The sequence below is a fragment of the Achroia grisella genome, unplaced genomic scaffold (assembly GCF_030625045.1).
Source record: "Achroia grisella isolate CSIRO2021 unplaced genomic scaffold, CSIRO_AGI_Agris_v1 utg241, whole genome shotgun sequence".
Taxonomy (NCBI): domain Eukaryota; kingdom Metazoa; phylum Arthropoda; class Insecta; order Lepidoptera; family Pyralidae; genus Achroia; species Achroia grisella.
This window is the reverse complement of record NW_026712734.1, coordinates 3,493,502-3,565,590: the sequence shown is the minus strand read 5'-3', so window position 1 is coordinate 3,565,590 and position 72,089 is coordinate 3,493,502. Positions and strand designations below refer to the sequence as shown.

At 37.8% G+C, this 72,089-nt stretch overlaps 1 protein-coding gene across 3 annotated transcripts; it reads right to left on the bottom strand.

Moving 5' to 3' along the window:
• Window positions 1-25,962: 25,962 nt before the first annotated feature.
• On the bottom strand, window positions 25,963-70,573 carry LOC131842517 (transcriptional activator protein Pur-beta-B). 3 transcript variants are annotated; one of them, XM_059191072.1, is made up of 9 exons: window positions 70,456-70,573; window positions 34,989-35,036; window positions 31,859-31,971; window positions 30,346-30,510; window positions 29,460-29,638; window positions 28,162-28,285; window positions 26,717-26,839; window positions 26,519-26,602; window positions 25,963-26,010 (listed from the first exon to the last, which is right to left on the bottom strand). In XM_059191072.1, the coding sequence occupies exons 1-9, from the start codon at window positions 70,496-70,498 to the stop codon at window positions 25,978-25,980; spliced, it is 912 nt and encodes a 303-aa protein (XP_059047055.1). In that variant the 5' UTR covers window positions 70,499-70,573; the 3' UTR covers window positions 25,963-25,977. The 3 variants fall into 3 exon arrangements, with proteins under 3 accessions (XP_059047055.1, XP_059047056.1, XP_059047053.1); XM_059191073.1 differs by lacking the exon at window positions 70,456-70,573 and adding an exon at window positions 69,987-70,067; XM_059191070.1 differs by lacking the exon at window positions 70,456-70,573 and adding an exon at window positions 69,515-69,932.
• Window positions 70,574-72,089: the final 1,516 nt, after the last annotated feature.

Below are 72,089 nucleotides of genomic sequence, written 5' to 3'. Positions count from 1 at the left end.
TCTAGTTAAATTCCATGCGGACGAAGTCGCGGGTACAGCTAGTCTACTATATATACACAACCATGTTAGTTGACCTCCACGCGGTTCCCCCTAGAAACAATATTGGTAAAATCCTAGTAAATTTCCTGGGATACGTTAACTGACTTGACCTCATGCTCATCATACCACTGGTGCGCCGCCAGAGTAAACCATCATCACAAGTCCATTATGACAACCTCGGTGGTTTAGCGGTAAAGGACAGCGCTTTTCTTCCGGTGGCAGTGGGTTCGATTCCTCATACGGCACATTTTTATTCGTGAGTGTGATTGTTTGTATCGGTATGAGTGTTTTCTATGTGTAATATGTATGTATTTATAAAAAAAGAATATCGATGTATATGAATCAGTTATCTACTACCCATAATACAAGGTTTAGCTAGCTTAACTTGGGTCTAGATGGCGCTGTGTGAATTGTCCAGGGTTATTACCATCTACCATCATTATCATTAGGTACATAGGTAGTATAAAATAAAGTCGCTGTCGCTGTCTGTCCCTATGTATGCTTAAATCTTTAAAACTACGTAACGAATTTTGAAGCGGTTTTTTTAATACATAGAGTGATTCTAGAGGAAGGTTCATATATATAATGTAATACATGTACATCCGGGCGAAGCCGGGGCGAGTAGCTAGTTATGAAATATAGGTAAGTACATATTTGATAATGTAATAACAACCTAATAAACTCAGTAATATTTATATTGTCTGCTTACCCTTATCTACTAAACATGTAGGAGGGAGCCACGTGGCCGCCACGCGGCCCTCTGTCGCCGGATATCAAGTAATTAACTGGTTAACACTTTATTGCTTATTGGATTTGGCCACTGTTTGTCTGTATTGTGACAGTGTGCGTACTTATATCCGGTTGTAACTTATTATACATAAATTACATTACTAAGCTACTATAACTATCAGATGGCAATTGTAAGTAGCTATGACGTGGTCTAGTGTCTTGAGTAGTCATGCTCACTAAAATGTCCAGACTTGTGGCGGCGTGGTGGGCCGGGTCATTGGGCTCCCTAAAATATGATCGAGTGCAGTAATGGCTGGCTTATCCGTCATACTCGTGAACGAGTGCTGCTTGTAGGGACTGGTCTGGTCTAATCACTACGACTGATTTAATCTTATTTAATTGCTCAACCAGTTCGTTGTACATTTAATATTTTCTTTATTTGAGTATTTAATTGAATTAGTGCCAATTGGTAGTTTGTATTCACACACTTAAACTTAAAAATGTAAAGTAAGAATAAAATTATTTAAAAGAGCAACACGCAAGTTTCTTGCTCGTTCTTCTCGTGATGAGACAGCTTTCCGAATGAGCGGTAGATTAAAAAAAATGTGATGACTATTCAAAAGTGCTTCAATGTAAGTTATTTGAATAAATTGTTTCTATTCTATTCTATTTTATTCTATTCTTATAATGTGATCGACTTTCAAATACAAATTCAAAAATCATTTACTCATCTCGGACATTTTAGCCGCTTATGAGCGTTAATTTTTTTATCACTTTTATTCCCTACCGTCCAGTTTAGTGGATATACAGATACAAATGAGAAGAACTGGCAAGAAACTCGATTGAATTTTTTTTAAGTCAGTTTATTTACAATGTATATTTATATAGGTGTCAATGTCTAATATTAAATGAAAATCCCGTGCATGAACAACTATTGCCATGTACAATCGTCATTCAAGTAAGTACATTGCTAGTAATAAGATCATCAGTCCACATTACTAATAATCTCCTCTCTCCCACATATAGAAAGAAAGAATAAGAAAGAAAGAAAAATATTCATTATTTATGTATTTACAAAAAAATATATCTAATTATATATATCAGTTGTCTAGTACCACAAGCTCTGCTTAGCTTGGGACTAGATGGTGCTGTGTTAATTGTATACGGTTATTATCAATATATATATATGTAACTCAATGCACAGCCCAAACCACTAGACGAATCGGGCTGAAATTTGGCATGCAGGTAGATGTGATGACGTAGGCATCCACTAAGAAAGGATTTTGATTAATTCTACCCCCAAGGGGATAAAATAGGGGATGAAAGTTTGTATGAAACTTTGTCAATTTTAAACCGATCGGGCTGAGACTTTGCATGCATAAATCTACTATTACGTAGGCATTCCCTAAGAAAGGATTTTGATAAATTCCACCCCTAAGGGGATAAATTAACGCGAGCGAAGCCGCGGGCAAAAGCTAGTTATTATATAAGTGTGCTGTAGGGTACTTAATTCATGTCAAACATTTGATTGGAATGAGACTGCTGAACAAAGACCTCCCCCGAAGATCTCCACGACGATCGGTCCTGCGCTGCTCGCATCCAATGCCTTCCAGCGATCTTGACCAGATCGTCGGTCCACCTTGCTGGAGGCCTTCCCACGCTGCGTCCCGTCCGCGGTCGCCGCTCGAGGACTTTACTGTCCCAACGGCCATCTATCCTACGAGCTATGTGCCCTGCCCATTGCCACTTTAGTGTCGCAATTCTTCGGGCTATGTCAGTCACTCTGCTTCTTCTGCGGATCTTCTCATTTCTGATTGGATTACGCAGAGAAATTCCGCGCATAGCCCTCTCCAATCTTCTCCTGAAATAATAGTGGTATTAATTTCGAACAAGGAAGAAATGAAATTGTATCTAAGTTATTGGTAGGTGATGTTGCGGCTCGAATGGTAGATGGTAGGTGTTGATGGCTTCAGCAGATTACAGGGTGAATAAATGATAGATTTGGTCACTCTATTCTCCCAAATTTGAATTTTAAAAACTATATTTATTATAAACATGTTCCACTATTATTTGAAAAAAATACGAGCTGAGTTTCTTGTCAGTTCTTCTCATCTCGATATCATTCCGAACTGACGGTAGAGTTGACATATCATAAGAGTCTGTAATAGACCTACATGAATAAAGATATTTTGAATTTGAATTTGAAATTTGATTTCGCTTGATTTCTTGAATTTAATTGGTAAATACAATTATAAATTACAAATTAGGATGAAAGAACAAACGATCGGTTGATTTTTGAAGTCTGTACGTTAGGTTGCGTATTTAAATTGGATGGGTGTGCGCTCCAAACAGAACGTTCCTTTTGTGTTGCGTTTTGTTGCTGCTTGTACGGGACAGTTATTGTAAAAACAAAACTATAAATGATTACAACAACTTAGTAGATAATACCTACTGATTAACAACAAACTTGGAGTACGTCGATACAATTCCACCCAACTTCATCTATACATAATAAAATTGGAGTGTCTGTTTGTAATATTGAAATGAACGTTTTTTACTACATGCATATGAATATAAATACGGGACATACATCAAAATAACATTTTTTACAATTTTTGTCTGTCTGTCTGTTCCGGATAATCTCTGAAATGGCTGGACCGATTTTGACGGGGCTTTTTTAAGCAAGTCGCTGATGTAATAAGGAGTAACTTAGACTACTTTTATTTTAGAAAAATAATATATAATTCCACGCGGACGAAGTCGCGGAGATAGCTAGTTTTAATACAATTATACCAAATCAAATATAAGCGGCAAATTCATAAGCGGCTAAAATGTCCTACATGAATAAATGATTTTTGAATTTGAATTTGAATTTGAAATCAAACAAATAGAGTATTTGAAGCTATTGATTGTAGCAATAATACGCCTACACCAGTCTGCAGGTACATTATTGTGTTGATTGAAAAATTGACATACAAATTGTATGGTCAAGTACTTATGGAGAGTGGAGGGGTCGGCCGCGTGTGGGTGGATGCGGGCCGGCCGGGGATTTGGACTTGAATCTGTATACTCGCATATTATGTCGATAGAACCACTCGACCATGTCACTTCTACTTTTTTTTCTAGGCTAATAGTAAATGCTAGTACGAAATGGAGAGCTGTAAGGCTTTTGTTTAGTAATAGATTAGAAATAGTGTCAATCGGTAAAGAATCTTATCAACTGAATTAATGCATCTATACTTATAAATAAAATTGGAGTCTCTGTTTGTAATATTGAAATAACTGTTTTTTACTACATGCATATGAATATAAATACGGTACATGCACCAAAAACAAACATTTTTTTACAATTTTTGTCTGTCTTTCTGTCTGTTTGTTCCAGTAATGTCTAAAATGGCTTGGACTGATTTTGACGGGACTATTTTTGGCAGGTAGCCGATGTAAAAAGGAGTAACTTAGGCTACTTTTATTTTAGAAAAATCTAGTTAAATTCCATGCGGACGAAGTCGCGGGTACAGCTAGTCTACTATATATACACAACCATGTTAGTTGACCTCCACGCGGTTCCCCCTAGAAACAATATTGGTAAAATCCTAGTAAATTTCCTGGGATACGTTAACTGACTTGACCTCATGCTCATCATACCACTGGTGCGCCGCCAGAGTAAACCATCATCACAAGTCCATTATGACAACCTCGGTGGTTTAGCGGTAAAGGACAGCGCTTTTCTTCCGGTGGCAGTGGGTTCGATTCCTCATACGGCACATTTTTATTCGTGAGTGTGATTGTTTGTATCGGTATGAGTGTTTTCTATGTGTAATATGTATGTATTTATAAAAAAAGAATATCGATGTATATGAATCAGTTATCTACTACCCATAATACAAGGTTTAGCTAGCTTAACTTGGGTCTAGATGGCGCTGTGTGAATTGTCCAGGGTTATTACCATCTACCATCATTATCATTAGGTACATAGGTAGTATAAAATAAAGTCGCTGTCGCTGTCTGTCCCTATGTATGCTTAAATCTTTAAAACTACGTAACGAATTTTGAAGCGGTTTTTTTAATACATAGAGTGATTCTAGAGGAAGGTTCATATATATAATGTAATACATGTACATCCGGGCGAAGCCGGGGCGAGTAGCTAGTTATGAAATATAGGTAAGTACATATTTGATAATGTAATAACAACCTAATAAACTCAGTAATATTTATATTGTCTGCTTACCCTTATCTACTAAACATGTAGGAGGGAGCCACGTGGCCGCCACGCGGCCCTCTGTCGCCGGATATCAAGTAATTAACTGGTTAACACTTTATTGCTTATTGGATTTGGCCACTGTTTGTCTGTATTGTGACAGTGTGCGTACTTATATCCGGTTGTAACTTATTATACATAAATTACATTACTAAGCTACTATAACTATCAGATGGCAATTGTAAGTAGCTATGACGTGGTCTAGTGTCTTGAGTAGTCATGCTCACTAAAATGTCCAGACTTGTGGCGGCGTGGTGGGCCGGGTCATTGGGCTCCCTAAAATATGATCGAGTGCAGTAATGGCTGGCTTATCCGTCATACTCGTGAACGAGTGCTGCTTGTAGGGACTGGTCTGGTCTAATCACTACGACTGATTTAATCTTATTTAATTGCTCAACCAGTTCGTTGTACATTTAATATTTTCTTTATTTGAGTATTTAATTGAATTAGTGCCAATTGGTAGTTTGTATTCACACACTTAAACTTAAAAATGTAAAGTAAGAATAAAATTATTTAAAAGAGCAACACGCAAGTTTCTTGCTCGTTCTTCTCGTGATGAGACAGCTTTCCGAATGAGCGGTAGATTAAAAAAAATGTGATGACTATTCAAAAGTGCTTCAATGTAAGTTATTTGAATAAATTGTTTCTATTCTATTCTATTTTATTCTATTCTTATAATGTGATCGACTTTCAAATACAAATTCAAAAATCATTTACTCATCTCGGACATTTTAGCCGCTTATGAGCGTTAATTTTTTTATCACTTTTATTCCCTACCGTCCAGTTTAGTGGATATACAGATACAAATGAGAAGAACTGGCAAGAAACTCGATTGAATTTTTTTTAAGTCAGTTTATTTACAATGTATATTTATATAGGTGTCAATGTCTAATATTAAATGAAAATCCCGTGCATGAACAACTATTGCCATGTACAATCGTCATTCAAGTAAGTACATTGCTAGTAATAAGATCATCAGTCCACATTACTAATAATCTCCTCTCTCCCACATATAGAAAGAAAGAATAAGAAAGAAAGAAAAATATTCATTATTTATGTATTTACAAAAAAATATATCTAATTATATATATCAATTGTCTAGTACCACAAGCTCTGCTTAGCTTGGGACTAGATGGCGCTGTGTTAATTGTATAGGATTATTATCATATATATATATATGTAACTCAATGCACAGCCCAAACCACTAGACGAATCGGGCTGAAATTTGGCATGCAGGTAGATGTGATGACGTAGGCATCCACTAAGAAAGGATTTTGATTAATTCTACCCCCAAGGGGATAAAATAGGGGATGAAAGTTTGTATGAAACTTTGTCAATTTTTAACCGATCGGGCTGAGACTTTGCATGCATATATCTACTATGACGCAGGCATCCCCTAAGAAAGGATTTTGATAAATTCCACCCCTAAGGGGATAAATTAACGCGAGCGGAGCCGCGGGCAAAAGCTAGTTATTATATAAGTGTGCTGTAGGGTACTTAATTCATGTCAAACATTTGATTGGAATGAGACCAAGTATCTTTCGTAGATAGGTCAACAAGGGAGGGTGCCACCGCGCCGCGCCACTCCGCACCAAGCTACTGTCAATATTTGCCAAACATAATCGGTTTGGGAATATGGGACAAGAATTGAGAGATATCTTTGGATCAATAATAATAATAATAATTATAACTCTTTATTGTACACAGAAAAAGATTTACAAAAGAAGAATTTAATATCTATATATATCATCATCATACACAGACTATAGGTACATATCATAAGAGTCTGTAATGGACCTACATAATATATATAGTACCTATTATATTTACCTACATAACTTAATTGTAACACAGATAACATAATATTACATAATTGTAAGAACCTAAAATTAAAAAGGTTAAAAAAATATAATATATCTAATAACTAAAATATATTATTAAAAGACGTCCCTTTAGGCAAAGTTCCGAAGATACTGGCAGCGGGAACGCTGCCAGTATCTTCGGAATAGCTAGACTAATTCTTTGTCCAAGGTAGCTGCCAGCTCTTCGGTCTTCTGTGATGTCGACTAACCTTTTCGTTATTTCTTTGAAAAGTCTTATAGCGTTAGGACCCCACTGACCAAGGGTCTCGACACCGAATCATACTCGGAGACAAAATCGTATTCGGAGCCTAGACCCCTGTATTTACATGCTTTGGCTTTTTCAGCCGCTTCACAAGCCGCACCAGCTCTGTTGTTGGTTCCATGTAGATGGGATGGGGCCAGCTTGTCTGAACAGGTGCATCCCATACCAGCACCCGGTCCATCTTCCATGGAATCAAACTCATACCGTCCGATCACTAGCAATAGGAACTATTCAGCTCAAGTAAAAGTACTTGAAAAAAAGTCATTACTTATTTAAGAAAATGCTTCAAAATGCGTTGTGTAGTTTTAAAGATTTTCCTAAGCATAGGTAAGTAAAAATATAGGTTCTATAAAGTTGATAAAGCAGCCCAATAACAATTGTTCTTACATACATACAGACAACGATCATATTTTTATTATATACTAACTACTCGCCCCGGTTTCGCACGGGTGTACGTGTTTTATATATATCTATAAACCTATCTCTTGAATCACTCTATCTATTAAAAAAAAATCGCTTCAAAATCCGTTGCGTAGTTTTAAAGATTTAAGCATACATAGGGACGGACAGACAGAGACTTTGTTTTATACTATGTAATGATACAATTAGGTAGGCACTTAGTACAGATATATATTAAAAAAAAAACATTAGGTTTAAAAACCAAATTTGTTTCAGAATCAAACCGCAGACCTTATCCAGAAATCGCAAAAGGGCGGTCGGGTCTAAATTATTCAGAAACCAAGCTACACTGAGTACTTACCTATCTCTCATTCCTTCTCATACAATCCATATAGCACTATCTCACAGTGTAGTAGGTATTGCGCTTTCGTCCGCCGTATATGGTCGTCTCTTTTCGTTGTTGTACAAGTGTATATGTCCGTCTTGCTCGCTCTCATTAGGTTAGTGTGCGTCGTGTTTACTCGACGTTTGCCAGTCGCATTTGGCATTTTATATGACGTAGCGTAGAGTAATAAATCAAGTCAGAGAAATGTATGGTTCCGACTGAGAGATTTATTTGACGGCCTCGGTGGTCTAGCTGTTTAGAGCACCGCCTTACTACCGATGGTCGCGGGTTCGATTCCTAGCACGGCACAAACATTTCTATTCATGAGTACGATTGTTTGTATTGGGTGTTTGCTATGTATAATATGTATCTATTTACAAAAAAAATGTATACATGTATTTATATAGATAACTGTCTAGTACCCATAACACAAGCTCTACTTAGCTTGGGTCTAGATGGCGCTGTGTGAATTGTCCTAAGATTATTATTGTTGGTTTGTATAAAGTTCGACAGCCTCGGTGGTCTAGTGGTTTAGCACACCGCTTTGCTATCCGATGGTCGTGGGTTCGATTCCTCGCGCGGTACAAACTTTTGTATTCATGAGTATGATTGTTTATCGGTCTGCATGTTTTCTATGTATAATATGTATTTATTTACAAAAATTATGTATACATGTATTTATATCAGTTGTCTAGTACACATAACACAAGCTCTGTTTAGCTTGGGTCTAGATGGCGCTGTGTTATTTGTCCTGATATTATTATTATTATTGTTTGTATAAAAACTATCTGAATAAGTAGGTATAGGTAAGTGAAATGAAATCTTGCGCGTTTTCAAAATATCCGAAAACTTATTATGTTTTATTTTACAGTGAAATATGATTCTTTCTTTTTCAGTATTAACAGCACAGAGCACAAATCATAAGAAAATTCAAAATTCATTCAAAAACAAATCATTTATTCATGTAGGACATTTACTTTTTTTAAAGCCAGTTTATTTACAATGTTTATTTACATAGGTGTCTATGTCTAACATTAAATGACAATCCAGTGCATAAACAACTATTGCCATGCACGCTCGTCATTCAAGTAATCGTTTAGTGAGTAAAAGGCTTTGCTTAGTGAATATGATTTAACAGATATTTGAATTTACTTAAGGTTACTATATGTTTTGTTAACGACTGCACCAAACGGAAGCCGTTGAAGCAAGGTCACTTGTCGTGAAGTGCATCGCGCCGCACCCCCGCCGATCCATCCGGCCCCGACTGAGGACAGACGGACAGATAATCAAAAGGGAACGACACCGGCTCCACACTCCTCGCTCCGGGAGACACTCCACTCCACTTCAAGAGCCGGCATTCTCGTTTGTTCCTTTAATTATTTTGATTTGAGGAAATATAACATTGACGCTTGCGTAGGGAAAACGGAGTTGTAATATCGACTAGAAATATCTGTCGTATGTGATTTTCACATTAGTTTAATTAAAAACGATTTAAAAAGAACTAGATATATCAGTAATTAATAATAATAATCTCAGGACAATACACAGCGCCATCTAGACCCAAGTTAAGCTAGCTAAAGCTTGTGTTATGGGTACTAGACAACTGATACAAATACATAGATATTTTTTTTTCGTAAATACATATTATACATAGAAAACACCCAGACCGATACAAACAATCATACTCATGAATACAAATGTTTGTGCCGTGCGAGGAATCGAACCCACTGGTGTCTCCACTGGTGCAGGCGGGTGCACCGTTCCATTATTATCAATAAAAAAAATTTTTAGTGATTACCCAAGCTCCACCTACTAGGTATAGTGTAACTGTAAAATTTCCATATAAAAGGTAAACGTCCACTTACCAAAATACAAGGATTTTTGCATATTAACGAAGCTCAAAGTGCTTGTGCAGGAAAAACTTTGAAGCACAAAACAGGGTTGCCAGCTATAAATGAAGTACTATATATCTATTGGTCGTAAAAAGGAGCTTAATTTTTTTGGATTATAAAAAATGTAGTTTAATATTTAATAATTATCTACATACTTAAATATAACGATTTTTATATGACACAAATTAACTAACAATTAAAAACTGATCTTGAACTGCAATTGCAGTAAAAAAATGCCCTTTATTTTCTGTGGGTTATACGAACTTGTACCACGGTCTGTTGACGTTGTGTTGTTTATAATCTGTATTCGTATCAATTCGTATAATAAACTGTCTGTGTGTAATCTATGGTGCTAACCTCACTTGTCTCAATTACTGGAAAAATAGTGTGTGAACTAAAGAAAATGTAAATGATACAACAAATTATTATTACAAATAAAACTGTTGTTTCGTTTGTAAATAATACACTTGCAGAGAATTAGCTTTATTAATTTTTTTCGGACTACTCTAATGCTGTTGGCCGCAGCTGGCCTTTACAGCGTCACCGGACGATAGGGGGCGAGTACAGATGGCACTCCAAACCAAAGAAAGGACTTATGGAGCGGCTGAAGGCCAACTCCCGCCTGACAGATACGACTTTAGTCTGAAGGCACCGCAAGGGCTTCGAACCTCGGCTCAGGCCATCATAATTTCGATCCCCGTTTGAATTGGACCTCCGATCGATCTCCCTGGACGGGAGATCGATCGGAGGGAGCTTTTTTAAAACAAATATTACTATAACAAGATCGTACTTAGGTACCAATGGTTGGCAACCCTGACACGAATTATGCAACCACGGCGTCCTAGTGTCGTATGCTAAACCGTGTTTATTATAATCAAAAGAATAATAAACGCAGAGCAAACTGTCTCTTCTGGACTCATCTGCATCGCAAAGAGAAGCCAGGCATGTACGCTTGTGTACCTACTAGGTAAATACACTTATTACCAAAAAAAAATAGAGATATTTGTAGATACAATGACTGAGTGCTTCATGCAGTTTTATTTTAATGGTATAAATTATATGTAAACATAAGGTACCTTCCCGTACGCTCTGAATACTTTAATAGTAGGTAGGTAGCCCACGGACAGGAAGACGACAGTTTAAAACAAAGTAGCTGTCGCTGTCTGTCCGTCCCTATGTATGAATAAGAATACATAGGGACGGACAGACAGCGACAGCGACTTTGTTTTATACTATGTAGTGTTATATATATAAACCTTCCTCTTGAATCACTCTATCTATTAAAAAGAACCGCTTCAAAATCCGTTGCATAATTTTAAAGATTTAAGCATACATAGGGACGGGCAGACAGCGACAGCGACTTTATTTTATACTATGTAATGATAATGTTTATTATATAACACGCAGCAGACATAGCTATATTTCATTTTTTTTTTATCTTATTCTTTAACTAGCTGTACACGCGACTTCATCCGTCCGTCCGTCAGTCTTTAAAAGTACGCAAGGGATTTTGAAGCGGTTTTCTTCAATAGACAAAGTGATTCAAGAGGAAGTTTTATATGTATGATACATGTACAGCCGGGGAGGGTACCTAGTTATATTATTTTTTTCTCTACCGTCCAGTACCTATCTATATAATAACCCTGAACAATTAACACAGCGCCATCTAGTCCCACGGTAAGCAGAGCTTGTGTTATGGGTACTAGACAACTGATATAAATATTTAGATTTTTAAATACATACATAATATACATAGATATGGGGGGAAAGGTGATATTATTGCTAGCAATGAACCATGTCAGGTTGACCTCTGTTGACCTCTGTCCTTGAATTTTTAGTGAACTTGTCACGATGGGCTAACTAACCTGAACTCATGCTCATCTTATCATCCTCCACTGGAACCATTCCCTTATCGCCATAAAAAAAAATACATAGAAAACACCCAGAGCGATACAATCATACTCATGAATACAAATGTTTGCATTGCGAGGAATCGAACCCGCGACCATCGGAAATAAAGCGGTGTGCTAACCACATCATCATCACCGCGTCATCGATAACGCGCACGTGATACCCCTGGTGTTTCAGGCGTAGACTAGGGTAACCATTTACCATCAGATGGGCCGTATGCTTGGTTGCCAACATAGTAGTATAAAAAAAACCATTGAGGCCGTCAAATATCCAACTATAGAGAAACAAGTGACAGCAATAAAAACCAGAAATCGTATTAATCATCGGTATTCCTTTGACAGTTTTCTTTCAATTTGCTTTGAGTTGAAGACTCTTAACTGTGGAAATAAAAATAAATCTCTTATCACGTCGAGCGACGTCGCGGGCTTATAGAAGTCAATTCAATTAAGTAAATCCTTTAATAAGCAAATAAGCAGAAACGAGTGTCGAGATCAAAGCCCTCCCAATGGTGCACTCCGGACCCCTCGATAGTCGTCTCAGACGGTCCTGTGTTGTGAATTTGTGATAAACATAGATAGATTACGTATCTAACTACTTAGTTTTTTTAATTCATTGGTTACATATTCATTCATTCATTTATTACAGACGGCCTCGGTGGTCTAGCGGTCTAGCACACCGCCTTACGTCCGATGGTCGCGGGTTCGATTCCTCGCACGGCACAAACATTTGTATTCATGAGTATGATTGTTTGTATCGGTCTGGGTGTTTTCTATGTATAATATGTATGTATTTACAAATAAAATCTATGTATATGTATCAGTTATCTAGTACCCATAACACAGGCTTTAGCTAGCCTAACTTGGGTCTAGATGGCGCTGTGTGGATTGTCCTGAGATTATTATATAGTAAAAAATACCTACAGTAATTAAGAAAAGTTACTAACAAATCCATTACGAGATTGTTTGACTGGTGTTGCAATGATTAAACTTTAAAATAGCGATATTGTCATCTGGTCAGTCAGTTTTGCTATTTATCTACTTAGTTTTTAACTTCATAAGTTACTTCACAAAATATCTACAAAGTGTACAATTAGTTACTTAGTTTTTGACTTCATCAGTTAGTGGAAAAAAACATATTATCTTACAAAGTTACTAGTAAATCCAACACGAGATGTTTTTTACGAAATGTTTTATCTTTTGTTGTAAGTAATAAACTCGTAACATTATCCGTTAGAGTTAGTTAGATGGATTATGGGCCTTACTTAGCTTACATAAACATTACTTAAAATTGTTTCCGCAGAAATTCAGCAGATTGACAATCGACACAATAATAAGTAAGTAAGAAAAAAATAAGTATTAAATTTATACATTCAATAAACCTTTAAAATACTTACAACATGAGCGAGTAGGCTGTGTTTTATTTTCAACAAATATTCCTGTTGCACCCGTGAGAAGTCAGGACAGAGTCCTAGCTTGATATTGAAATTAAAAAAAGGCAATTTTCTTTTAAGTTAGCCAGTTGGTGTAACTAGCGCCATCTCTTGAATCATTCCACAAACTACCAAGTATGCTTAGAAACGTGCTTTGAGTTTTTCCAGTTAGTGTTTAGATGTCATAATCTTTTTAGAGATATATTTTACTTCGTACAATACTAGAGCCATCTATTGAAAAATAACTGTATGAGCTCATTGGTTGTCATAGCAACTAACAGGGGTAGTGAGGAGGGAGGTGATTGTTAGTGATGTACCATGTTAGGTCGACCTCCACGCGGTTCCCCCTGGAAACCATCATGATAAATTCCTAGTGAATTTGTCACGATGGGCTAGTCAAAAACTGACCTGACCTCATGTTCATCTTATCATCCTCTACTGGTGCTCCGCCCGTGTAAACCGTTAGCGCAGGCGGGTGCACCATTCCATTATCATCCATGAAAAAAAAAACAGGGGTAGTGCAGTCGGGGTACCTGTCTCAGATTTCTTGCTCCGTCTTCTTGTAATGGCAGTTTTCCGTAATGAAAATCATTTCTCTATCTTAGTGACTATTTCGTCAATGTTTTATAAACTGTTTCGATAGCAGTAAAGTTACCGAATAAGCGGTATGACATACATATAGAAGACTCAGTTCTCTAGATGTGTGGTATCACGCGTGTCATGATAACGTGATGTCCGTAGTGTATATATGGGCAACGGTTACCGTTTACCATCAGGCGGTCGGTCAACTTGTTTGGCATTGTAATTACATAAAAAATAAAATCGATATATATAAAGGTTATGAATGAATGAATTTAATGAGAAAGGAATACTAACATTTAATTCCATTATAATGATAAATAATTCAATATATTCGCTAAGTACCTAGCTACTTGGTTTGACTGTTTTTATAACATAGGACTCATAGTGGATTTGTTAATTTTTGTAAATAATAAACCGTAATTTTTTGTAATTTCTTTATTTTTTCACCATTTATCGTAAAACTTTCCTACGGCACACCGCGCGTCGCAGTCGCGCACCAATATTCCGCCTTGTGTATGTCGAGCGATCCCTCGGCACTTGGGCAGCCCGCGCAGGCAGAACTAGCTCGCCGCGCGTCCTCACGTCACGTCACGGCTCTACACTCTCGCGACGCGTCCGCTCCGGTCTGCGGCTCGCGCCACACTGACCTAATGCGCATAGTAACTACGCGGGTAGTTTAATAATCGTGTAGCGCAGCCAGAGCTCGACGCGTTGCGCTCACAAAAGTTGAGAAGATGTAAAATAAAACTAGAATGGACATGGACATTTCCGAATACAAATTTTGAGTAAATTCAAACATCTCGCTGATACTTAAAAATAAATAGGCGAATTATTTTGTATTATAGATACAACATATATAATATTCCATCGTAAGTACACACAAGCACCATCTGCGCAGTTTGACTGCCAAACCTTAACCATAAGATATAAACTCTCCGTGCATGGAGTGTCGCGTCATACAATATTCGTTGAACGGATCCCAGCACGGAGTACCCAACATTCCATATTTTGAAATATACATACATATTGTCTGTCCATACATATCAGTTCGAATGCGATAGGTATAGCAAATACGTCGTTACATTACGAAGTGCGAAGGTCTCAGTACATGATCGCACAAAATAGGTCCCATGGAGCCTCGAGCTGATATGTATGGCCAGTACGGAGTGAGGCAATACAATTTAGAGTCGAGAGCGCTCCATACAAATCACATGAGTGTTGGCCTCGACCACGGCAGTGAGTTTATCACGCAAGTGTCACGCGCCACGCACCAAATGTTAACTTACTTTCAAATTCGATCAGGAGATCTGTCAATGTTATAAATATTCGATACCAACTAGTGTCAAACAATAGAAAAATAACAAGTAAATATATAAAATGCTAGTATAATAAACCTATAGATACATCACACTATCTTTGGATACAAAATCACACTGACGCGTCCGCTGCACCGTTCGCTGCCGTTGTCGTGTTGAAGGTACATACATACTAGTACAGTTTCATTACATCGGCCGTACAGTCAGGTGGCGGCCACAAACGATGCAGCAGCGCGTCCCGTGGCCGCGGCTGGCTCGCCGCGCCTTGTGCTCGGCGAGCGAGCCGCGGCTTGCCTTACACACCATAACCAGTCTCAAGAAGCGAGCCGTGTTACACACGAATAGAAAAATTTAGAAACCGAATTTTATAAATAAAACAAACTTTTATCCTCATCAGATGAGCCATTCTCAGTCCTACTGTTGCAAACTTCACGATATCAAAACTACCACCTACTTCTGCATATTGGGTGCACAATTAGGACGCTCGTAATCACTGCTAATTCATTTTTTTCTATATACGAAAATTAGTGGAGTATTCTAAATGAAATAAGAGAATGAGTTTAGAGTGTACAAATCGCGCGTTACCTCACCATCTCTTCATACACAACACCCAATATGCCGTCTCCTTAACCTAACAACCACAATTTATATTGCAATCTATTTTTTTTTACACCTTAGCTCTCGCGGACGTAGTCCGCGCTTAATTAGTTATCGCGTGCGGGAGTGCACGCCGTCGCCGACGCGTCGGCCGCGTGTCGGCGACGTGACGGCGACGTGACGGCGACGCGTCGGCGGCGACGCGCGCTCCAGCTACCGCGAGTGCAAACCTATCTAGACAACGCCCTGTCGCACGGTACACTACAGAACACAGTTTGTATCCATCGTCCTCACCCTAAGGAAAACATTTACATGGTGGCCGATCCTGTCCGAACGGTCGATACGAACGGACCGACAGACGAACGTCCGTCGTCCGAGAGCCGGCGGAGTGAGCGTCAAGGCACGACCAGAGTCGACCTATCGTGAAACGGAATATTCGAACGCCGGCCGGCCACCGCATATCAATACTATACATAAAATATGAAATATCAGGACACAATATTTCGAAACCGTTAACTCTACAAATCATTATCCTTTACAAGTATAAACTACAATCGATTGGCAGTATATGTTCACCTCCTCGTAGCTCCCATGATATTGTAAACTCGCATATCACTCGTTACTCGTGACGTGATCGAGTCCCGGCGGCGGCCCCGTCGGTCCCGCGGCCGCCGCCTACTTAACGCTAATACAAATAAACACAAGGTCCTCGACCGTCCATTCAATAACTGCCTTTACACGTGCGCTCTTTCACGCGGGAATCGGCTTTCTCGTAGGAAAGAACGTGTATGTAAATGTAGACAAAGAACGAGAAAGATCGTGCGCGCCGCCAGTGCGCGTATTGTCGCAATCTGCAATCGTTTTAGCGCCTTTTTGAATTAATATTGCAAAATGAAGGATATCTACCGTCAAAGCAAAGATATAATCATAGAGTTATTTAATTTCTAAATCTTGAATGTGATTTTGGAAAATGACAGATCACAAAATACTTGAATGCAAACCTTCACGGATGCGCGCGCGCCGTCTTTCCCGCGCTCCTGATCGCGCGTGAAAAAACGTATAGTGTAAAGGCAGCTATTAATAAAAAAATACTCGAGCCGATTCCATTCGTCTACCTCTGGACGTTACATAGGGTACCCTTATTATATACTCGTACAATGTGAGTGGGGTGCGTGCCCCGGTCGTCGTCCGACCATCGTCCGACGTCCGAGGCGGCGCTGGTACGTCATGACTTGTTATGGCACGTCCTAAGTATACTCACCGACCTGCTGATGCATGCACGTGACAGTTCATATCGTGACTTTGACAAATTCAATTGAATACTACAAACTGACACGAGAAAGCCTGAGTATTATAGAGATCCGACATTGCACGCAGCAGCCGGCCGATGCTCCCTACGCCTAATTACAAGTTCTATCACTTCACTTGTGATCCCTTCAACCGTTTACCCTAACCAGGACCTAACTTACGTGTTATTGCGTGCTCTGGCGCGAGCGAGAGGACGCTATACGGGATAGACGTCGTCTCTCTCGCACGAGAGCATAGAGCAACAACGGAAGGCCCTTGTACCCACTGCGTTAACCGCCGCGGCACGGCGCATTCTGACTCGAGACGTTTTATTTATAGGGTACGATTTATGCAAGATTTTGAGAACTTTTACATCTTGCGAGTGCAGATCCGAGTCAGTACGCACAGTACCGTCCGCCTTCGATCTACGTTCCACATAATCAAACTTCTATCTTTGAATACTAAACAAAGGTAAACGTGATACACTTCAGCCCACAGATATACATCAACCGAAACATTACAAATAATTAAAAAAAAACCGTTCATTAATCATGACTGCGTCGTTCTCGTCCGCTGTAAGCCGCCATGCGCCAGTTTCAAGTTTTGTATCCAACCAAGTTACTATTACAATTTTTAAAATTTTTATTCTTAATTTCAGGTACTGTGGTATTGCTTATAATATGTTATCATGAATTTTGAGATTATCTAGTGGCGGGTCTACTACGGTGCTGCCACCTGACCAGTGGCAGTGAGTGCAACCGCACGGCAGAGCTTGGGCCAAGTTCATTCGATAACAATTTGTTGATTATTGTAAAACTAAACTTACATTACTAAAATAGTTTCATTTACTAGAAATTGCGAACATATTGTCGTTTTGATCTTTGAATTAAAGTTGGTTACAGAAATATATTTCTAATTTCATAGAGATGCTTGCACAAAAGCTACTTTTAAACAACCTTTGTAATGTAAATTAGTCTTACTGCAGAGAACATATTCCAAGTGACACGTGCGCTTGCACTCACTATTTCAATTACTTTAAACTATTACAGATTGCAATATTTTGATGTTACCTACTATGGTCAGATTTGTAGCTGAGTACTACAGTTAGCAGTGTTATTGAGGATCAGTAAAACAATGAATGGTGTTACAAACATGCATCGAAACAATTGTGGTGCGGTGGAGGCTGCGACGGCAGAAGCTCGCTAACGACCACGCAACATCAAACGTAACGTACAGATAAATTATCTTTTAGCAAAACATCAATTAATATCAGAAATATAATTAAAACTAACGTACTATTATAACTCTGAATTATTTAATTTTAAGATTTGCAGTTGAATCGTTCTGTATCTAGTGCCCTATGTAGTATGTATAACACTTAAAGAGACGGGGGCGGCGCGGGGGGCATCGCCGCCGGCACACACGAGCCACGGACCGGCCAATTATAATAACACTAATTCGTTAAAAATATTGTACATCGACTTGGCCCGGACACTACCGGATACAATTTTATTGGACAATTTCATACATTAATGCAAATATTAACATTGTACACAACATATAGGTATATATAAATTTGACATTGAAACTGTTGCAATGGTTGACAGTTGCAGTAGCAATCTGACATATATTGTTCGAAACCACAGCTGTCAAATGTTGCATACATATTCGCAATACTTTCAATTACATTCCGTTTGAAATAGTACTCTGCAACTACATAATCAACCTTGGCCTCCTATACATAGGGTTCATAATTACATCAGCCACAATACTATACATACCTATATGCTAATTCAATACAATACAGTTTAATCCAAACAGAATTCCGTTCATATTAACAAGACTAACTAATAACAAACTATCACCCAGTAAAACACTAACGTCTTGTCAAATTATACACTCTAGGTCCGTGGTACGTTTGTGATTTCTCGCACTGAGCGACTAATAGTCGCCGGTGTGTCGGCGGCGAGCGACGTAATGAATATTATAATAATTGACTATCGTATCAGCCGAATACGGCAGAATAACACGACACACGTTCACTGAGTTAAAACCAGAAGTTATGATGAAGTTTGCACTATCTTAAATTGTTATTATATAATATGATATCAAAATTAACTGCATTCCCCGCTGCAGAGTATGAAGAAGAAGAGAGAAGTGAAGAAATTTAATTGTCTTCCTCAAGTCGCTTCCGTTGCCTGTTCGCTTATATCTTTTAAACTACGCAACAGATTTTAATACAGTTTTAGGTAATGGATAGAGTGATTCAAGAGGAAGGTTTATATGTATTATACATGCGTGTTATAGTATAGAACAAGCCGAGAAACTCAAAGAATTGTAATGTATCCGTGCGAAGTCGGAACGAGTCGCTAGTAAATTTTATCAGATCAAAAATTGTGCGGTTTCTATGTTGATTGTCGCATGCCTAATCCTTGTTAATGTGTATATACTTAGAATATTTATTTAAAACAGCAACACGTAAGCTTCTTGCTCGTTCTTCTTGTGACGAGTTTCCGTTCCGAATGAGTTTATTTGATAAAAGATTATTTCTATTTCCTCATCATGGAGTATAAGGTTTATTATTTATTTTATATTAATTTCATTGTATATGAAATTATAAGCAAAATATCCGTTTTATATGAGATGACAATTTAATTAATTAAAAAAATATCTCATCATCTGCTTTCCCGGTTCATTGATTTCTTACAGTATATACCAAAGCATAAGTGTACCGAACCGATAACACCTGTTTTTTAAGACCTAATAACACATTTATGTCGCAGAATCAACAAATTAAAAAAAAACACAAAAGCTGAATTGATTAACTTCTACTAGAATAGCGCCATCTGTTATCGTTGTCGAAAACGTCAAGCAGTTTGCTTGGGTGAGGTCGGTACAGGGTAAAGCAGGTTTGACAACAATTACGAAACGTCACTTTTGAATTGGGCGCGAGCGCGAAAAGTTGTTCTGCGCTCTGTACCGAACTTGCCGCGTTTCTCTTTGTAATCAGTTTTCATCTGGCTGATTGTTGGTGATTTTATTATTTTGTTATCGGGAGTGAGTGAATAGACAATTATATTTTGAATTAAGACTATTATTTCTTACCTACCCCATGCCCAACATGGGTTCTGATGACGAGGTATCCAAATGGACGAACTACTCTCGTTATATATAATACTATACTTAGAAGGGAATGCAGATAATTCGTACCAACCTATATTTGTAATAATATCTAATCACAAAAATATATTAAATTTAAAAACAACACAATCTAACTACGCCTACGATATTCGCAATCTCTCTTAAATTTTTATATTTGAAAATATTTTTTTTATATTTTTTGGATTTAAATTATTTTTATTACGTTATTGTTATGTTGTAAAATGATTTTATTTATTTATTATTATGCCTCTTATAACCTATTACTTCTAGCTTAGTTATATTAAACCTAATAGTTTTGTAGGAAAAAAGTTTGGTAGTTCTACTTTAGGCGAGTAGCTATTACGATGTTAGAAATTATAAACTTACTTGATCCTGTGGCTTTGCACGCATGAATTGAGATGAATTGGGATGCATCTTCCAAATTGGGATGGATTTTTCAAAACAAAATTTTACTAACTTAATTGATTGCTTTTGTAATAAACCTAAACGATAATAATTAATTTTAATTCTCTCGCTGTTATAAAATAATAAATACATTGTTATGTAAACTAAACTATACAAACTGGACTGAACAATGCGCGAATTAAACTCGGTTTATCTAATAACAGTTGATCTAAACTGAACACAAACTAAATTACTCAACAACGGAATGTCACTAGATACTACCTACAGCCCAGAGCTGCGACAGCTCGCAAACCTACCGGCATCGTATCGACGACGACAAACAATCGCCAACACGACACAAATAATCGCCTAACGTGCGGACGGACTACGAAACGATAGTGAACGCAAACGTGTGTCATAAACGATACGAAATACTTAATTTAATAGTGATCGAAGCATTTATGAGCGAGGCGAGTAATACGAGCGAGGTGAGGATGACTGACGTACGGGTGGGGGGTCGGGGGGTCGGGGGTCGTGGGGCGCCGCGCGAGGTATCACAGGGGGCAGGACTCGAGCACTCGGCCACTCGCGGACAGCACTCGGTAACTGCGCACAGGGCCGGCGGACCAGCGTAGGCTCATTTACATATCAAACCAAACGTGAGCAAACGTTATGAAAGAGATTAAATTAATTTTTACATTCAATAAGGTCGATGGTCCTTCGAGCCGGATAATTTTTTTCATAGATTTTGAATACAATAGTAAGATGTCACTGCTCCGCCGGCCCCACCAGACAGACAGACTCCGAGAAAATGAAAATCTCCTTAGCGAAACATCCACATACCTACTGCCTATTGCCGACTTAAACCCACGCAGTAACTAGCTCCACAACATATACAACACTATATTAATATTAACTTTACGTTATACATCTTTATTATATAGCATTAATTTATACTTTATTGACTGTAGGCCGGCACGTCCGGCTGAGGTTCATAATTATTACTTTATATCTCATCTCATCTCATCTAAATATAAACTCTGTAGATCTTAATTGTCTATGGAACTAAAATTAGATTTTGTACCATGAATTTGTTGTTAAAATTAATCCACTAGTCGCGGGGAGGCACACGTGATTCATGAATGCATAATGTATATGTACACCGCTAAATGAAAAGCAAAACTATCATACATATCTTGAAAGTTTCAGATTACTAAGAAACAAATTAAAATGTCACTACGATACGAATGAAGATCTAGTAATAAAGTGCTTTTTGCTTTATCGGTGTAATGTTACATATGAATATAATATATATACAGGGTGCCAATGTCAAATGAATTAATGATCAATGTATCAACTAAACTTTTTGATTATTTTATAGATTGACCCCAACATCGTCACTCTCTTATACTTATATATATTAAAAAAAATATTTTTTTTCACTTTCCATATGTTAGGTAATCAACTAAATGTAATATTAATGAAAATGCCTAATTATTGTATATATTATCTTTCAGTGGCTCTATTTTATAACTAATCTACTGACACCCGGTATATTGATAACCGTCAAACAGTTTAACTTTAATTTCTTTATTTACACAACAGACGGACCGACAGCGGCCGAGTGCGCCCCCCCGCGAGCCATCTTCAACGTGACAAGCGATACAGAACACCGGACTATGTTCGCGCGCCGCCCCGCGCCCCGCGCGCCCCGCGCCCCGCGTGTCCCCGCGCCCCGGGGCCCGGGGCCCGGGCCGGGGCGGGGCGGGGCGGGGCGCGGGGCTCGCGGCGCGGGGCCGGGGCTCCCCGACCACCGAAACACAACTATCCTAACTTACACCGAAACATGACACCGAGCCGCCCCCGCTGCATATATTTCTATTTTATTATTCATATAGAAAGTGTATTTTTTTTTTATATTTTCTTTTTTCTATACGTAACACTTTATCGGACGTCACCAACTTATTCCACACTATGTTAAACATTATGGTCACCAGAGGCAAATGTACTGTAAGTTAACCTATTTAGAGATCGATTTAGACTGCACCCGGTTACGGCCACACGTCTCGAAACTAGGCGTAGAATCGAGGGATGCGATCTAAACCGTCAACTATTTCTATGATACTTTGTAAGAGTGAAAATTACATTAATATTGCGTGTAGAGCACGATTTCTCCAGATCTCTAACAACTAAACATCTTCAATTCATATTACATAATAAAGATCTGTAGAATTTCGTTTACAGTTGAATGCACATGTGATCACGCACTCGACGACTTTTAGTCGCCGGTGAGTCGCCAGAACGGGACAGCGTAAATGTTATTCGATAATTCCGAACGGATCCCGATGGCAAAGCTACCTATAGTTAATTTTGCAATGTAGTGTGAGGAACATGATGGATAAGCAATGCAAGGCCCTCCGCGAGTCACATTCGCGGAATAAAATACGATATGAACTCACAAATTATTAAACAAAATATGAAATTAATGTAACCTTACGACTGCATTAAATTTAAACTTAATTAACAGATAGTAGTCGGCCGTACACAATAAATCTTACAACTAGTTTAAAAGATACAATATGTCCCCGCTGTGGTCCACAAGTTGCAGTGCAACACGCGAAGGGCCTTAACAGCAGCAGGGGAATAAGGGTACAATGTATACAAAACTGCAGCGTCGCTGAACATCAAGCGGGTACGAAGCTAGAAAATTAAACGACAACTCGCGAGAAATAAAAAAAAAGATATGCTAATAATGCATTCACTGGCGGAATACAAAGTTTATTCTGACAAGAAACTGTATAATATATAAAGTGATATAACTACAATATAAAATATATAATAAAAACTAAAAATAAAAATGAATAATTTACGACAACGATGTTGAGTTAAATCAAATGTATTTGACGTTACAAAATTATAGTCTTGATTTCGAGCTAAAATTGTCGTAAGCGACCGTGTCGCTTGAAGCTACCAATAAAGGGTGAAACAGTGATGCACTGATAGTCGTAAGGGGGAGGAGAACAAAACAAAATGCATAAATACATCAGTAAAGTAAGTGGAAGGCACGCCCGACGCCTGTTGTAATGCTTTCTTAAGCTACTGCGTCCCGCGCACACACATACATACATACATATATACACACACATGCACGCACACATTCACGCTCGCGTCACGTGTCCAGTTGTTATTGGATCCTCGGTCCGGCGCAGTACATATATATATATAGATATATCCATCTCATTTCCTCATTTTTATTATTTCATTGTACATATATTTTTTTCTTGGACAATAAACGATCATTTACTTCATTACAGTTGTTTAAAAAAAAGTAATTTAGAGCCCGTAATATTTCATTAAATTCACTTAACTAATTGGTGTTATAGATTTCATTTCACATGTTTTAAAATAGTAAAATTAATTAAAGCCAAATTTTGACAGTGCCTTCGTGTTTCTACAGATTAAAAACGTGATCAAAGAGCCCAATAGCAACTGGACAGCGACCAATCAGACCAGGGTGCTTACATAACCAAACTTAACCTACCCACGTGAACGAGGCCGCGCACCGACGCCGTCTCTATCAAATAGGCGGATAAACGAAAAAACAAATGATTCTCTACGAATGCCAGAGACAACGCGTCGTTTTTTTTTTTTTAAATAAAAAATATATTAATCTAATCACTAATAATTTGGAATTTTGAGATTTTCTTTTATTCGATTTCGATGTATAATTCTGTTTATCTTTTACTTACCGTTATAAAAATATATTTAAAAAAATTTTTTGAAGAAAAATACTAAAAACTACAGGGTGTTATATAATATAAATATGATAACTAAATATATTGATTGTAATAAAACGATACGTGAATTTAGTAAAGTGTATAGTAATGAGATTTGTACGCAAAAGAGTAACAGAACAATGCTTGTGCGGCGGCCTCGTCCGCGCGCGACACATTGTCGCCGGCCAGTACGTACAGACACGTACACGTACACGTACACGTACGTACGTACGATATATCACAGCAGCGCTCCTACCTAAGGCCGGCCGGGGCCCGCACCGGCCGCCAGTAAACACCCGGTGACCAGCGCCCCACCCGCGCCCCGCAACACGCCGCGCGGGGACACTTCCTACGTGACAGGGGTGCCCCGCGGGGACACTTCCTACGTGACAGGGGTGCCCCGCGGGGACACTCCTGCCGTGACAGATGTGCCCCGCGGGGACACTCCTGCCGTGACAGATGTGCCCCGCGAGGAGGTGCCCCTCTGCCTTGACGGCCATGCCGAGCAGGGCAGTCGTGCCGTTAGGGAAAGGACTATTTCCATGGGGACATAATTCTATACCCATGAGGACAGTTCTACCACAACGGTCGATCTCACTCGTGGGGTCACTCCTGTTCTAGTAAAGTCCACGCTATCCCCACGGTCGCGACAGAAAACAATTATTGGACGTCTCATTAAGGAGTGGGGACGACGTGGACACGTGGCCCGTCCCCGGGGCGAGGCACGCGGCGCGGTGTGGGCGCGCACTTCCTTGCCTGCCGTATGCATCTCAGTGTAAACATACGATACGATATCATTAAATAATCCATATTAAAAAAAAAACACATACACCTACAAACTAGATAAGTGGCATTTTACATTTAACTTTTTTTTATTTTCTTTCATTATTTTATTTATGATGCCAGGGATGCATTCGGTCGCACAGATCTCGCACCGCTCGGTCATCCCGTCGCGCATCGCCTGACTAATATCGTACTTAAAAATAATTATGACTCGTAACTGGAATAACGTCAACGTAATTCGCTCGTGCCAAACTATTTACACAAATAAAAAAGTAACGTAAAATAAAAGAAACGCTGAAAGCTGTCTAAATGTTAGTTCCGGGAAAGTAAGGTGCCCTCGGGCTGCTATACAAGTAATAATTTAGATTAAAAGGCCACAAACATGAATGCTGAGCGGAGCGCGGGGCGCACGGGGCTCGCGGGGCCCGACAGAGCAGGGCGCGCGGGGCCCGACCGCGAGCGGGAGGCTAGTACAGATCGCTCGGTAGGATCACAGTAGTATACACGTCCGCGGACACCGCGGCGGCCGCGCTCCACCGTCACATTACATACAACGAAACCGAAAATAATAAAGCTCAAACGTGTTTATCACATTACCTTACAACTAACGTGTCAAAGATGAGAGTAGCTCGCGCTACGAACGCGTCAACTTCGAGGTCCGAGACCGCGGGAACGTCCCGAGCGTGTACTCGCAGCGCCTAAATATGTAACATACTAGGATACGTATATAAAATACTATGTACACGGGGTGTCAGCGTTCTGGGTGGAAACACAGCGGAACCGACGTCGGGGTGGGACGGGGCCGCGGTGGGGCGGGGCGGGGCGCCCCACCGCGCCCCACCGGGCCCCGCCGCGCCCCGCCCCGCCCCGCCCGGGCCCGGCCCGCGCGGGCGGCGTTCAGTTCGCGGCGCGCGCGCCCGACCATCAAATCCGACTCGGCGCGCCGCACCCCGCCTCCTGCAACACAACACAACACGCACCTGTACACGCCTACGTCCGCAACCGATCCTGTTTTACAAATTCCATTTTCAAATTCATTCCAATTTCAAATCTCGACAAAAAATAATGATCATCTGTTGCGTAAATCTATTCAGAATAGTCAATGAAGGTAAAAACATGCTATATGTGAGTGTTTACGTGGATATATGAGTGTGTATGTGTATATGTGAGTGTGTACGTGGTTATGTGAGTGTGTACGTGAGTGTGTATGTGTATATGTGAGTGTGTACGTGGTTATGTGAGTGTGTACGTAGGTATGTGAGTGTGTATGTGTATATGTGAGTGTGTACGTGGGTATGTGAGTGTGTATGTGTATATGTGAGTGTGTACGTGGGTATGTGAGTGTGTATATGTATATGTGAGTGTGCATGTGTGTATGTGAATGTATACAAGTCTGTATGCGGCTGTGAGTGTGTGTGAGTGTGTTCGTGCGAGTGTGCGTGTACGACTAGTGTGGTATACTGACTATGTCCGGCGCGGGCTGCGAGGAGCCTGCGCGGCCGCCGGCGCCCCCCGCGCCCCCCGCGCCGCCCCCCGGGGGTCCGCCGCCCTGCAACAACCACCGGGGACATATTACTTACAAGCGATAGTAGCTATTGAATAAAATTTCTAAAAGTCGTCTAAATTACTTCTTATAACATTAGCTATCTGCGGCGGACGTTACCTGGTGTTGGTCCAGCGGATGCTGAGCGCGACACATCTTGTCGCAGTAGTCGGCGAGGATGTCGCGGAAGCGTGTCCAACATTTCTCGGGGACAGTGATCGCGGTGCGGAAGTTGCTTTTCACCTGAAATTCGACATTCGCTCTTATTAGTTCATTTGCCGAGTCTATGGAACTGGAAATGGAGTATATGGAACGATCCCTCGTGTCCTAATACTATACGGGCGTAACAGCAGTGAATGTTGAAAGGATGCAGATGAGATTAGATCACTCACCTCTAGTTCCACTACACCAAAAGGAACCGCTGTTGACTTGACATATACCACTATATACTATTAAAAATATTCAATCCCCTTTTCCCCACTGAGCACATTGGGCACGTGCCCAGGGGCTTACGATGGATTAGGACCCTAGTCTAGTCTAGTCTAGTCCCTACTCTATTACCCACTGAGCACATTAGGCACGCGGCCAGGGCCCCGCGATGGATTAGGGCACCCTAGTCAGCACATCGACCCGGCCCACCACGCCGCCACAAGTTTGAACTTTATAGCGAGCATGACTGTTTCAAGTTACTCCACTACGTCATTTAGTTATGTCATACATGCAACTGTGATGTAATCACGAATAAATTATGTTTACTGCTGTATCCACTGAATATCTCCATCGATTACAAGAAATGAGACTAAAACTGACCTTCGTGGATTATATCTACTAAATCTAGATGGACAAAAGTAAGTGGTAGCTATACAATATATATATATTTAGTTCTTTGTCATCCTAATGAGGGTTGGATCTGTTTGATTTCGTCGAACAATTGATGTGATTTTTTCCATTTGGTTGTTCACTACTTTTAGTTGCAGCTTCCCAAATATACCCAAGTTATTTGGGAATCTCTATATATAGAAATTTCCACAACATCCACAAATAAACTACACATACATTACTCTCAGTAACACATAGTTATAATGCTAAAAAAACAACAAAACAACAAAAATCGACGCATGATATGCATTTTTACGGCGACAGCGCCGCGCATACAACCTTACACCGGCCACTGTTATACTGTACTTAAAACAAGGGTTGCATTGTGTTTTACATCTTTTCTAATATTTTTTTTGTGCCTAACAAACTGAAGGAATGTTTATCAATTTAAAAGAGGAACACGCAAGTTTCTTGCTCATTCTTTTTGTAATTAGTTTGGACTAAAGAGAAGAAGAATGGGCAAGTAACTTGAATGTGACAATGACAAACAAAATGAGAGAGAATGACAAAGATTCTGAATGACATAAAGTCACAAAAGATTTGAGTAAATATCATTTCTATTTGATTACTTCGAGAGTAATGAGTTATATTTTTAACTATGAGTAGCCAATGAGTGGGAGTGAGTGAGTGGCAGTGGTGGATGCAAGCGAGGTAGTGAGCGCGCGCCGCGCCGGCGCTACAATTACTTGCAACGATGGTACCACCTCGCTGACTTTCATGTAGATGCCGCGGTTGTTCTGGCCGATGTCGAAGTAGAAGTTCTTGTTGTCTACGCGCAGGTGGCGCCCTTCAGGCAGCTCGCCTTTGAAACTGCAACAGTGCCGTATGTAGGATGAGTACGTATATTTTTATTTCATTTTGTTATCGTCAATTTTTTAATGTTTAATTAGTTTGTCAGTAGAAGACAATTTCAAACTTTAGTGCTATCGTCGTAGTAAATTCTTTATTGTATTAATTTACCGATAAAGGCTATAACAGAATAGCCGAGAAGATGGACCGAATTTATTATATTTCCAGTTCTGTTTGGTATGTGTAGGGAGGAATGCATATATAAAAGAGCAAGTGTGCAGTGGCTATAGTATTACTGTAGCAGATCGTCTGAGCGGGGATTATTAAGCAATTGAAATGGCAAACAAGCCCACGACCCGCCTGATAGTAAGTGGCAAGCGTGGCCTATATACATCATGTGGGATAACACGTTTGCAATCCTGTAATTTGTCTGATTTATCCCATCGTTGGTGGGAGCGTAAGGAGTGTGGGTAGTGTGGGGAGTATGGAGAGTGTGAAGAGTGTGGCGAGAGTGGCGAGTGTGGAGAGTGTGGCGAAAGTGGCGAGTGTGGAGAGTGTGGCGAGTGTGGCGATTGTGGCTAGTCTGAAGAGTGTGGCGAGTGTGGAGAGTACGGAGAGTGAGTTGCTCACCCGCCGTCGTCGACGCCGTAGTCGTCGAGCAGGACGGTGAGCGCGTCCCGGGTGGTGTGTGAGTAGTGTGAGGAGTGTGGGGAGTGTGAGTGCTCACCCGCCGTCATCGACGCCAAAGTCGTCGAGCAGGTCGGTGAGCGCGTCCCGGGTGGAGTGTGTGGGTAGTGTGGGGAGTGTGGGGAGTGTGAGTGCTAACCCGCCGTCGTCGACGCCAAAGTCGTCGAGCAGGTCGGTGAGCGCGTCCCGGGTGGAGTGTGTGGGTAGTGTGAGGAGTGTGGGGAGTGTGAGTGCTCACCCGCCGTCGTCGAGCAGGTCGGTGAGCGCTTCCCGGGTAGAGTGTGTGGGTAGTGTGAGGAGTGTGGGGAGTGTGGGGAGTGTGAGTGCTCACTCGCCATCGCCGACGCCAAAGTCGTCGAGCAGGTCGGTGAGCGCGTCCCGGGTGGAGTGTGTGGGTAGTGTGAGGAGTGTGCGTGCTCATCCGCCGTCGTCGACGCCAAAGTCGGTGAGCGCGTCCCGGGTGGAGTGTGTGGGTAGTGTGAGGAGTGTGGGGAGTGTGAGTGCTCACCCGCCGTCGTCGACGCCAAAGTCGTCGAGCAGGTCGGTGAGCGCGTCCCGGAACTCGATCATGCCCTGGGCGGGCAGCGCCACCTGGCTGCGCGGGCCGCCCCGCGTGATGGTCTGCGACACGCGCAGGAACCGGCCGCGGGAGTTCTCCTTCAGGTCCAGGTAGTACCGCCGGTTGTCCTGTGCCCCGTACACCGTACTCATAATTAACTTTTACACATATTTACGTCTAATCTCAGTCAAAACGTTAAGACATCCATTTATAACCAATATATACAGATACCTATTTAACAAAGAAACTTATTGATTGAAAACAATTAGAAAATTTGGCAAAATTTTATAGGAATTGAATATATTATATAATACGAACAATCAATAACATATTACTTTGTTGTGACGAAAATGGCAACCATGCTAACAGCCCAGCTGCCTCGAGAGTGACAGCTGTCGCCTATAAACATGATAGTGAGTACATCATGTAATAAGGAACTTAGTACCCATAAGTTGCCGATCTGAAGGACTAAGTTCTCATATGCCGCTAATACTTGTATGATGACATGAGAGTCGGTGATGATGAAGGTGGTATGAGAGTGGATAGTGGTATACGTGTTGGCGGTGGTTTGAGAGTGGGTGGTGATATGAGAGTGGGTGGCGGTAGGAGAGTGGGTGGTGGTATGAGGATGGGTGGTGATATGAAAGTGGGTGGCGGCGGTATGGCAGTGGGTGGTGATTTTAGAGTGGGTAGCGGCGGTATGAGAGTGGGTGGCGGTATGAGAGTGGGTGGCTGTATGAGTATGGGTGGCGGTGGTATGAGTGTAGGTGGTGATATGAGAATGGGTAGCGGCGGTATGAGAGTAGGCGGTGGTATCAGAGTGGGTGGTCCTCACCTTGAGCATCATCTCTGACTTGAGCTTGCCGTCATCAGGCACAGTGTCCGGGTTGGGCGGCCCCAACGACGAGTAATAGTCACTGAAACTGGTCAGGTGGTCGCGGAACTCCGCGGCCGTCGACATCGCCAGGAAGATCTGACTACGCCGGCCGTCCGCGCCAATCTGACACACACAAATAATTTTTATATAAGCAGAGCTTGTGTATGGGTCCTAGACAACTGATATAAATACAAAGATACATTGTTTTTTTGTAAATACGTACAGAATAAGTGTCATTCGTCATGAGGTCTCCTCCGTTGAAAACTTTACTAACCCAGCTATGTAAGCTAGCAGTTACCCGCGACTTTCATCTGCTTTTTTTTAGATAAAGATAGTTCTATGTTTGTCTACGAGATGCAATCTAAATCCATATAATTTTTTATTAAGATCCGTCCTCCGTTTATGCGTGAAAAGTTAAAAAAACCAAACTGACTCTACAACAACAATAATGTATCAGGTCAATTCAGCACACAGCTCCATGATTGGACCCGATCTAAATGACCGATTTTGACGAATTTTTTTGGCAGGTAGATCAACTACCTGCCAAAATAATAATAATGAGTAACTTAGGCTACTTTTATTTTAGAAAATTAAGTTAAATTCCACGCGGACGAAGTCGCGTGTACAGCAACGCACAGCCCAAACCACTGGACGGATCTAAATATATATAACATCCGCTAAGAGATTAATTCTACCCCCAAGGGGATGACATTTTAAACCGATCGGGCTGAGACTTTGCATGCATAAAGCTACTATGACGTAGGCATCTCCTAAGAAAGGAAATAAAAGTAAAGCCGCAAAAAGTATACCTAATTAATAATAATAGTTCTTAACGCGAAAGAAGCAAAAGCTAATTTTATTTATATGTATAGATATAGTTGTAGTTGGTAAAATCGTCCGATAGCACGCTATCAGTATTACATAACCCCCTCATTAAATAGTCTTGTTTATTATGGCAGCCATATTATCGAAGATCACTATCGCACTATGCAAAACAAAACATCCACCACAGTGCTGTCTGCACTTGCTTATATATAAAATGTAATATCTCTATGTTTACATTCAGCCGCTTCCCCTGCCACTCGCGCTGCTGGAAATATAGCTGGGCGACAACTGAACGAGAGGGCTGAATGTAAAAACACGCTGCCACTCGCGCTGCCAGTCCCTTAACTCGCGCACGAAAAACCGACAATCGAGAGAGCGCCGAGCAGCGCGAGTGGCAGCGACAATAGCTTGGGAAGTTCTTCCACTCGTGTTTACGCTCTAGCAATTTGATTGTATGTTTGTTCTTGCTAATCTCTGAAACTGCTGGACCGATTTTGACGAGACTTTCACTCGCAGATAGCTACCGTTATAAAGAGTAACTTAGACCACTTTTATTATAGAATTATTTTAATTCAAACTAAAAAAAATGCAATAGGACCAAAACGCTGGTGACAGTTAGTGTTCTAAATAAAATAATATCACGAACCTCTGCAACCTTGATGAACCTGCCTCGCCGGTTCTGCTTCACGTCCAGGTAGAAACGCTTGGACTGAATTTGGAGCATCTTCGTCGCCAACTCCTGCTCTTGTGATTGCTGACCTGGAAGCCAAGCACATCATCAATCAGTGACCACCTTTGTACTATAACGAATTAAATTCACATATTGCCCCATCTTCCGATGGTCGCGGGTTCGATTTCCGGACAATACAAACGTTTGTACTCATGAGTTTATTTGTATTAGTCTGGGTGTATTCTACATATCATTACATAGTATAAAACAAAGTCGCTGTCGCTGTCTGTCCATCCCTATGTATGCTTAAATCTTCAAAACTACGCAACGGATTTTGAAGCGGTTTTTTCAATAGTAATTTAAGAAGAAGGTTTATATGTATAATACATGTATACCCGGGCGAAGCCGGGGTGAGTAGCTAGTACAAAATAAGACAAAATGAAATTACACGACTTTTATCCTGGATAGGGTAGTCAAACAATCCTACTACATACATACATAGATACAAACAATCATACTCATGAATACAAATGTTTACACTGTGCGAGGAATCGAACCCCCGATCAGGAGTAAAGCCGTGTGGTAATCCACTAGACCACAGAAACCACTAATGTTTTCAATTATAATTTTAATTCAAAGCCAATCAATACATATTTATTCATTTGAACGAAACTAATTTCAGTTTGTTATCAGCGTTTCTATCACCCGAATCTTAATAAATAACATAACAAATATATTTTCATATCGGCCAAATTTGAACTGGTAAAGTTCCAATACAAAGCCAGACAAGTTAACCACTAATCCGCGATGCCCTCACGTTTCATGGCAATCAAATCATATTATAAAACACAATCGTGTGCATATGTTGTTATGTAATTGACTATGTATATTCCGATTTCTAATTAAGCATTCATACAACGTAAGAGCAGGGATGCCAACATTTATTTTATTTATTTGAGGAAAACCAATGCTGACTATCTAAATATATATAACTCAAAAGTGACTGACATAGTGATCTATCAACGCACAGCCCAAACCACTGGACGGATCGGGCTGAATTTTTGGCATGCAGGTAGACGTTATGACGTAGGCATCCGCTAAGAAAGGATTTTGATTAATTCTACCTCCAAAGGGATAAAATAGGGGATGAAACTTTGTATGAAACTATGTCAATTTTAAACCGATCGTGCTGAGACTTTGCATGCATAAAGCTACTTTAACGTAGGCATCCCCTAAGAAAGGATTTTGATAAATTTCACCCCTAAGGGGATAAATTAACGCGAGCGAAGCCGCGGGCAAAAGCTAGTACTTAAATAAAATCGCTATAAACGTCATACTAAGCCACTGACAGGCTTTCACGCACATAGGCGTGCACGACTAAAGAATTGTCCAGGTTCATCATCATCATCATCATCGCAGCCCGGAAGACGTCCACTGCTGGACACAGGCCTCCCCCAAAGAATTGTCCAGGTTATTCTTCTTTTTTTGTTAATAGGCTATTACATTTAAAGTTTGGCAGCCCTAGTTACGAGGCCCATCGTTGACGTAACTCCCGCCTATTCTGTTATAAAACAGGAATTTGCTTTGCTCGACGTTGCACGAGGAAGTTATGTTACAACATAATTATGCTACGATTCGTACGCTTCAGTAGTTTCAGAATTAATTATTCTATTTGATTTATGAACTACTACCTACTTGCCCCGGCTTCGCACGAGTGTACACGTATTATATATATATAAACCTTCCTGTAGAATCACTCTATCCATTAAAAAAAACCGCTTCAAAGTCCGTTGCGTCGTTTTAAAGATATAGGCATACATAGGGACAGACAGCGACAGCGACTTTATTTTATACTATGGAATGATTCTTTTATAACGATTGCTTTTGTAATCAGACGACGAGCACGTATATAGACGACGGTTGCCATTTACCATCAGGTGGTTGTTAGCTTCTTTGCCATTCCCTTAGTTTTTAATATCGTAAAAATATCTAATAATAGAATAATTATAGAATAGTATTATCATAGTCATATACATTTAAGGAACCTTCGAGAAGACTCGACTTCAGTGAAATCAAATTCAAAATATCTTTATTCATGTAGGTCTTATTACAGACTCTTATGATGTCAGTTCGGATTTTGGTAAATTTCACCCCTAAGGGGATAAAATAGGGGATGAAAGTTTGTATAAATCTTCTTAGATTTTCGACTGATTGAAGTACTGAACTGAAATTAAAGATTGGAGCTACTATGATGAAGACGTTCGCTTAAATAGGATTTTGATAAATTCAACCCCCATGGGGATAAAATAAGGGATGATGCAGGATGTATTAGTTTGAACCTATCCGTACCTAATGGAACGAATAAATTAAGACGAACAAAATATTTTTTAGTTCTTTAGGCTGCTTTTATTTTAGAAAAGTAAGGTAAAATTCCACGCGGATGCAGTCGCGGGAACAGCTAGTATATTATATGTACGTATTTATATATATTTTGTTATTATAATTCTTATAGCCGCATTCAAGTATCTCTGCAGATCCCAAAGGTTGACTGGGTCAGAATGCTATATCATTAAGTCCTCCTTTTGTACCAATTTTTGCGGTCAATAAAGCAGATCACTGGTCACTCTATTCTCCCAAATTTGAATTTAAATAAATCTGTATTATTGTAAATATGTACAACATTTATTTAAAAAAAAATACGAGCTGAGCTTCTTGTCAGTTCTCATCTCGAAATCATTCCGAACTGACGGTAGATTTGACATATCATAAGAGTCTGTAATAGACTTACATGAATAAAGATATTTTGAATTTGAATTTGAAATAAATAAATAAATATATTGATATGATCTATTATTACGTATTCATCATCATCATCATCATCTAGGCCGACAACGTACTTGCAATTCCCCTGGTGTTGCGGGTGCTCATGGGCGGCGGTAATCACTTACCATCAGGTGAGCCGCATGCTCGTTTGTCCCGTGTTATAAAAAAATACTGCTTCTTCCCTATTCCATTTACATCCCTTCTTACCTTACTATTATTACGTATTATAAAAGAGAAATCTACTTTTACCCTTCAAGGGTACATAAAAAGGGTAGAAACTTACCGGAGTCAAAATTGTTCCCGCCCGCGTCCATACCTTGACCATGATATTCTGAAACATTTGCAATAAGAAGCTGTTACTAAGATGTTATCATTTTTCACAAGATGGCGGCCTGTGAACAGTGACTAGGCCAAAAAGGTCATTATACGAGCAGCCTGTGCACGGAACGGACGAGTTGTGAGCGTCTGTCTAATAAATATACTTTTTATATCACATAACGTGATTAATTTAAACCAGTGATTCCCAAAATGGTCTATATCGACCTCCAGGGGTCTATGATAGCGGTCATCTTGTTGTTTTTACTTTAAGTTTTCAACACTAAACTTTACTACAGTTAGAAATTTACAAAAAATCAATACCAGGTAAGAATGGGGGGTCTACCCAAAACCGTAAAACATAGCGATCTACGACCCAAAAAAGTTTGGGAACCACTGATTTAAACCATGCATTTTTTTCAATTGTAATGGCTCTCTATTCAGTCATTTATCCTGTAATTTTGCCTAATCTGCACCCTACAGTCGAAACAGCTTACAAAACAAGCTGCTTATATAGGTGATATTGATGAAATAGGTGATATTGATGTACCCACGCAGACGAGTCTCTATATGAGAGTGGAAATCAAGCATACGGTTGGCCTGATACTTATTAACACTAGAATCAATACTACCGTGTTTCAGACGATTCGACTTAAACACTTCATGTGACAGATTGCTGTGCTTTGCTCAAAAACCTTCAAGCTACAGTGGTCAAGGAAGCTGTCTTGATACTATTGTAAGTACAGAATACAGCGACATCTGACCCCCTTTAGGGTCATTTTTCTGAGGTATATTAAAGATTACTCTTAATTTCATCAATAGCATTTAAGGAAGTAGGCAACATTTTGGAAGACTATCTACAATCTACCTAAGTTTTATAAATCAGTGTATATGATGATTTTTTTTCAGCTGCAGTGGTAATCAGCTTCATTACTCTGCGTGCAACCAGTTACCGTGGCATATCCTGGTATATATATATAGGGAGGCAAATTAAAACAAATGTAACAAAAATTTTAAAAAATCTTTATTGTGCATTACAGGGATGGCAAAACTAAACGGACTGGCCGTTTAGTCCCATATCTGTTTGTCTGTTCACATTTTTGTTTCCATATGATGCCTAAGAGCTCGAGAGGTTAAATAAATCCTAAAGTGTTTAATTACAGCACAACATATTTTATTATATTACATTAAATATAAACTTTTCACTTTAATTTATGTACAATATACAAGCAACATGCCCCGACTTCGCATTGATCTACAACAGATGTTAAATGAAAGCAAAATAAATTATAAAAAAATAAACAAAATATATTATTATTATTATTATTAAAAAAATCGAAGCAGCTCTGATGTGATAGTCTGTCACATGCATCAATCCGCTTTCTATCTCTTTCATCATTTCAGCCCGGAAGACATCCACTCCTGAAAGGCCTCCTTGAAAAATCTCTACCACCATCTCCAGAGAGACAGACAGACAGACAGACAGACAGAGAGAGAGAGAGAGAGAGAGACAGAGAGAGAGAGAGAGAGAGAGAGAGAGAGAGAGAGAGAGAGAGACAGAGAGAGACAGAGAGAGAGAGAGCGGATATTTTTATGACAAAAACAAACTCCAGAGCCACTGCAATCATTTCAGAGTTTCTTTCACCGCTATAAAAGTATGTTATTCCATAGTGATATAGGTTATATACTACTAAATTTACATATACACCAATATAATAATAAACTTACGAAGCAATGAGCACCCATGTGAAACCGGGGCGGGTCACTAGTTTTATTAATATTAAGCAAAAAATCCTTCTCTTATACAGTGATCAATGCCGAGTAGTAGGACAATAATGGGTTATGATCATGATGATGATGTTTTTTTGTTAGTGATGTTTCTTACAAGATTTTTTTTTTGTAGTTACGTATCTGCAATCAGTACTGGTACTATAAGCAGGTGAGTTGTTGGTAGTAGGCGTGGGAGGATCTCTATCCTTTGACAAGGTCCCCATGTTTCAGCTAGCTAGAAATCTTTCATCCAGCTCAAGGATATTTGATCTTTTTAATCTTTTTGCTGGGGTGTTGTTTCTTACAAGATAGATAATTAATTTTGTAGATTTCTTTCCTCTAATGAATTAGTATTAGTTTGTATTCACACATTACAACTTAAAAATGTAAAGTTACAACAATTATTTAAAAGAGCAACACGCAAGTTTCTTGCCCGTTCTTCTTGTGATGAGACAGCTTTCCAAATGAGCGATAGATTAAAACGTATATAACTATTCAATAGTGCTTTAATATCTTAATAATTACATAGTATAAAACAAAGTCGTTGTTGCTGTCTGTCCGTCCCTATGTATTCTTAAATCTTTAAATCTACAGAACGGATTTTGAAGCGGTTTTTTTTAACAGATAGTGATTCAAGAGGAAGGTTTATATGAAGGTTTATAGGGTGGGTAGTTAGAATATTATAAACGCGAAAGTTTGCGAGTATGGATGTTTGTTACTCTTTCACGCAAAAACTACTGAACGGATTTTGATGAAACTTAACAATAATATAGCTTATGCATCAGAATAACATATATACTATATTTTTTTATTAAAATTTAACGCGGGTGAAACCGCTGTAGAGATGGTATTTTGCCCGGAAAAAAACCCAATATGGGGAAAAATAGGGAAAAAACCCGGGGAAAATTCCCGAATGGGATAATATTCGGGTTTTTTCATATTTAGCATATGTAACACCTAGGTAAATGTGTAGAATTGTAGATACATATATATATCAAATAGTACGTACTATTTTTTTTTTTATCTCAGGACAATTCACACAGCGCCATCTAGACCCACGTTAAGCTACCTAAAGCTTGTGTTATGGGTACTAGATAACTGATACAAGTACATAGATTTTTTTTTCGTAAATATATACATATTATACATAGAAAACACCCAGATCGATACAAACAATCATACTCATGAATACAAATGTTTGTGCCGTGCGAGGAATCGAACCCGCGACCATCGGACGTAAAGCGGTGTGCTAGACCGCTTGACCACCGACGTCGTCAAATTGCAATTGCATCGTCTTCTTTGCAATAAACTTAAGTCTAAACATTTTTATTTGACATTGAAATGTAGGTATAAAGATCACATGTAGGTCGATGTTGGATTGAGGGCGTACTCGTTTTTTTATTGTTTACTGTCCAATCAAAATGGTTAATATCTGTAATCATGCATCTATATCAGCCGCAAGCAGCTTGCTTTGTAAGCTGTTTCAACTGTAGGGTGCAGATTATATAAAAAAAATCTCTATAAAAAAAAAGACCTATGTGTCTAGGTCGCATTTTATTCTATAAATTTTTGTGCAGGTGTGTACGGAGCGAGGGCAGGGACGGGGGGGACGGGGAAACGGGAGTGTGACACGTGTGACGGTGCACGGGGGCGCGAGGGAGGAGCTAGGGGGAGCTAGAGGGCGCGGGAATGCACGCAAAATGCATAATTATAATTACAACTGCACTGCATTATGTTTGCAGGTGTTATACCGTCTGTTTAGTTAAAGTTTTCACTATAGATATATACAAATAGCTGAAATGGAAATAGTTCCGTCCGTACGTTCATCAAAGGCTTGGGGAGTTAATGAATGTACTATGTACCATCTCTTTAATGTAGATACATATAAGTAAATTCTAGCGTATATACCGTACTATCAGACCCGGCCACGCGTTGCTGTGGCTAAGGTTCTTGAATAAAATAATATTGCGACTATAAATTGAGATGTAAGCTATCCTATCTGTCAAGTTGGATCAAATTGCACACAATGTGCAAATCAATTTTGCAATCGGTTCAATAGCTTGGAGTCCATCGCGGGCAGACAATGCGACATGTAATTTTTATAAAGATGTAACTCGAGTGGGATCACTAAATAATTATTCAATAAAAAGAAGAAATTAATCGTATTTCAAAAGATGGGACACACGACAGTCAAAATGTAACATATAAAAAGAGACTAGATAGATAGATAAATTCTTTATTCACAATTACAGAAACATAACATACATGAGATACAGAAAAAACACGAATTAGTAAAAGAAATGTAGGTGACTTTATGTGCCGCAAAAGTGAAAAGGTAGCCAACTCAGCATAATGCTACAGATAACTCTGCAGCGCTGACATTCTGTTGGCTCCTTACATATACTATACTTATTACTAAAGAAATAGTAGAGTACAATAAATCTTTATAAAAATAAATAGTGAGGTTCTTAAATAAAATAATATTGCGACTATAAATTGATATATAAGCTAACCTATCTTTCAAGTTGGATCAAATTGCACACAATGTGCAAATCAAATTTGCAATCGGTTCAGTAGTTTAGGAGTTCATCGCAGACATACGAAGAATAATTTTTCGTGTTTATATGTATGTCACAAGATGGGTCGCACGACAGTCAAAAAGTGACATATAAAAAGAGAATAATTAGTTTATTAGCATACAACGTTATAATTTAATTTTCTCATTGCTTTCTAGATTTAATTGATTGATTTTAGAAATATGAAAGCGTAGCGGTTTTTGTATTGATTGCCGCATGCATTCTAATGTAAAATGTGAATACTATAACTATCAGATGGCAATTGAAAGTAGCTTTGACGTGGTTTAGTGTTTTGAGTAGTCATGCTCACTAAAATGTCCAGACTTGTGGCGGCGTGGTGGGCCGGGTCATTGGGCTCCCTAAAATATAGTCGAGAGCAGTGATGGCTGGCTCATCCGTCATACTCGTGAACGGGTGCTGCTTGTAGGAACTGGTCTGCTCTAATCACTATGACTGATTTCCTCTTATTAATTGTTTAACCAGTTGGTTATATATTCAATATTTTTTCTATTTGAGTATTTAATTGAATTAGTGCTAATTGGTGGTTTGTATTCACACACTTAAACTTAAAAATGTAAAGTAATAATAAAATTATTTAAAAGAGCAACACGCAAGTTTCTTGCTCGTTCTTCTTGTGATGAGACAGCTTTCCGAACGAGCGGTAGATAAAAAAAATGTAATGACTATTCAAAAGTGCTTCAATGTAAGTTTATTTGAATAAATTATTTTCTATTCTATTCTATTCTAGAATATCAAAAATATAAATATTTATAAAAATAAATAGTGGGCAGTAAATTATTTCGACTTAACACTTGACTTTCATGTAAGGGATCACTTATATCATTTATATTTCGTCCAAATTTCCGCAGATCTTATATATAAAATTCTCGTGTCACAGTTTTCGTTCCCATACTCCTCCGACCGCTTGACCGATTCTCATGAAATTTTGTGAGCGTATTGAGTAGGTCTGAGAATCGGCAACATCTATTTTTCATCCCCCTAAATGTTAGGGGTAGTCCACCCCTAAATTTTTATTTTTATTTTAAGGTAAAACAACGTTTGCCGGTACAGCTAGTATATATAGATATATATAAAAAAACCCAGACCGATTCCAACAATCATATGAACACAAATGTTTGTGCCGCGTGAGGAATCGAACCCGCGACCATCAGAAGGCGGTATGTAAATCGCTAGACCATCGAGGCCATATCAACTACACTTATATAAAATATATTAAAAAAAAATTAAGTTATTAAGCCCGCCATATTGGATTCAGAATAACGGCACATAACCAACAATGCATGCATACAAACTAAACGTATATATGCTAAATTTCAGATCAAGTGGTAGAGGCTAACTGCTTTACAATTCAGTTACACGATTTGTCCAGACAAACCAGGTTTGTAAGATATTTGACCTTGCAATTTAAATAAAATCTTGAGACAACTAATTTAGGTAATAAATACTAACGACCCGTCCCGACGTTGCACGTATGGATTACAAATCTTTGAATTCCTCGGCTTGTTCTATACTATATTATACATATAAACCTTCCTCTTGAATCACTCTATCTATTGCTAAAAACTGCATTAAAATCCGTTGCGTCATTTAAAAGATATAAACGAACATACAGCGCCGGGTTTGTTTTATATTATGTAACTAGTAACTCGCCCCGGCTTCGCACGGGTGTACCAGTATTATATATATAAACCTTGCTCTTAAACTTAAATTGTAAAGTAAGAATAAAATTATTTAAAAGAGCAACAAACAAGTTTCTTTCTCGTTCTTCTTGTGATGAGACAGCTATCCGAATGAGCGGTAGATTACAAAAAAATGTGATGACAATTCAAAAGTGCTTCAATGTAAGTTTATTTGAATAAATTATTTCCTATTCTTCTATTCTTGAATCACTCTACCTATTAAAATAACCGCTTCAAAATCCGTTGCGTAGTTTTAAAGATTTAAGCAGACATAGGGACAGACAGCGACAGCGACAGTCTATAAAGCAATTATAATATGGATCATAAAAATGGTATTTTTATTACATTATATTACGTCAGTCTATTCTCCCAACTTAGAATTTAAAAATTAACCTATATTATTGTAAACATGTATAATATAATATTAATTTGAAAAGAATACGAGCTGAGTTTCTTGTCAGTTCTTCTCATCTCGAAATCATTCCGAACTGACAGTAGATTTGATATGTTACCGCCAACGGCAACCGTTCGCCAGCGTGCCCCGCTAAAGCAGATTTCAGCGACTACAACGCCATCTGGTTTAAATGAGATAACCACCACAATATATTTTTATTTAATTAATATTATTTATACTTATAAACTGTAAAGTAAATATATAAATAGTAAAGATTAAATCTAATTATAATTATGACATAAAATGTATGTTCTAGAAGTTTGATATAATCATGTTCATTATTGAGTACAAGATATAAGTTCTGATTTGACCATAACAGTCCCACCTACCTACTGACTTTAAAAAGAACCACCATATTGTGTGCATAGACCAGTTCGGTTTAGATGCTCGAAGTGAAAAATACATATAAGTGAAAGAAGAAATTAGTCTCTCGTTGCTGCTGCCCCGTAACACTTATCATAAGAGTCTGTAATAGATCTACATGAATAAAGATAATTTGAATTTCAATTATTATCCAATAAGCCGCTTGTGCAATTACTGCTTAACATATGATGTTGTAAAATTGCATGTGACCTGGAAGTTTAAACTGGTCACTAGTGTCACTTGATAGGCACAAGGCGGGCCGTGTGCTACGACCCGAGGACGTTTGCACAATGCGCACTCAAGCGATACTACGCCGGTAATGTGCACTGATTACCAGGGCACTCCAGTTTACAACATTAGGTTTCCATTACTATAATTTATGACCAAGCTAAGCAGAGCTTGTGTTATGGGTACTAAACAACTGATATAAATATATTTAGATACATTTTTGTAAATGCATACAAACACCCAGACGACTACAAACAATCATACTCATGAATGTTCGTAACATGCAAAAAATCAAATCTATGACCGAAAGTAATCGTACGATTACTTATATGTATATTACCACTACCACTAAACGATTACTTGAATGACGAGCGTGCATGGCAATAGTTGTTCATGCACAGGATTTTCATTTAATGTCAGACATAGACACCTATATAACTATACATTGTAAATAAACTGACTATAAAAAAAAAAGGTATTCAATTGAGTTTCTTGCCAGTTCTCAATTGGATCTATATACCGAACTGGACGGTAGGTCATCATTGCCTTGCCTTTATCCCATTATTTGTGGTCGGCGCAGTATGTCATTCTCTTCCACTGCTCTCTATCGGTCGTCATATCTAAACATACTCTTCTTTTAGTCATATCATCTTTCACACAATCCATCCATCTTTTCTTAGGGCGTCCCCTCCCTTTACATCCATCCACATTCATATCATCCACATCCACGGTAGGTAAAAAATAAAAATCATAATGTAAAAAATTTTACGTTCATAAGCGGCTAAAATGTCCTACATGAATAAATAATTTTTGTATTTGAAGATGGTATGCTTACTTATCTTGTAATTTTCATTTAAACTGTAGCAGTTTACAATGCAAACTACTTGGCGACTGAACCTCAATCCTTTAGTTTTTTTAGCATAGGGGACAAATGAGCTGCTGCTCACCTGATGGTAAGTGATTACCGTCGCCCATAATCACCCGCAATACTAGAGGAATTGCAAGTTCGTTGCCGGCCGTTTAAAAAGGAATAAGCTCTTTTCTTGAATATTTCAATATCGTATCGGTTCGGAAATGCCATTTGTACGCAGAAGAACCAGAGTGACCGACATAGCCCGAAGAATTGCGACTCTGAAGTGGCAATGGGCAGGGCACATAGCTCGTAGGACAGATGGCCGTTGGGGCAGTAAAGTCCTCGAGTGGCGACCACGGACTGGAAGACGCAGCGTGGGAAGGCCTCCAGCAAGGTGGACCGACGATCTGGTCAAGATCGCTGGAAGGCATTGGATGCGAGCAGCGCAGGACCGATCGTAGTGGAGATCTTTGGGGGAAGCCTATGTGGTCTAGCGGTCTAGCACACCGCTTTACGTCCGATGGTCGCGGGTTCGATTCCTCGCACGGACAAACATTTATATTCATGAGTATGATTGTTTGTATCGGTCTGGGTGTTGTCTATGTATAATATGTATGTATTTACAAAAAAATATATCTATGTATCAGTTATCTAGTACTCATAACACAAGCTTTAGCTGGCTTAACTTGGGTCTAGATGGCGCTGTGTGAATTGTCCTGAGATTATTATATTATTATACATCATAATAACATATAGGCTATAAATTTCACGCGGATGAAATCGCGCGCACAGGTACTGCTATAATTATTCATATTAAATAATTATTCGCAACATGCCTGGAATTCACACGACTGCAATTATTATAGGGATCTCTATTACTTCTAGTGAATATACAATATATAATTGCTCATAATATGGACTTCTATATATTATTAAATCGATTACTTATTACTTAGAAGAAGACCGTGCATGATGCAGTGCATATTTTCGACATTATTATCACTACATAGTACAAAAAAAAGTCGCTGTCGCTGTCTGCCTGTCCATATGGGTCCTTGCCTCTCTCCGGAAGCCAGTCCGCCAAGCTGGTTTAAATTGGCTACTTTCCGATGTGTCTGGCCCGGGCCAACACATCGAGTTTGAGCTAGTCTAGCTGTCCCTATGTATGCTTAGATCTTTAAAACTACGCAACGGATTTTGAAGCGGTTTTTTAATAGATAGAGTGATTCAAGAGGAAGTATATAATACATGCACACCATTATATTATGCACACATTATAATTCAAAGTTACACAAAAAAATGAGTAATCATAATGTGCAGCAATTTAGTTACTCGCCAGTTCTTCTCTGCTGGCTTCTTCACCAAACAAAGATTGATAATTTTTTACGTCGTAAATAGCAAAGAATGTGAGTTATTTACTCACATTTTGACTTATACATAATGACTGGTTTGATTTTAGAAAATGATTTTTTAAGTTTATTCATAACCTACAACTTAAATTAATACGTGGGAAACATATTGCAATAAAATTAACATGCTGCCCACCTTCATGAAGGAGGACTAGAAAGAAAGAAAGAAAGAAAGAAAGAAAGAAAGAAAGAAAGAAAAACATTTAGTGGCAACCATTATTACATTTACACATTTGGCAAAGGTACATTTTACACATATATATACATATACATATGCACACACACACTCATATACATATATATATATATATACATACATACACACTTAGAACAATTACAAAAAAAAAAACCTACTAGACTAGACTACTGGCCGAAAGGTGGGTGTAGACTACTACCTACCTACCTACCACTACCGTGGCAGATTGCAGTCACCAGTGCCGTGATCACACAGACAATTTCAGCATCTTAATTTTATATTATTTCATACTAGCTGACACTGCGAAATCAGTTCCACCTCAAAATTAAATATCTCAAAGGGTTCTTGAAGTTTAGTTACGCAATAAATTTCTGAACGCACCCTGACAGGTATCAGCAGTTTGTATGGGAAAATGAAGTTGTTTTTACTATTTTACATGCAATTTCTTTATATTTTATCACCGTTAAACCTTCCCTGGACTTCCACGAATATTTCAAGACTAAAATTAGCCAAATCGGTTCAGCCGTTCTCGAGTTTTAGCGAGACTAACGAACTGCAATTAATTTATATCTATAGATGTATATTAGTCTATAAGGTATTTACATGGGCCTAGTACCCTGACATAAATAAATAAAAAAAAAAAGATGGACTCGATGCAGAATTTGCCGAAAAATACAGTTGTACTGAATACCTCTATATATATATAGATGTATATTAGTCTATAAGGTATTTATATGGGCCTGGTACCCTGACATAAATAATTAAAAAAAAAAGATGGACTCGTTGCAGAATTTGCCGAAAAATACTGTTGTACCGAATGCCTCTTCTTTTAAAGTAGCTGATAACATAATATCAAACGGTGCACGGTAACGTAACGGTTTCTTATCATACAGTTGAGAACGGTACTGGGTAAACCCACCAGACGCTTTTTTCCTGTCCAGTTTATGGTAAACCCACTACTTTGATATTTTTATCTTCACTTTGCAACTTACTAAAAAGGCAGAGACTACATTTAAATGTTCCTTTGCTGATCTCTTATAATAACCCCCCCTCCCCCATCCCCCAAGTATCATTTAGAAAAAGTCCATAGTTCTTTTATGGGAATAGGTATAAAAATTTACAATAAGATACCAAAAGATTTTTTTTTATACTACTATGGTGGCAAACGAGCATACGGCCCATCTGATGGTAAATGGTTACCGTAGCCTATGGACGCCTGAAGCACCAGGGGTGCCGTGCGCGTTGCCGACCCAAAATATTGGAATAACTCTTAAATAAATTCAACACCTATGTTAAATCATATTTATTGAGCAAAGCCTATTACTCACTAAACGATTACTTGATTGACAAGCGTGCATGGCAATAGTTGTTCATGCAAGGGATTCTCATTTAATGTTAGACATAGACACCTATATAAATATACATTGTAAATAAACAGGCTTTTAAAAAAATATATTCAATTGAGTTTCTTGCCAGTTCTTCTCAATTGGATCTATATACTGAACTGGACGGTAGGGAAAAAATTAAAAATATAATGTAAACAATTTGACGTTCATAAGCGGCTATGTGTCCTACATGAATAAATGATTTTTGAATTTGAATTCCAAATCTATTGTCAGTTCGGAGAGCTTTCCTTCTAAGAAATGACAAGAAACACATCTCTTGTTATTCTCCAATAAAAATAGAGATTCATTTTTAATTAAATTAGAGAGAATGGAGTGACAACGTACATCATTACATATAAAACAAAGTTCATATAGCTGTCTGTCCGTCCCTATGTATGCTTAAATCTTTAAAACTATGCAAGGGATTTTAAACTGGTTTTTTTTAGTAGATAGAGTGATTCAAGAGGAAGGTTTATATATATAATACATGTACACCCGTACGAAGCCGAGGCGAGTAGCTAGTATATTATATGCTATTGCGTTTTTGTCAGAAGGAAATAATTGAATCAGTGTCCGTAACCAGAACAGACCAGGCCCGCTACAGGTATTCGCTATTTTTAGATAAAATTTGATGATTCTTTTCGATAACGACAAATTCCAACTGTGTCCCACGCTTGGAGTTTTTTTTGCAAATAATACAGTTGAAAAGCAATCAACGACTAATAACTCTGTATTAGTGCTAATGTCCTGAATTCTAGTCTGTCTGTATGTCTGTTACTCTATCAATTTCAAATTCAAAAATCATTTATTCATGTAGGACATTTTAGCCGCTTATGAACGTCAAGTATTTTACATTATAATTTTTTTTTCCCTACCATCTAGTTTGGTATATAGATCCAATTGAGAAGAACTGGCAAGAAACTCAATTGAATTACTTTTTTTAACACGAATTTTTATCTATATGATTGAACTGCTGAATGCATTATTTTTTAATAATTCACATAGCGCCATCTAACACAAGATAAGCAGAGTTTGTTATTGGTACTAGATGACAGATATATTTAATACATTATTTTGTAAATACATACAATATGTATAGAAAACATACAGGTCAATACAAACAATTTCTGATGAATACATGTGACAATACCGTGCGAGGAATCGGACCCGCGACCATCGGAGTGCTAAACCACTAGACCACCGACCCTGACAAATTGTGTTATGGTAGATTTAAAATAGAATAGAATAGAAAATAATTTATTCAAATAAATTATATTGAAGCACTTTTGAGTAGTCATCACATTTTTTTTAATCTACCGCTCACTCGGAATGCTGTCTCATCACAAGAACGAGCAAGAAACATGCTTGTTGCTCTTTTAAATAATTTTATTGTTAGTTTATATTTTAAGTTGAAGTGTGTGAATACAAACTACCAATTGGCACTAATTCAATTAAATACTCAAATAGAAAAAATATTAAATATACAACCAACTGGTTAAGCAACTAAATAAGAGAAAATCAGTCGTAGTGATTAGATCAGACCAATCCCTACAAGCAGCACTCGTTCACGAGTATGACGGATGAGCCAGCCATCACTGCGCTCGACCATATTTTAGGGAGCCCAATGAGCCTGAATGTTAATGTTGTTAAAAGAGTCCTAACAGACTGTCATGTATAATATAATAATCGAAGCACCAGCTTTTATTTAAATTAAATAAAGATATTAATCAAAATTGGTCCACTTAGAAATAGAAATAGAAATAATCTTTATTCAAATAAACTCATTACACTTTTGAATAGTCATATTTTGATTCTACCACTCATTCGGAATGCAGATTCATCACAGGAAGAATGAGCAAGAAACTTGTGTGTTGCTCTTTTGAATAGATGTTTTTTTATATAAATAAGATTTGAATGTCATTCAAATCTTTTTTCAAACAGATTTATAGCAGACTCTGGTATTTTGTTGTAACCTTACCCAATTGCAATAAAACGAATTACTAACTTTAGTTAAACGACATTTAGATATAAAACAATTTGACAAGCGACGCCATCATGTACCACGAGGACGGAGATAATTATCAAAAAACAGCAGACAAAGTCGCGGCAAACAGCTGGTAATTGTATAAAACATGTAATAAGTGTGGTGATGCGTCGCAATGTACAATTGTACAAGTGAGTGTGAGTTTCCCCCCAATTTATGCATATTAGCTGTACATCTGCCAGCATCTCGATCTGCCAGACGTCCGTTTGATTCGTAATGCATATTTAACTGAGAAGAATGGTCCAGAAACTGGGCTGGACAATACTAAGTCAAAACAACTTATAGGATTCAAATTTTGAGCGAGTTACACAAAGCATTTTTTAAGTGCCTGGAATGGGCAACAATCTAACGGCCTGTCTGATGGTAGATAGATAAGAATTTTTTATTTGTAACATTACTATTATTACACAGATATGGACTAAATTACAAGTAATACATATTACAGAATATTTAGTCCATTATAATTGAATATGGGAAAAGTTAACAAAAACGCTCATAGCTCAATACCGAGAATCAATCAAGGAGCAGAACACTGATTTTTAGCTATATAGAAACATATAAAAACAAATCTTATCATTATTATTTTATATATGTTTTATATATCTCCCTTTTTACAGGGGTAATACATTCAAACACGCAGGCCTTAGCCAAGCGTGGATGAGTTATATGAGGATAGCTACTCGCCCCGGCTTCGCCCGGGTGTACATGTATTATACATATAAACCTTTCTCCTGAATTACTCTATCTATTAAAAAAAACCGCTTCAAAGTCCGTTGCGTAGTTTTAAAGATTTAAGCATACATAGGGACGGACAGACAGCAACAGCGACTTTGTTTTATACTATATCATGATAACATTTATGATGATGGAATATACATGAACAGCACCACGGATATGCCATTATATAATGCAGGTACATACCAATTACAAGATCCGGCTCCGAAGGACCAATTTCCCTTGTACGCTGTAATTACAATATCGGTAAAATAGACGAGGTAGCAGTACCCCAGTGGTCTGCTCTTATCACTACGACTGATTTAATCTTATTGTATATTTATATTAGATCCTAATAAATTAGTACTGGTTAGTAGTTTGAACTCACACGTTTCGACTTGTAAATGTGAACTTACAAGGATTATTTAAAAGAACAACACACAATTTCTTGCTCGTTCTTCTTGTGATGAGACAGCTTTCCGAATGAGCGTTAGATAAAAATATTGTTATGACTATTCAAAAGTGCTTAAATAAAGTTTATTTGAATAAATGATTTTCTATTCTATTCCATGACTTTGTTAAAACCTCCATAAAATATTAAAAATCCCTATATAAATGTAAATGCAACACCAAAATAAGAAATTTATGTGTTCGTTCTACGAACGCGTTCATTAAATCCACTACCAATAACCTGTACATAATAAGCACTAATTAACATTTACATTCTTACGTTTGATTAATCGCCAATATCCTGGTTATAGTCGATTTCACCCAAAAAATTCGGCAAGCTTCACGCATGCACTCACAAAGGCCCACGCAAGACCTGCGGGAGACTTTTATCCACGGAGGATAAGTCTTGAATCAGTTCCGTGTGGAGTTGCCACGGAATAGATAAGTCTTGAATCAGTTCCGTGTGGAGTTGCCACGGAATAGATAAGTCTTGAATCAGTTCCGTGTGGATTTGCCACGGAATATCCTGATTATAGTCGATTTCACCGGCCCTAAAAAATCGACAAACGTCACGCATGCACCCACAAAGGCATGCAAGGCTTACGGGTGACTTTTGTCCACGGAGGATAAAAATCTTGGATCAGTTCCCTGTGGATTTGCCACGGAATATCCTGGTTATAGTCGATTTCACCGGACCTAAAAAATTCGACAAACGTCACGCATGCACCCACAAAGGCCTGTACGGCTTGCGGGACACTTTTGTCTATGGAAATTAAAATTCTTGGATCAGTTCCGTGTAGATTTGCCACGTAATATCCTGGTTATAGTCGATTTCTTTTTTTTTTTTTTTCAACGACCGAAGTCGGTAAGCATGTTCAGGAACAATGTCTGACTCACGGCGCGTTTAGCCAGCGACCTTATATATGCTAACAACAACTATTATTTATGTACGTAGTATGTATCTATAGGTTAACAATATATGTATACATAACACACCACTTCATTTTTAATCTATTTGTATATTGTATAATGTTTTGGAATAGTATAATTTTTTGAGAGCTCGAAGTGTAATATATAAACATTCACGTATATATGTATGTAAGTATGTATTTAATTATAGGAGCCAACAGAATATCAGCGCTGCAGACTTATCTGTAGCTTCATGCTGAGTTGGTAAAAAAAAAAAAAAATGCATGCACTCGCAAAGGCCTGCGCAAGGTCTGCGGGAGACTTTTGTCCACGGAGGATAAAAGTCTTTATTCAGTTCGTATCAGTTAGTTTTTACGGTTGTAAAACTAAATTGGTAATCAGAGACATTGCCAACTAAACTTGACATTAGGTAGACTACATTTTTTAAACGATCAAGGCTACGAGCTATTTGTCTCGCTGAAAACGAAAAAAGTTAACTAAAAAAACTACATATAACACGCACACATAAATTTATATACACGTAAATTTGTAACAATAAATGGTATATGGTATATGTACTAAATATTATATAGTAAATAAAAATGTACTTTTTTTTTATTTTGTTTTTTTTTTGTTATATTATTTCATTTCATTTCATAACCTCTTATTCATAAAAACGTACAATAAACATTAACGTAGATGGGGTCTAGTATACATATATCGGGTTTTACCACGAATAAGTTTATAGTAAACTAGCTGTACACGCGACTTCGTCCGCGTGGAATTTAACTTCATTTGTCTAAAATAAAAGTAGCTTATGTTACTACTTATTACATAAGCTACCTGCCAATAAAAGTCCCGTCAAGATCGGTCCAGGCATTTCAGAGATTAGTCGGAACAAACAGACAGACAGCCAAAAATTGTAAAAATATGTTATTTTGGTGTATGTACAGTATTTATATACAGATGCACGTAGTAAAAAACGGTTACTTCAGTATTACAAACAGTCACTCCAATTTTATTTACATGTATTGATGTATAGTCAACTACAACTCTCAACGTTACGTCTAGATTGCAGGATCCTTTTTTTTTTTAATTAATCTAATACTGTTTACCGCAGCTAGATTTTACAGCATCACCGAAGAACTTATAGAGCAACTGAAGGTCAACTCCTACCTAAATGAATACGACTAGTCTGAGGGCACCGCTAAGGGTTCGAAGCTCGGCACAGGCCGTCGTAATTTTGATTCCTGTTTGAATTGGACGGGGGAATGATCAGAAGGGTGGATTGGGGGATCGATCGGAGGGGAACGATTGTGCAACGAAAATTAAGACCCGATTAAGTCTATTAATAATGTGTACTATATGCGAAAGTTTAAAAATAATTACTATAAGCATATTTTAGCTTATAACTAAATAATAATAATAATCTCAGGACAATTCACACAGCGCCATCTAGACCCAAGTTAAGCTAGCTATAGTATACTAGATAACTGATACATATACATAGATAATTTTTTTTATATAAATATATACATAATATACATAGAAAACATCCAGACCGATACAAACAATTCATAATCATGAATACAAATGTTTGTGCCGTGCGAGGAATCGAACCCGCGACCATCGGACGTAAAGCGGTGTGCTAGACCGCTAGACCACCGAGGTCGTCAGATATCAGATAGTTCTGTTGTTTTTAGAAGATAAAATCTGTTTGCACTAAATGATTTGAATGAATAAGGAGTAAATACACAAATATATATATATATATATATATATTAAATAACTTTAATACATACTCTTGTACATGGAATGTATTATATAACACTAGCCGTGCCCGCGGGTTCACCCGCATATATGTTATTCTGATGTATAAGCTATATTACTGTAAAGTGGAAAAATCTTTATGTCCAGATAGGTGGTGAAGGCCAGGTCCCAAGTCATTGTAATCCGTAAAATATGGTACGCAATGGTGACTGGCTCATCCATAATAATCGTCAACAAGTGTCGCTTGGAAAGACTGGTCTGCTTGGAAAAACTGGTCTATTTGGAAAGACTGGTCTGATTGGAAAAACTGGTCTACTTGGAAAGACTGGTCTGCTGGGAAAGACTAATCTGCTTGGAAAGACTGGTCTGCTGGAAAAGACTGGTCTGCTGGTAAAGACTGGTCTGGTTGGAAAGACTGGTCTGCTTGGAAAAATTGGTCAACTTGGAAAGACTGATCTGCTTGAAAAGACTGGTCTGCTTGGAAAGACTGGTCTGCTTGGAAATACTGGTCTACTTGGAAAGACTGATCTGCTTGGAAAGACTGATCTGCTTGGAAAGACTGGTCTGCTTGGAAAGACTGGTCAGCTTGGAAAGACTGGGCTGCTTGGAAAGACTGGTCTGCTTGGAAAGACTGGTCTGCTTGGAAATACTGGTCTGTTGGAAAGACTGGTCTACTTGGAAAGACTGATCTGCTTGGAAAGACTGGTCTGCTACTTACTCAAGCTACTTACCAACGTTTAATTAGTACTGAATTTACTATTGCTTGATTTATAGTCTCAAAAATAGTTAAAAATGCAAATTTGATGTACAATATTTGTTTTAAAAAAACCCGCATAAATGAGCAAGAACTGATTCTTCTGAAACTGTATTCCAAATGAGCGGCAGAATGAAAATGCCTATTCAAAACTATTTGGTTGATTTCTAGTCACAAAAAATCTGAAAAATACATCGAATACATATGTAGTACAATATTTGTTTAAAAGAGTAATCCGTATAGAACGATCAAGAAGTCGTTCTTCTTGGATGAATCTACCTATATACTGGTACTGAATGAAAGGCAGATAAGAATACTTATTCAAAACTATTTACATCAAATTAATTTCAACAAAGATTTCCTTAAATGATTTTAAAATACCTTTCGAAACTCATTCAAATATCATTCAAATGAAAGTCCCACCTATCAATAGTCACTTGCGCCGCCAATGACGTCACTATAACAGACAGACTTTTCTGGAGCGTGGGCAGAGATCATATAACTCGTGCGTGACATACTTTCTTTGCTTCCTAGAGCTATTATTTCATCTGTGGCTCCACATTGAACTATGCCGGACACTTTGACCCACCCAAATAACTTCAATTCGTTCAATACACAGCTGACCGACTTGTAGTCATACATACATTGACCATACATATCGTCCTTTTCATGATTGCGTTGGCTTATTTTGGAGTAGCCTTACATTTCAATTGTCGCGGATTTCATATTATATTATAATACATTTTTTATCATTTGCTTCTTCCTTATCCCATTTATTTGGGGAAATATGTTTTTCTCTTCCATTCATCCCTGTTCGCAGTCATCTCGTTATTTACTTCCTTTCTTACCATATCATCCATCCATCTTTTTTCGGTCTTCCTCTGCCCTTATAGCCATCCACATTCATATGTAATACCTTCCTTAATTATGATACATTTTTAATGGATGATAAAATTGTGTAACAGTGTGCTTTAACAACACTATACATGGCGCAGAATGAAGGGGTGATGATGATAAAATCAAATTAGTTAGGCCATTCTGATGAACTACAAACTTATCACGATAATTTACCGGTTAAACTCAATCCCCTCTCTGTATATATATTGTGGGTGATATTGGAGATAATCAAATAACCTATTTTTCAAACACTAAGACTATTTTGACGATTGCTTCATTGGTTAAGCTTAAGGCAGCAAATTTACATTATATATAGGTAACAACTTTTAAAGATCAAGACGCATTTACATTATATACATTAACTAACTCTCCGGTGATGGATGAATAAGAAACTATAATAATCATAAATACGGCAACAAATTTACGAAATCCTGTGAAGAACGATTCAAATCTTGTCAACGCAAAGTTTATCAAGGCACATCAAGATTGGAGACATGATGGTGTAAGAAACACCGTAATGTCTCCAGTCAACAAACTCTGACCACCCCGATTGTGATTACAGCCGTAATACTTAGAACATCTAATATATACTAATATTAGATGTTCTAGATGAATTTATAGATGATAGCAATATATAGCAAGAATAAGTTTATTTGCGGACAACGTTATAATTTTAATTTTCATACTGCTTTCTTGATATATGATAGCGTAGCGGCTTTTGTATTGATTGCCGCATGCATCCGTATGTAAAGTGCGAATACTGTAACTACCATATAGTAATTTTTGTAGCTGTGACGTGGTCGTGTGGAATGAGTAGTCATGCTCACTAAAATGTCCAGACATGTGGCGGCGTGGTGAGCCGGGTCATTGGGCTCCCTAAAATATGGTCGAGCGCAGTGATGGCTGGCTCATCCGTCATACTCGTGAAACGAGTGCTGCTTGTAGGGACTGGTCTGCTCTTATCACTACGACTGATTTAATCTTATTGCATATTTATATTTGACCCAAAAATTAGTGCTTGTTGGTAGTTTGTATTCACACGTTTCGACTTGTAAATGTAAACTTACAAGGATTATTTAAAAGAGCAACACACAAGTTTCTTGCTCGTTCTTCTTGTGATGAGACAGCTTTCCGAACGAGTGGTAGATAAAAAACAAATTGTTATGACTATTCAAAAGTGCTTAAATTAAGTTTATTTGAATAAATGATTTTCTATTCTATTCTATTCTATTCTAAGTAAAACTCATTTATCACTACGGAATTGAAAGTAGTGATAAGAATTTCATACACTATAAGTTAACAGATACAAACTCTGACCACCCCGTTTGTGATTACAACCGTAATAAGAGTATATATTAGAGGTTCTAAGTAAAACTCATTTATCACTACGGAATTGAAAGCACTGAAGCGATCAACGTGAAAATTGTCCGCCACTTTTCCTGTACGATTTTATTGCGGTTGTATTTCAGAGACGATGATAAGATGTAATATTTTCTTCAATTCAAATTCAAAAATCATTCATTCATGTGGGACATATTAGCCGCTTATAGAAAAACTTAAAATCCATAGCACTGACAATATTATCTGATTACACTAATAATGAGTGCGTAGCGATGTCTATGTTGATCATGCCATGCCTCTACTTGTTAATACTGTAATTATTTATATAAAAAAAACATCTATTCAAAAGAGCAACACACAAGTTTCTTGCTCATTCTTCTTGTGATGAATCTGCATTCCGAATGAGTGATAGAATCAAAATATGACTATTCAAAAGTGCTTGTAATGAGTTTATTTAAATAAAGATTATTTCTACTTACGAACATAAAATTTTTACATTATATTTTTATTTTTTTCCCTACCGTCCAGTTCATTATATAGATCCAATTGAGAAGAACCGGCTAGAAACTCAATTGAATGTTTTATTTATTTCTTTTAAAAGCCAGTTTATTCACAATGTACATTTATATAGGTGTCTATGTCTAACATTAAATGAAAATCCCGTGCATGAACAACTGTTGCCATGCACGCTCGTCATTCAAATAATCGTTTAGTGAATGCTAAAGGCTTTGCTCAGTAAATCTGATTTAACAGATGTAATATTGTATCACTGTGTTACGTACCAGCAGCAACAAAACGCAACACCGACAGAGCGTTGTGATTGTAGCGCACACCCATCCATTTAAATATCTCGACATAGCGACCAGACTTCAAAAATCAATTCGATTGACGCATCGTACTACTTCACCGTTCACTCAATTTAATTTGTATTTATAATAGTACTAGCTGTACCCGCGACTTCGTCCGCGTGGAATTTAACTTAATTTTTCTAAAATAAAGGTAGCCTAAGTTACTCCTTATTACATCAGCTACCTGCTAATAAAAGTCCAGTCAGAATCGGTTCAGCCATTGCAGAGATTAGCCGGAACAAACAGACAGACAGACAAAAATTATAAAAAAAAAATGGTGTAAGTATGTACCGTATTTATATACATATGCATGTAGTAAAAAACGGTTATTTCAATATTACAAACAGACATTCCAATTTTATTTATATGTAGAGATATTAAACTATATATTTGAATCTTTATTACTCAATCAGTAACTTAGACTACTGTTATTTTAGAATTTTATTTATATGTATAGATGTATATATTATGATTGTTTGTATACGTCTGTTTTCTATGTATATCATACTCACAAAAATCTAGCTTAGCTTGGGACTAGATGGCGCTGTGTGAATTGTCCTGAAATATTATTATTATTATTATTCCTAATTTCCTGACAAATTCACTTGAAGTACACCACAATATGGAATAGGCCACTTTCTTTTGAAACATATTTTCTACACCTACCTCAGAAGTCAGGGACGTCATAAATTATTTGTAAAAAAAATTTAAAAGAAAGAAATAAATTATATTTATAATTATATTACTATATGTCAAATCTACCGTCAGTTGGGAATGATTTCGAGATGAGAAGAACTGACAAGAATGTAATCTAATTACTAATGATACGAGCTCTGATTAGATGGGGCTGTGTGTATTAACCTTTAAAATGGATATAATAATAATAATAATAATAATAATAATAATCTCAGGACAATTCACACAGCGCCATCTAGACCCAAGTTAAGCTAGCTAAAGCTTGTGTTATAGGTACTAGATAACTGATACAAATACATAGATATATTTTTTTTTTTTTGTAAATACATACATATTATATATAGAAAACATCCAGACCGATACAAACAATCATACTCATGAATACAAATGTTTGTGCCGTGCGAGGAATCGAACCCGCGACCATCGGTCGTAAAGTGGTGTACTAGACCGCTGGACCACCGAGGTCGTCGGATATAATGTATATTATGTAATTTAATTTCATAAATAATAACGATTTACCGGGATCAATTGTCTGGATGACGCGCCTACATGACGACATCTCGATTGTCCTGAAAGATTTCACGAACGCGGCCGCCTAGCAACTGATAACTGACATTCTTTGCATAGTATAGAACGAAGTCGTGTCGCTGTCTCATCGCTTCGATCTCTTAAACTACGCAACGGGTTCTAATGTAGCTTCCAGCAATAGATAGAGTGATTCAAGAGGAAGGTTTATATGTATAATATATGTGTGTTATAGTATAGAACAAACCGAGAAATTCAAAGATTGTAGTGCATCCGGCCAAGCCAGGTTGGGTCGCTAGTTATAGATAAATTGAAGATCACGTCACTGTTTTCATTTAAAATAATAACAATAAGTTTATTTTCGCGCACATGCAGTGAAACAGTTATTTTAGATAAGAAATGATTTAACAAGAGACAGGAGCCCAAATTGGTGGTTTCCCTGGGTTCTAAGGGTATCCTGAGATCCTTCTCCCTATGAATTTTCAAATAAAAATTGATATCTCCCTATAAAATCTTAATAACTTTATTAATGTAATAAAGATATTAAGATTTTCGTTGATTTTATAATTTAATTTAATTTTCTTCTCATAGGATTATTACCGACTCTTATGATATGTCAAATCTACCGTCAGATCGAAGTGCTTTTGAACTAAGAATTGACAACGTGATCAGCTCTCATTCTTTTCAAATGGCGTCGATTATATAGATAAATTACATTTTACAAAATTAAAAGCTATTGCCTCCTTTTATATAAGTCAATTAAATTAACCACGCCGTCTTAATCATTATCTAAATACTTTTAAAATTATATATAATACTTCTGTAAGTAAATTTAAAACTTTAAAAGGAAAAATCTTTTAAGTAAATAAATTTAAAAACTTCAAATGCTTGTCTAAAAGACAAGAGAAAAATGTACATTTTGTATACTGCCATTTTTCTATTTAACCGACGATATGACGAGATTTAGAAATTAGAATTAGAAAAAATGTAGTGGAATTTAGTATCCACTAGCATATGCTATTGCAATATTGGAAGGAAAAGGAAATAATTCAATTACCGGCCGTAACGAACAAACCAGTCCCCACAACTACCTGAATTTATAATCTGAAAATATATATCTTTCTAATATGAATAAAGTACTAAAACTAATAGATAAACTTTGTACAAACTAGTCTGCACGGATAGATCTATAAGCTACAAACGACGTAGAAGATTTGAATTCTATCCCTCAGACATAGAGATTGAATTTGAATTAATAACGAAGGCTACAGTTTAGCAAAGTACAGACAGCGAGTCAAGTTTTGAACTTACGTATTTGCACAATATTAGACGGCACTGATAGGGGCGTAGGAGAGCCAGTGTCCTCTAGACGTAGGACGCTGTAACATCACCCCGGCGGCAACACCCACGCCGGGCCCGTACCACACCCATCTCCATGTGAACGAACTCTAAATTGCCTACGTGTAATTCTGTCTGTAATTCATTCAACGCGACATCAATACATAGTCATTCATTCGTCCTATATACCGTAGCGACGGCGCTCTAAAATTAGATATAGTATTCAAAGAATTACAAGTCAGAAATAGGTCTTGATCATAAAATTTAAAATAAAACTCCTGAATGTCCGAGTCTAGGTTTTGGCGCCGCGGCCGAGCATACGGCAGATTCGGTCGTCTCAATTGATTAATGAGAGCAAGCTAGTGATGATGTATGGACCAGTTGCGTTAAATTAACAGAAATCGATAGCGACACATGAGGGTCTATTCCAAAAAAATATAACTCGACCGATTGGTAGCAATACGGGATTATGGCAGCTAAATAAATGTTGAAGTATCGCATATACTTTCTCTAACTGTTGTATTATTAGTTGGATTAAGGTTTTTATATGCTTCTTGGTTACTGCGAATAAAAGATGTAAAATTTTTATCTAATTGATTTGACTGTAGTACGGATATTTAGGTCTACAGTTTACTATACCTCAAACATAGTTTAACTTTAAATAAATCTTATCAAGGTCAATAAAAGATTATAGATAACGGTATATAATTCTAGTCATTTACTAACACTGAACCTTAATTATTATGAATGTAAAAACAACAATAAAATATCCGTATGTTCAAACGCTAGTGATATTTTAATTAAAATAGATGCAGAACAAAAAACAAGTACGCATACGTACGTCGTCGAGTGAAACATCAATTGAGCAAAGCCAGTCAATGACAATAAGAGCGTTTTAAACGAATCGAGGAAAAAAAATCCAAACGCGCCAACCTAAGGTGGGTAACAGCGCAAAAACGGGCGAATAGCGTCTCGAGTAGAAGAGGCCAATTATAATCGAGCATCAGGTAAGGTATGGCGCGACGAATAGCTCCGCGGCTGTGATGCCAGGCTGCGGGGTGTCGCCCATGAGTATTGGGGAAATTTTGGTGGAACGAATGTTAGGAGGACAAATGGAATTGGAAGATTCGATTTGGAAGACTAAAAATGAGAACACAAATATTTTAGGCTAAAAATATAACAAACAGAGTGATGAAGGCTAAGCTAAAAAAATCAATATTATATTTTAAGGAAGTTTTACAACTACTGCAGACATTCTTTATCGGCATTGTATGTAATAAATGAGGGGAAAGCAAGACGGCCACCTGGCAACACTGCGCGGCGGAGCGGCTAGAGACACACGGTTATGTAAATGGTTCAAGGTGGGTCGTTGGCCAGACGTGAGCCAGACGGGCAAAAAAGTGAAACTTGCTGTTTTTCGCAACACAGCCTCGAGGTGTCGATAGTGAATGAAGCAACCGGTGCGGTCGGCGTTGCCGCACTGAACCGATCCCCACACTCTGTGGTTTCACATAACCATAAATGTAGCGCTCATTACACATTCTATTTAGTCATTTGGTATAACATTTTTTAGCATTTTCAGCGCTGCAGATTTGTCTGTAGCTTTATGCTGAGTTGGTTGCTTATTCACCTTAACGACTCTTTTTATTATACCTCTTTATTATTTTTTCTATACCTCATGTATCTACCAAAATACCAAACGATAGAAACTTCTCCATACACAGAAAACAATGTACTTATTTAATACCACAACTAGCGAGTCACCCTGGTTTCACACGGATGTAGCTTTTGTAAAGATCACAATTTTTTAAATAAGTTCTATTTGGGCAGTACTTAAAATGAAAAAGTTAGTAAAGATTGTAACAGATTAACAATCTTTACTAACAAAACCTTACCTCTTTGTAAAATTATTTTAGATTGTACCTACTAAACTACTAATTGTAATTACTTGTGTACATTTCTACTAAATAAGTGTATTTGTTATATCTAGAGCTAGTATAGCAAATACACATCCTAAACACCCGAGGTTTAATGTAAGCATTAACAATCAATAGAAAACCTAATAATAGAATATAATAGAAAACCTGCTCTATTTAAAAAATCAATACTGTTTCCTCTTAAAAAAATCAAGCTAATGTTTCAACAGCTCGTCTATAATATGTGTGCTCCAGACAGGAAATTCCTCTGAAACCACCCTTGCTTTGCATGTATACTGATACCGAAAGCGAATAATGTGTTTGTCTGAACTTGTAATAATCCCAAGAATTACTGGTTTTAATTAATTTTGGTTTTATCAGATAGCCAATTTTGGAGCGGTGTAGCAATGAAGGTTTAGGGTCGGCAACGCGCACGTGACACCCCTGGTGCTTCAGGCGTCCATAGGCTACGGTAACCATTTACCATCAGATGGGCCGTGTGCTTGTTTGCCACCATAGTAGTATAAAAAAAAAATGAGAAATATTGCAAAAACGAGGAAAATATGACTGCGACCAAGTTGCAAGTGTTTGCTAGTTAGTGCTAAAATCCTTCCTGCACTCAAATATTATCTAAAATGCTGTTCTTATCTACCCTTTGCAGTTTTTTATATAAATTTTATCTAGGAATAAACCGATATTTAACCGGTACTGTGCTATAACATCATAAGTTGACATGCAAAATATGTGCAGTTTCGATAGCTCTTTACATGCATATTTGTGAATTTCTCTGCAAAATCATTTACTATTAAGTAGTAGGTATTTTATTAAGTACACGTATTTAAGTTAGAGGATATACTTAAATAAGAACGTAGGCTAACAATTGTCTAGAAAATAAAATTTCAAAAGGATTGAAATAGGTGAATCATTTTATGGGAAACAGAATTATTTAATAGAATTAGTGCTAATTGGTGGTTTGTATTCACACACTTAAACTTAAAAATATAAAGTAATAATAAAATTATTTAAAAGAGCAACACGCAAGTTTCTTGCTCGTTCTTCTTGTGATGAGACAGCTTTCCGAACGAACGGTAGATTAAAAAATGTAATGACTATTCAAAAGTACTTCAATGTAAGTTTATTTGAATAAATGATTTTCTATTCTATTCTATTCCATAACTATTTTTGGTATAAAACAGCTACACAGCAATCCATTGAACAATTGTCTCATACAGCTAAAAACTGTACCAGATGGAGACAAATTGCGAGGAGCTGGAGAACAACTAAGAGAATCCAGCGATACTATCATGAATGTCACGATTACTCTGTCAAGAATATACGATTAAAGAGGAATATTTATTTTTTTTATAGTAGGTACACGTATTTTAGATAGAGGAGATCCTTGGATAGGGATGTCGTCTTATATCTTGAAGATAAAATTTTAAAAATGGTGAATAGTGTGGGAAATTTATCATAATTTTTGGTGTTTCTACGCCGTCAAATTTACGGTTAAGAGCTGGGATTAGACAATATGATATAAAACAAAAAGAGATACATGCATATTCATATAAGTTCACCTGTCAAGTATACATGCCTGCTATTTCTAGATTTGGAAATCAAAAGTTAGTGCAAAAACTCTAGATTTATTGTCCAAATTTTCCTCAATATACTGTCAAAAAAAGAGATTCTCGACATCTCTGTTGCATAAAAAACTAGTCTAAAAATGAAATTAACCAGTCTGTAACGCATTTGAACGAAACCTCACTGTCGTTAAAGTAAATATAGTTGAATATACACTAATCCGATATTCCTTCGTGAAATTAAAAAGACATTATTCAATATTAACTATAATTTTAACTAGTCAAACTCGTTTCGAGGCTGTTTTATATGCAGAGTGATTCATTATGTCTCAAACTATAATAGATTGTTGGGAATAAAGCCTGAACTTTATAACTAAAGGCCACATGATACTTCAATTGTGCTGAGAGCATCTGTGGTAATGAATACAGCAGATACCATGCTGGGTTCAAAAGGGATTTATCATCAACTTTTGGGACAGCCTCGATATGCCGCCGTCTATCCATTCTACCCCGTACTTTTGGGACTTATCATCGATTTTTGGGACAGCCTGGAAATGCGGCCGTCTATCCATTCTACCCCGTCCTTTGGGACAGCCTGTAAATGCCGTCGTCTTCATGATCCGATGCCTATTCGCGGGACATTCAAATGGATTATTATGATAGAATTAGCCTTAAAAAATAGTTATAGTTACGAGTAAGACTTGGAACAAACGGCAAGTTAGAACTCATGTAGTTTTATCGAGTAGAACTAAATTACCTCGAACTATGTGAACTAAGAACTAAATGACTCCAATTATTCCTTTATCCAGAGCTGTACAATTATCTCATAAAGATAATTCTTTAATATCGTAGTATTGAAGAAATTCAAGCTGCACACATCTTGGTAAAACCATATTTTCACGGCTATAATCTTAGGTGGAGTAGTCAGTGATGTATCAACTAACGATATTGTAATGAATGTGACTTGCAATAAGCAGATTCAAATATATAAGACAATGGTCTTTCAATCCTTCGTTATTTAACTAATTTGTGATTCGACAGAATATTAGTGAGAAATTTAAACTGATGCAAAATTTAATAGTACACGATTACTAAGTATTCCATTTAATTAAGATGCGTAGCGGTTTCTAAGTTGATTGTAGCATGCAGAATTCTTGTTAATGTGTTGTTAACATTAGAACATTTATTTAAAAGAGCAACATAAAATTTTTACTGAGTCTTGTGACGAGTCTGCGTTCCGAATGAGTGGTAGAACAAAAAATGTGACTATTCAAAAGTGCTTATATTAAGTTTATTGGAGCAATGATTATTTCTATTTCTAATTAAACCCCGTCAAAGATGCAGCGCGAAATGAAAAAAGACAATCGAAATAACAACCTATTACTATACTTAAAGTAGGACTTATAGTAAGAAATTAAACATAGTTTATTCAGTATTGTTACATCGATGGGAGTGGCATATTCTGCGGAAAACCCTCAATATTTCATAAGATTAAATAAAACCTCCTCCTGTGGGAAGTCGGTTGAAAAACAAATCTTCTGTAATAGGGGATAGATGGTGACGCGAGTGTAACCCGTTGAAATCTTTTATTGCAACGTCTAAAACAACCACAATATAGGTATTTCTAAAACGATTTATATATCACTAGGTAGTGGCCCCGGGTGTGTATTATACATATAAACCTTCCTCTAGAATCATTCTATCTATTAAAACAAACCGCTTCAAAATCCGTTGCGTAGTTTTAAAGATTTAAGCATACATAGGGACAGACAGCGACAGCGACTATGTAATGATTATTACTTTATATGTATGTTAGTCTATAAGGTACTTGCAATATGGGCCATGTAGCCTGAATAAAATAAATAAATAAAATAAAACACGACTCATTCATTCTATATTTAACATTATATACATCCCGCGAGCTACCCACAGCTTTTGATATAAGTATTTTTCAATTTATCTATTACAAAGAAATAATCAAATAAAATATTATCTACTTTAAATTTTTATATTGCAAAAATGGGGTAAATCAACATTATACAATATTACGTTATTCTAAAGTACATCAAGTATTAATCACACGGGATCTGAATATTTTTTTTTTTATACCACGTCGGTGGCAGTCAAGTATACGGCCCATCTGATGGTAAATGGTTACCGTAGCCTATGAACGCCTGAAACACCAGGGGTATCACGTGCGCGTTGCCGACCCATAAGAAACCTTAATATACCCTTCATGAAAAACCCCATGCTGTAGTCTCGTGGGAAAACCTCGACAGGAAGTTCATTCCACAATCTAAGTGTACGCGGGAGGAAACCCCTCTGAAACCGCACTGTTCGGGACCATTTAGGTTCCAGCGTGTGGGGATGAATTCCCTGTCGAAATACTATATTCGTTGGTTTTTTTAACAGATTATAATGGAACGGTGCATCCACAGGCGCTAATGGTATACGCTGGCGGGACACCAAATGATCACAGATGAGGATGACGGCTTTTTGTAATAGTTCTATTGTAGAGGCCCCTCCTCTCTGCAACGTGTCTACGTGTTTGCTAAGACTTCTTGGTATAATTCCTGTGGATGACAGAACTATTGGTACTATATGGATGGTGCGTGCTTTCCATTGTTTTTTTTTAATTCTATCTGTATACTTTGTTAGTTTATTATTATTATTATTTTTTCTCTCGACTTTCGCCGGTTTTCTTGGTATGTACGGGCCTAAGCCAAGTGTACATAACAATGTTCTATTTTTAGGTGAATATACTATAATATATTATTAATATTAAATAATAATATAATATATTATAGTATATTCACCTAAATAATATTATAATCGGCCAGCAAGCATTCCTGTCAAAGAGAGAACAGATTGGTTACCTAGTAGTCTTAATTTAAAACAACTATTTAGGTGGAAAAAAAGAAGAAATATTGTATTTCTTTAAATTAAATAGAAAAGCAGGTTGGATTGGCATATGTTATAGCTTGAAAACAGTTTGCTCTCGGAGTATTTGGTCTTGGCACATGGTATGCAGATGGTACAGAAACATTCCATAGAGCAGCATATGTTGAGCTGTTACTACGGAACTGTTCAAATCTATGACTAAACTCTATACAGATATAATAAATGTGAAAGTGACACTATCTGTCTGTTTGTTACCAATTCATTGTTGAATACATCTTAATTGTCTTTAATGTGAAGATACCTCATTGGGCGGGAGCCCACTGCGCTCGGCCATATTTTAGGGATAAAATATGGCCGAGCGCAGTGATGGCTGCTCATCCGTCATACTCGTGAACGAGTGCTGCTTCTAGGGAGTGGTCTGCTCTTATCACTACGACTGCTTTAATCTTATTGTATATTTATATTTGACCCAAAAAAATTTGTGCTGGTTGGTAGTTTGTATTCACACGTTTCGACTTGTAAATGTAAACTTACAAGGATTATTTAAAAGAGCAACACACAAGTTTCTTGCTCGTTCTTCTTGTGATGAGACAGCTATCGGAACGAGCGGTAGATAAAAAAAGTTTTTACTAATCAAAAGTGCTTAAATTAAGTTTATTTGAATAAATGATTTTCTATTCTATTCTATTCTATGTAGTATCATGTAGAATCTGGAAGCGGGTGAAATAGGGGATGAAAGTTTGTTCGGCAACAACTAGTGTCTTACATTTTCATATAGAGTACAAAGTAGAGTTAGACTTTGGAGAGACTGATAGGTCTTTTAATGAAAAAGATGAGGCTTGAATAGATTATTGCTCAAGAAAATTGTTAAAAACAGCTTCTAAATAATATACAATAATAGAAGAAAAATTTCTGTAATAAATGAATGATTATAAACCTCTAAGGAATCACTACGACTGATTTAACTCAAAAGAGTTAGTGATTACACTAATAAAAGCTTGCGTAACAATAACAAACTAATTTTACCTAAATGTCGTTGAACTAAAGTTAGTAATTCGTTTTATGGCAATTACGTTTTGTATTTTGTTCAACATATACGGAACAAACAAGCCGACCCCAAATAAATAGGATAAAGAAGCAGATGATGAAAATGACAACTAACAAGAACAACAACTATATAGTTGTATGTATTTTCTATCAGACAGACAGACAGTATGAAATATGAGTAGAAATATATGGACATGTCATAGTAAACACTACAAGACAAAGAGATGTTACCAAGGAAATAATTATCAATTTAAGAGCAGACAAAGCCATCACCTAGATAGATAAGATTTTTAGTAGCAGCCTTTAACATAGTTTTGTCTGTACAGAGCTATGTGTCAACCAACATATATAAATACACTAGCTGTCCCTGCAAACGTTGTTTTGACTTAAAATAAAAAAAAAAATTAGGGGTGCGTTACCCCTAACATTTAGGGGGATGAAAAATAGATGTTGGCTGATTCTCAGACCTATTCAATACGCTCACAAAATTTCATGAGAATCGGTCAAGCCGTTTCGGAGGAGTATGGGAACGAAAACTGTGACAGGAGAATTTTATATCTAAGATTAGTATCAGAGTCATTACAGACTAGCAGTCTGCTCCGATTTCTCCTGGATGGTCATAATAATTATTATGGACAATTCACACCACCATCAGAGTCATTAAAGACTAGTGGTCTGCTCCGGGTTCACCTGGGTGCTCATAATAATTATCCTGGACAATTCACACCACCATCAGAGTCATTAAAGACTAGTGGTCTGCTCCGGTTTCTCCTGGGCGCTCATAATAGTCACCCTGGACAATTCACACCACCATCAGAGTCATTAAAGACTAGTGGTCTGCTCCGGTTTCTCCTGGGCGCTCATAATAGTCACCCTGGACAATTCACACCACCATCGGAGTCATTAATGACTAGTGGTCTGCTCCGGTTTCTCCTGGGCGCTCATAATAGTCACCCTGGACAATTCACACCACCATCAGAGTCATTAATGACTAGTAGTCTGCTCCGGGTTTCTCCTGGGCGCTCATAATAGTCACCCTGGACAATTCACACCACCATCAGAGTCATTAATGACTAGTGGTCTGCTCCGGTTTCTCCTGGGCGCTCATAATAGTCACCCTGGACAATTCACACTACCATCTGAGTCATTAATGACTAGTAGTCTGCTCAAGGTTTCTCCTGGGCGCTCATAACAGTCACCCTGGACAATTCACGCCACCATCAGAGTCATTAATGACTAGTGGTCTGCTCCGGGTTCTCCTGGGTGCTCATAACAATTACCCTGGACAATTCACACCACCATCAGAGTCATTAATGACTAGTAGTCTGCTCAAGGTTTCTCCTGGGCGCTCATAACAGTCACCCTGGACAATTCACGCCACCATCAGAGTCATTAATGACTAGTGGTCTGCTCCGGTTTCTCCTGGGCGCTCATAATAGTCACCCTGGACAATTCACACCACCATCAGAGTCATTAAAGACTATCGGTCTGTTCCGGTTTCTCCTGGGCGCTCATAATAGTCACCCTGGACAATTCACACCACCATCAGAGTCATTAATGACTAGTGGTCTGCTCCGGGTTCTCCTGGGTGCTCATAATAATTACCCTGGACAATTCACACCACCATCAGAGTCATTAATGACTAGTAGTCTGCTCAAGGTTTCTCCTGGGCGCTCATAACAGTCACCCTGGACAATTCACGCCACCATCAGAGTCATTAATGACTAGTGGTCTGCTCCGGGTTCACCTGGGTGCTCATAATAATTACCCTGGACAATTCACACCACCATCAGAGTCATTAATGACTAGTGGTCTGCTCCGGTTTCTCCTGGGCGCTCATAATAGTCACCCTGGACAATTCACACCACCATCGGAGTCATTAATGACTAGTGGTCTGCTCCGGTTTCTCCTGGGCGCTCATAATAGTCACCCTGGACAATTCACACCACCATCAGAGTCATTAATGACTAGTGGTCTGCTCCGGGTTCTCCTGGGCGCTCATAATAATTACCCTGGATGATTCACGCCACCATCTGAGTCATTAAAGATCAGCGGCCTGCTTCGGCCTCTCCTGGGTGCTCAAATAGTAAGCCTGCATGATTCACACAGTGTTGTATAACGAATAATTGTGTGTGTCTTTTATTGTCACCCTCAATACAAGCATTCATATTAAAAAAGATGATTCTAAAATATAAATGTGTTTTAATCCATAATACACAGTGCTATCTTGACCTAAGTTATGCAGAGCTTGTATTATGAATACTAGACAAGTGTAAATACTTAAAACATTAAAAAAACTGAACTTTACAAAGAAAATGCTATGCATTTTAAGTTCAAGTTATCATAAAGTTTGTTCAGTGTAAATAATCATACTATAACACAAATATCTTATATATAAAATTCTCGTATCACAGTTTTCGTTCCCATACTCCTCTGGAACGGCTTGACCGATTCTCATTCCATTTTGTGAGCGTATTGAGTAGGTCTGAGAATCGGCCAACATCTATTTTTCATCCCCCTAAATGTTAGGGGTAGTCCACCCCTAAATATTTTCTTTTATTTTAAGGCAAAACAATGTTTGCCGGGACAGTTAGTTATTATATAAATGCTAATCTTTACTAAGACAGTATGCTAAATAGCAAAACCACAGAAGTCTTCAATAAAACTAGGAAAACATTAATTATATTGTAAGTGTGTATGTTTTTACTAAAACTGTATAAGAAAATGAACATCTGTAATCATAAGAAACGAATAATAGAACAAACATTTAAAATTGACCTCATTGAGAATAAGTATGGGCCATGTTAGTGCTACAGATAGTTTAAATTTACAATATTATACGACATATCTTCTTTGATTTCGCATATTTATCAGAGGAGCCAATCCCCTCAAATAAAAGGAGGGGTCTCGAGACTGATAAATATTTGTTTGTATTTGTAGGCATTATCTTATCGCTACTATATATAACTTTTTATATTTTTAGAACTGCCCATGTTAATGTTGAATTTTAACACAAATTTATTGTAATATTGTACATTTCATGTTTTCATCAATGAGCCACCTGGCATGCATGTTATTTTACTACAAATATTAATGTAAAAAAGTTAAAAACTATGAACATCATCAATAATCCATCATCACTTCAATACTTGGCATGGATCACTTCATAGAAGGATTTATTTTATGAATACAAACTTAATACAATAAAAAAAACCACACTATAATATAATAAAATTAAATATTAAAACTAAAAGAGGCTAATACTCTTTACTTTACTATAAATTATAGATTTAGAACAATAGACAAAGAAACAATGTTAGAAATCACAAAGACTATTAAATATGTCCTTATAATACTAGGAATATAAGTAACAAATTATATAACAGTATTGTTAATATATGAAATGTTATAATACACAACTAGTCACCTAGACTGGTTGTTGCTATGCAGCAGATTGCAGGTAAACTGTATATAATTATTGAGTAATATTGAGTAGAATCTTACAGCTTAGCAACAGGGAGCTAATTGGTAACAAGGACAATTTGATGGTTGAAATGAATGTAGCAACTTACCAACATATGGTACCATTCAATGAAGCAAACAGACAGTATGTATATGTAGAGATCAGATTATGTAGACATTATGTTCTCATTCATGGTGAACAAAGAACTCACAAGCTTTCTTGATATAATGGTAAATTGGTTTTTAAATTATCTCACATATTTCTTGATAAATGTATATATTTGTGCATATATCTTGTTTTATATCTTTTACATTAACTATCTTCACTGCAGTAGAAGTACTACATAAATATAATAGATCAAGTCACTTACCCATCAGGTACATTTTACCACAGTAGTGCAAGCTTTGTGTGAACAAAGGCAAATCACATCCATTAAATTTCATCAACTTTATAATGTGGGCTTATTGTGTCCCTTGCATCTTCATATAAATCAGTCTGAAGAACCAGTAAGTAGCTATATATTGAGATTCGTTCAGTGGCTGGGTGGTGTTCTAGTCACAGGGACAGTTCCTTTGTTAGCACATTCCTTTGTCCATGGAACACAGTATTCACAAATCCACTGCACACTGACACCACATATATCACAAAACTACACATCACTGGCTCTATTGGAGCTCACAGGCGCACATCAAACAAAGAACCACGTCAAAACGAAGGTTACAATTCGCGTCGCGGAACAATGCGGGTCGCCGATCGGAGTGCAGAATGCGACACCAAGTGGACCGGCCGCGAGGTCAGTGGGTGAGACGGGAAGCGCGAGGCCCGGCTGGAGGGCCACTGACCTGCCATGGTGTCGCGCCGTCAGCTGACGCGGCGGCGCGGCAGACAAAGGGCGCGAGGGTGCTGGGAGCGAGGCGCGAGGTGAACCGTGCGCGCGCGAGCCGGCGCGCGTAGGGCGGGAGCCGCGGGAGCTGCGAGCGCGCCGCCCCAGACGACGGCCCGCCCCACGACGAGAGGTCGCAGACAAAAAAATCGATAGGTCGTCAACCTCCGGCGGCGGCCGCCGGAGCCGGCCCCGGCCGGGACGCCGCGCCGCCGCCCGCTCCCCGGCGGGCCGGCCCGCGCGAGGATCCCGCGGAGGCCTCACGGCCGAGGAAATACCAGAACCGACTTCGCCATTTTGAAACGGGAACAATGAGATATTTACTTTTGATAGCTAGAACGGCCGGGAACGTTACTCGCGACGATAGACGACCCCGGCTAGGGGTGCGGGGCACGCCTGACGTTCCACCGCTTTAGATAAATACGTACTCTGACTAGAAATCCCCTCGTCACCGCTGCCGATATCCGACATCTCAATCCACACCGAATTCTAAAGGCGATTCGCCGATCTTTTTGGAGACTCTCGACAACTCGAATTGTCTATGATTTCGAAGCCATCAAACTTAGGTTCTTTATGTTGGCTACGTTAGATGAGTTTTTTTTGCTAAAATAAAATCTTAATTTAATATTTGAAAACACATATAGGTATGAAATAATTTTTGTATTTTAAAAACAAAATACTTGACAAAAATACAAGGGTAACAAAAATGAGTTATTTTGAAAATAAATTTAGAAATGATTAAGACTAAAAATCTACTACTCCACGACACAATAAATTACCTACTTAAATTTTGTCTATACTCTTTTTGAAATTGACATCCTTTGTCAGTCGTTGAATAGATAACAAATTATTGAAGTAATCTGTGACACGAGTTGAGCGCACTTAAAGGATTGTACTTCCAGTTCAGCAACCTTTAAAAAACAAACTTAAATTTTACATTCAAATCAAATAAAACAAAAAAATTTTGAATTTTTAATGTTAGATGGTCTTCAAATATAATATATTCTATGTTGCTGTCAAATCAAACAACTGTGTCAAAAGTAATGAATATACGTAACAGCTTTGTCATACCTGTACGTATCTTACAACACTAGTTATAAATTTAAAGGTTAAGTTAATTTACTCTAATAATACGGTAATGTTGAATTATTATACATGGCATTTAAATTTTATAGTATAATGTATTATAGTTTGGCAGGAAGGAGAAAAAAGCCAGTAACGTAAATAGAAGGAGTAAATGGATTGTTGTTAAAAGAATTTGAACCTTATTTCTAAGACTTTAAATTATTTTTTCCATTCTACTTAGTACTAAAATACGAGATCTAGAAAGAGAAGTCTCAATTAAACCTTATGTTTCAATCGCACAGTCAAATATCCTTTGTAGACATGAAAATTATCAAGACTTTTTGTAGTTTTTTTTTATTTTTATCAAAAGGGTGAGTTTCGTCCCATACCTCTGTGATAATGATTAATGCTTTTTTGTCGAATTGTTACTAATGTGGACTTATAATCCCAATGCTAACAATGTGCCTGCCATGTCAGGTTCACCTCCACGCGGTCCCCCCTGGAGACCATCGTGATAAATTCCTAGTGAATTTATCACGAAATGATAACTGACCTGACCTCATGCTGATCTATCTCCACTGGTGCCCCACTAGCGTAAACCGTTAACGCAGACAGATGCACCATTCTAATGACGTCCTTAAAAAAAAACACTGATTTTGTTATGTATAATTATTATAATTGCATTAGATGATCGTCATGTCACGGTGACGTTGATACAAATACCTTTGTTATCTTCTCCAGCAGACTAATCACTGTATTTATATATTATTATCTGTTCCCGCGACTTCGTCCGCGTGGAATTTAACTTTATTTTTCTAAAATAAAAGGAGCCTAAGTTACTCCTTATTACATCAGCTAACTGCCAAAAAAAGTCCCGTCAAAATCGGTCCGCCATTTCAGAGATTTGCCGAAACAAATAGACAGACAGACAGACAAAAATTGTAAATGTTTTTTTGGTGTGTGTGCATTTATATTCCTATGCATGTAGTAAAAAACA

Excerpts from the sequence above, each read along its gene's own strand:
- LOC131842517 (XM_059191070.1), bottom strand. The coding sequence starts at position 69,587 with ATGAAATTTAATGGATGTGATTTGCCTTTGTTCACACAAAGCTTGCAC. Across the intron at positions 35,037-69,514 it reads TGGTAAAATGTACCTGATGG|AATATCATGGTCAAGGTATG; the intron begins GTAAGTGACTTG and ends CAAATGTTTCAG. Across the intron at positions 31,972-34,988 it reads CGGGAACAATTTTGACTCCG|GTCAGCAATCACAAGAGCAG; the intron begins GTAAGTTTCTAC and ends CTTGGCTTCCAG.